Genomic DNA, 71,289 nt, shown 5'->3' on the forward strand with positions numbered 1-71,289 from the left:
AAGTAAGACGTTCGTCGTTCATATCGTTGTCTAGTTTGCAGTAGAATGCGAATGAAACTAACGCCCATGAAAAGCAAACGCGTTGGAAGATTAACTGGTCAGTTAACGAGCAGGACGCACGGGAAAGCGAAATATGCCAGAATGTTTTTACGACGACTTTTCGATTGAACACGTTAAATAACAAAATTAGATGCTCGCTATCGACACTAGTTAGGATAGCACACTATTGTTTTAACCATCACCTTTATTTTGAATTTAAATGGGGGCTTAAAAACAGATGTAATTTAGGTTTACTACACATGATATGTTAAAAGTATTTCAAATGTTTTTTTAGTATTAGTTCCAGTTTGTATAATGAATTTCAAAAGCCGAAAAGTTTCGACATGATCTTGATTAAGACGTTTCGATAAGAGCTTTTATTCACTTCAGTTAACGAAACGTCACTTTTAAAAGGTGGGACGCAATTCGCTATAATTCCTTTTCTAGTAGGTTTCTAGTAGGAGCATCAATTTTGGCTTACAAATTATCAAGCTACATTACAGATCGGTAGCATAGTTTGTTCAAATCTCGCAAAAATATTGCGTCAAAATGTATACCAGAATGTTTCAACAGAAGACTTTAAACCGCGTACTAGTCGTTTGATCCCTTAATTATATTCTGTATTAGAGTAGACAGCTGCTGTTATTAGTGTGACTCGCTTCCACTCTAGTTACATTAGTTAGGAGCAATTCCCTTTTCATGGCGCAAATACTATTATTGTCTGCAGTTTGATGGCAGTTGGCTGAAAACAATGCAGATTTATTATTTATGATATTTGTCACATTACACAATACGATACAAATTAATAAGATTCGACTGTATCTGCAACAAGGGTATTTCAAATACAACACTACGGTTACCGATAGGACGACAACTGGCACTACAGATTCACAAAAAGGCGATAGATTTCACAATCCGACATTGTTGTGTGAACACGTGATCTTGACTAGGAATCATAAATAACAGTTTGAGCAAGCAATTTGTAAATCGTACGATGTTAAGAAAAGACTGTTTAGTCAAATAGGGTGTTTAGAAGTCCGCATACATGCAGTGGGGAGTATAGCGGGACTACAAGCCAATTAAGGTGTCTGTTTAAAAGCGGATACGGGTACCGGCTATAAACTTCGACAAGAAAGTTTATTTCATACAGTATTTGACAAAGTCAAAGTCATACAAGAAGACACTACTAAGCTGGATTGGCTCATCCTGAACTTAGTCTTCTGTTTGTTGGTCATCGTCTGCTTGGTGCCTGTCGTTTGACCACAACTAAAAGATAAAAGTGATGTTAATTGTCGAGACATTCACGTTGGCACGCGCAAATTAGAGAAACCGAACTTGTATAAAACACAGTTCGTGATTTAATTTTATAACGCCATTTCGTTGGAAGTTCGGAATGTAAAACCAGATCCGCCTGATGTCCTAGCACTTGTTAAAGTTGTTCGAACTCCAAAACATTTGTTTTATAACCCATGGTTAGCGATTCAAATTGGGTCGCCGTAGTTTAAACGATTAGATTTAAAGATATGGGCCGGAGCAAGATTTCTTTAGAATTTAAGAAAACTGCGGAAGCAATAGGAAGACCTGGAGGGTGGATAATATCAGTTCTAATTTGACATGTTTTGTTCGCTTACAAAGTTCAGTGAAATGAATTGGTTCGCCAAAGCTTCGCTGCTATGCTTACGCTTAGTAATTGGGTCGGCGCTAAAAAGATTGGAAACACTGATTTTAGAGTGCCAGCCATGTAGACTTAGAAATTGTGTTAATTTCTAGCGTATATATTGCGTTACAACTTTGCGTGTATTTAAAAAAATCCATTGTTGTATTTTTTAAATACTGTCACAAAATTAAAATTATATACGCAGTATATAGCATGTCAAATGACGATTGTATCGACTGCCTTAAAAAGTGACCAAGGTTTAAACAGTTTCTAGCTAAACAATTTCTGCTGTCCATAGTCGTTTCAGAAGTTTTTCTAACATTTGTACCTAATAAAAAGTTGCAAAGGGGTTGTTTACTTTAAATTGCTTCACCAAATTATTTATATTGCTTGGTATATTTGAAACATGAAACTTACTGTTAGATTATCACGAAGAAGTTGCATGATTAGCGTACTATCTTTGTAAGAATCCTCGGGAAGTTCATCCAAAACATTAATAGCACCTTCAAAAGCCTAAATAGATAACAGTTTATGTAGAAACATTGCAATCAACTTAAATTATATTCCACATTTTTACTTCTCTGGCCAATTGACAAGCTTTTTCTCGGTCAGTTTTGATTTCATAAAAAAACACTGAGTAGTTTAATGCTAGACCCAATCTGATAGGATTCGTTGGAGTCATATGCTTTTCACAAAGTTCAACAGCTATTCGGTAAGCTTCATCTGACTTTTTAATTGCTTCTGCAACATACAGGTTAAAACAAAGTTAGGCATTAACATTAGAGCACTTAGCAACCATCCCATCTGTTTATGTACATTATATTCAGGTGGTAGGAATGTTATGTTATAATAAAAAATACGTTGTGCATCAGTAAAATTATGTTTCATAAAGAAGGACAATATTTTTTACACAAACTAACTTTCTTTTGCATCGCCTTCAGCAACCTCCGCAATGTAACGTTCATAGTCTCCTTTCATTTTTAAATAAAATACTGCTGGTTCAGCTATCTTGTCATCCCCAATAGGGTCTTCTAATATAAGGTACTTGTCAAGCAGGCTTAGAACGGTGTTGCAAAGTGTAGTGAGTTCATCTTCTATCTATATAATGGTTGTATAAAGTATATGCAATTTTCATATTGCAAACATAGTAGCGTTTTTCAGATTTGCAAAAAAGCATACATTTTTCTCTTTTGCGAACTTTTTATTTAAAGAAATTTTTTTAAATGCTAAAATGTTTGTTTAGGTAACTTTAAAAGTATACAGACATTCCGTTTAGGAACAAATTATTACGTGTTACATACTTCAGGGTTCAGGAATGTTAATTTAAAACCAGCATTTCAGCCCTATCAAAGTTCAAACAAAAGTGAGTTTTTCTCAAAATAATATGTTCACCATAATATGCGCATAGTGCTTAAATTATTAAATGTAAAAGTGATTTACTTTCTGTACAATGATTTGATCAAATTATAACTAATTGGTAATATCATATGATTTCTTCTTATTTAGACCCTTAACCAGCAACCTCAAGCCACTTGACTAAACTGATTTCGTTTATGTTGCAATTTTTAAATACCGTTTGTTTGTATAATTGGGCCATTTTGAGTTTCTTATCATCTTCCTTTTCGCCCTTTTGTTCAATAGATGAAACCACCCTCCAAGATGATCGCCTAGCACCAACAACATTTTTATATGCAACAGAAAGAAGATTTCTCTCCTGTAAACCATTGTATAAGAAAAATATTAGGGTATTAGTATTGACAAATTAATTTGAAAACTAACTTATAGATGCATATTGCATGTAAACATTAACATGTTTTATTATTAATAAATATACATTTTTTGTTAAATGACATGGTTATGACACATATAACAAGAGGGGATAAGAAACAAACAACAACATCATGCTAAAGAAACTTCTGACAAAGGAATAATATATAGATTACATTTTTATCATTTCAGCAACGACCAAAACTAAACAATGGAGCTGGCACCTGTCCATTGGAAAGCGGCGCCTAGAGCAGTGGTTCTCAACCATTCTGCTCACAGCACTCTTGTCTCAAAAAAATATCACTTATCAACCAGTGCAAATCAGAACCCTATTCAGTTTTGGCATATTGCTCACATTTTCCAAATTATTGTTTTAAAATTTAGCAAAAATGTCTAAATGAGGGGTCGGCACTCGGCAACCTTTTCCTAGTCACGGGTCAAATAAACTCAGCAAGTTTTCAGCGGGTTGTAATAACTTTGCCATTAAGTTTAGGCATGAAAACATGTGGCTTTTCGCTTTTAAGCATTTTTATAAAACAAACAGGGTGATTATTTTTTGACCTACTAGAAATATGTCGATTTAAAACACCTTGTTGTTATAAAGTACTGAAATTAGTGTCTTGGCATCTTCAACATCACATTTTTTATGTTTTAGTGACTAAAAGTCGTAATCAAATCAGGTATTTTTTTTAGGGTTTATGCAAAAACGTTTAAAAAAAACGCCTCGGCAAACAAGCAAAAAAATGCTAAGAAAACAAGACGCTGTGTTTTTTCAGAAAAAATGTCATGTAAACAGTTGAAATACACTAAAATTAATTCCAGAAAATTAACAAAGACCTAGCATATCAAAATAGAAAATTGCCAAAATGGGATAATATTAATAACAGTATTTGGATTTTATTTTCAATTAACTCAAGTTTTAAACATTTCCAGGTATATAAAAAAATTGTTATCGGTTGACAAAATTGTAAAAAAACGTGTATTGGTATCAGTTCAAAAAAGTAATATCGGTCGATCTCTACCTGTCATCGAAGGAATTTCTGTCCTACCAAATTTTTTTTTCTTTGCAATTTATAAAATACCCTGCCATACTATTTTAGTGCGATAAACATTTTTTAAACGACAAAGCAGTGTGTTTATTTAGATGCATGGATAGACAAAGAAAATGCAGTTATGCAATAAACACTAACTGACGGTTGTTTATCAGAAATCCCCTTGCCCAAAAGTAAACATGTTGACTACATAACAATAATTTTAACTGTTGTTTACTCCTTGAAACAGACTTATAAATTTATGGTGATTACAAAAGTCCTAAACAAACTAGTAAAGATTTATTTTTTTCAGTGACAGTCAAACTCAAAGTGCTGCAGAAATACTATACTCCAAAAGGGCGACTTTTAGCTTGTTAATTTTGCTAAAAAACAACAACAAGAATAGTTCCCTATAACTGCATGTAGAAAGGAAATCCTTTTCCAAATGAAAAATAACAACTGGATAAAAACAGACAGTTATAGAAAGCGATATTGCAAACAATAAGACATATTGATGGAGAGTATGGTCTTCGCATGTTGCGGGTAAGCTTTTTTTCCGCTTTAATCAGTTTTTATAAACCATTATTATGTAGTGAGTTTTTATGTAATTTTCAAAATCTATTCTGAGAACTATTATATTAAAAAAATCATATGTTCGGCAAAATAATTATTACACAAAGAGTCCACATGAACCTTTTGATAATATTGAATGCATAGCACTTTTTACTATGTGCAATGCGTTTGGTCAACTTCTTGTTTATAGTTGAGCAAAACTATATAAACGATTAAACAAACAATTTACCTTTGGACGTTAATTTAGAAAAATTATCACAGAACTCATACAAAAGCAGATACCATTTTGAACGTTTCGAATATCTCCATATTCTCTGTATTTATTTAAATCAATGTATTCCTAATCAGGCAAAATTTTGTCCAAAAAAATTTGCAGGTAAAAAAATTATTAGGGTTTAGATTTTTTAGGTCAAAAAACTAATTGCCATTGATCAGCCTGATTGCATTCTGTGGCAGGTGAAGAGCCGAGATTTTTTTGAAAACAATTTATTAGTGAGCACACTTTAATAGAAACTTGCTAAATTTGAGATGAAAGGTTTAGTTGTGCTAGATTCCCAACCTCCGGTGTGCATAAAAACATAATTGCACACCTCAAAACTTGGCACTGCATATCCGCCAGCTTGCTTAAATGATTTCAAGCCTTTGACTTGTTTGGAATTAAATTGGATGGGAACTAACTTTAAATAGTGACCAATGAATATCAATAGTAACATTCAGCATCGGATATAGGCTTTAATAAAATAATAGTCTTAAAATATTACAGGGATCAAAAAATAGTTCAGTTTTCCAATGATATTCATGAATGCAAGACTAAAATTTCATGTCAATATGCTATCTCATCAGGTTTCACAGCGCTATAATTTTTATAGACGCAAACCACGCGTGTAAACATATTTATTTTTTATTTTTTTAATAGGGCACCTACTGTTATCGTATAAGAATACAACCAAGAAGACTTAGTCTATATCATGTAGCGATTGAACAGATATTGGTCGGATACAACACGGACCCTTTGAGGATGAATAGATACACCGTTAAGCACTTTCGCATTTTAGGTTACAACTTTAAGGAAACATCTTTCGACTGATGGTGCGCTTTAACAGCATTAACTTTAAGCTACAACAAACCTCGGTATTGAGTTTACAATCTGGAGTAGTAAATTCCTCAACGACTTGTTTCATGAATTTAGACATATCATCATATCTTTCGGCTTGTTCAGCAAGTTTTGCTTTGTTAATGAGGTGTGGTTTGGTTTCGCCGTCACACATTGTGTATATTTCGTATTAAGGATTGTTAAATTTACACGATACAACTTCTGTAAAAAAACAAAATAACGCTTGATACGGTAGTTGGTACAGAAACTAGTACCCTAAGTTGCTAACAGTCCAACGCTATAAGCAACAATTCGAAGTTCAGGCGATCATGATATTTTGCGCTTTAAAATTAGTATCCTTCCGCCAAGTAAAATAAACTACACATTTTTGTGAAATAATATACAATGCAAAAATATTGAAAAAATACAGATAATTATATAAATTATTTATGATTTGTATATTCAACTAGAAATGCTTTTGTGTAAAATATTTCAATCAAAATTCATCCGCTTAACGTTTAAAAGATTTAAAACTCGTTCGAAAATCTCAATTTTCAAGTTGCTACCTCTCAGTAGGCTACGGCTTAATTTTTACAAATAAAGTTCAAAAAAATAACGAAACTCGACAAAATGCCACTATATTTTGTATGCAATGAAAGCAATCGTAAAAACACTTTAATTGTTAGATTGTGAACATAGAGCGCCCCTAGCGACAAAGTAATAAACGTTGTTGCAACCTAGATGAGGGGTGCACTTTTCTTATTCAATGATTTAGGATAAAATGCGACTAATTCTAATTCTAAACTAGTTCGGATTTTGTCAAAACTGATACTTTATCCAACGGCATTTTTAGTCTTTTAAACCAGCATTGGGTTGTAAATCTCGGATCAATTGATCTAGGATCATAAAACAATCCTGATCCGAGTTTATGAATTCCACCCTCACAAGTTGTGTAACTTAGATTGATGCGCGCTCAAATTTTTCCCAAATTGCTTCAGTTTACAATGGGCGCTTATAGGAGCAAAATAGAAAATCGTCGTTTAGTGTTTTTTGACAATTGTGTAAATTGTAATGACCCAATGTACACATGTAGGCCTATATAATATAATGTACCGAATTTGTATAGAAACTTTGATTGACATATGTCAGATTTGTAGAGGGATAAAAACTATTGGAAATATTCGTGTAGCGGCCCTGAAACTAAAGCCTATCGCCGGACTCATATTTTCAATTACACGAAAATCCCCACCAAAATTGACTTATTTAAAGTTAAGCCTTTATTTGCGTTCTGCAATTTTTTGTTCTCAATCAAGTAAAAGGGCACTCACCCCTTTACGTGACAATTTTTCGAAACGGAGTTCTTGCAGGTGAAAGCTGCTACACAGGTATCGTTAATAAGCCTAATATTTTTGTATGTGGGCCACTTTTAACTTCGATTAACTTTAACTGTTTAATTAGGCATTTTTCGCTGGATTTACCAGCCAAAATGCATGTGCTGGGTAAACTTCGCATGTTTTTTCTTCATGGGGCAACTTACTTTTTGTATAACGATATTATGTTACGCCGTAATTCGTTATGACTAGGGCGATTTTTTTGACTTGTAGTTTTAACCACAGACCTAGCTTATTGCATTGGGTTTAGCTGAAACTTTATATAGGCTAGTTGTGTAGCTCTGATTTGAATGTATTGAACAGTATTTTCTGTCCTTGCTCGCTTGGGATTTAAAATTTGTTTAAACTAGAGTTTGTTTAAACTAGAGTTTTATTTCGCTTGATTCGGACTCGGGACTCGCATGACTACCCGAATCGAGTTCGACGTAGGCATGCGCAGTACGAAATTCGAAACCAATAGGAAAGCAAACTGTAAATTGTGAATGTGATATAGCATATGGTTGATTTTTTTTTTTCAAATATGTGTTGTAGGTGAATAAGATATATTTTAAATATTAGGCTAAGTTTGTTAAACTTTCGTTGGAGGGAGTGCCACTGAGTAGAGGACGCTATTTGTCTGTGAAGTTGCCAAAAAATCGCGTGGAACATACGAGCAACATAGAAGAGATTCGCGCGAAGCGCGAAAATAATTTCCGTTTTAGCATTTAGAACAGGCTAAAAATCGAATTTGGCGGGGTCTTGACAAGATCTGTTAAATTGCCCTGGTTTTCGCTTAGCCTATGTATTTTATTGAAAATAAGCCGCGGGCCGGGTTAAACTGCTTGGCGGGCCGTATGTTGCCCAGGTCTGGACTAGAGTATGCAAAAGATAAACTCAATACTATTAGATAAACTCAATCGTAAAACAAGTCTTTGTCATGCTGAAATAAGGTCCATATATTTCTGTCAAATTGTCCGCATATATTTCCTACAACAATTATTAAAATTAACATCGTTTTTTTCGAAGTTTTGTTATGTGCTTAAATTGTAACTTCGTGAGTTTCGGACGTGGTGTCATTTAACTGCTTCCGTTAGTTCATGTTATATGAATTCACGTCATAACGCAACTTCGTGGTATTATATATCTGATAAGAATTCCATGTCCCCTAACAAACAGGGGGGCTGAAAAAGTTTAAGATCCCTTTCACTAGTGTATGAGTTTCTTAAAGAATCGGTGGATCCCTTGTGGACTATCGAGTAACCACGAATGCCTTGTTAAAATTTTAGTGTATAATAAAAAATATGGAATATATTTTCAAAAAAGAGTTGCATTACAGTTGGCCTTCTCCTTGAATGCAATTAGATTCTATTATCGTTTCACATTTGTTGCACTAAAAATAGGACGTTTCTAAGTATAATTGTTTCATGATAGAGTAATCAGATACGTTGACCTGATGAAGCACGATTGTGCGAAAGCTTCTCAGAATCTAATAGAATTTGCCTTTATATAGTGCCACCTGATTCCTCTATTTAGAATTAGATAAATACGGCCATATACAAAAATTGTTTTATGATGTTTTGGTCCAACCGAACGAAAAAAAAATTGGAAAAGCGCATTTTAGTTTGCCTAGATTTTGCCTATACGATATAGCAGCTATGCGAATTCGCACGCATTATGATCAATTAAATACCCTTGTAGTGGCATACGTCTCCTAACTATCGCGGGCAACAACGGCTCTCGTCGAAGCGTGACCTGAAGGCAGTGATTGCGTCACTTTGAAAAGCTCCGTCGAAACTGGTAGCGCGCTTCTCTCGAGGCTTCCTACACATCAGCACAGTAGTAATCAAGCAGCGCGAACGCCGGGCGGCACAACACCAGTCTGCGTTAACGGCACTGTAGTGGATGTGCCGGTCGCTGGCGGCCTTTCCACTTGGCGCGTCAGCCGTAAGCTCCGACTGGTGGTGGCTACTGCTCTAGGGCATGACTGATGGGCAAGAGAGTGGGCTAGGTGCGAGTTTGGCGCGTTACATGCTGTCAGAGATTTCCAGTGCTGACTCGAGCGAAGCCAGTTTATTACAGTCGGGCTTTTAGTTTTTGTGACAGGCTGTTCGAGTGGCCAGTTGTGAAGTAAACAGGTCTCAATCAGTTGCTAACTTAGCGGAAAGCGTCCCACCACTGTAGACAATACCAAACAATAAAATAACGTGTTGCTTCAACTGATTTGCTTCAACTGATTTGCTTTGCAGCTTGGTAAATTAGGATTTTTATCTTTTTGGTGAAATCTTGCAGGTTATACAATGGCAGGTAATTTTTTTGATTCTTGTCCGGAGTTATTGTTTATCTAGTTTTTTTTACGCAATGTGTGTGCGTATTTGATGCAAATTCTAGCTCCATGGTTTATAAGTTATTTGTGGAATTAACTAACTAATCTTTATTGGTACGATCTTAGATGCAGAACAAAACAAAGCCGACTTGGTGTACAAAGCCAAAAATGCCGAACAAGCCGAGAGGTATGAAGACATGGTTCACGTCATGAAGGAGGTAGCACAGCTGAAACAAACCCTCACTACCGATGTAAGTTGACTTTGTAGAAACCTATTTTCTAACACAAAGAAAAAAGAATGCTTCGTTTTTAAGCTGTCGACAAATCTTGGTTGTATGGTAAATGGCCGCGTGGCGAAGTGTATTCCTAAAGTTTATCTCAAGTAAAAGCTATAAGCGAAACCATAAAGCTGTAACAGAAAGGCGTAGGCGCGAGCTTTAAGAAGTTAGTTTAGGCTTCGTGCATGTTTCGCCATGACAGGGCGTATACGCAGCCCTTTTGTGGTGACGTATGGGAAATTGGTCTCGCTGATGTGAAGCCAAGCGCGACGGGCGGTCACGTGACGACCATATATCCGCTGTTTCGCTCCTCGCCAGCCAAGTTTGTGAATTAAGCGGCAAATAGGGCTCTTTACTGAATGCCGCCGTATGGCATGGGGCTTGCTGCGAGTTAAACGGTAATTTTTAGCTACATTTCCCTCTGTGCAATTATAAAACATCCGACTTGTTTACCCGTGATTATTATTAAGTCTTTTGCTCCAACACCAACTATCTTTTTTATGCGGCCCCTTTTTAGCCCTCGTAAAACTTTCTAAGAATTAATTGGACCGACATTTTTTGTTAGCTTTTCAATATTACTGCTAGTGGTAAAACATGTGTCAAACAATCTTTGCATTTTCCTCCGGATTTATAAATGGTATTTGATCAGCCTTTTGTAATAACCCCTGCCTTCATTTTCGTTGTAAAAGAAACCGTCGCCATGGCTGAAGCTTTTTAATTGCCAGCATATGTGCCATGTGGCGCTACTAATCATTGTGGAAGAGAGCCTTTCCTGATGTGGCTCTATTGTGTATTAGATTGCTCTACCAAACGCTCTTAGAGCAAAATCAGGCCACATCGCATTGATTGTCAGGCCACATATCGACTTTTGCACAAGCGCGATGTAAGTTGCACGATCTTTTTATCGTCTGTACCAGGGCTGCATTTAGTTTACCAAGACTTGCGATGGTAATTTTGAACCTTATACTCATAATCCTTTAAAAGGTCATTTCTCAAATCATCTTTGTATATTTTCACACCCAAGTTTGTTGTTTTGACACCTGTTTCCCAAAGTTTAAAGGAAAATTTTAGTGGAAACACTAATACATGCTTCCTGTTGTGTTTAAAATTTTGAAAGCGCTTGTAACATATTGGACTTGTTAATTATTGTTTAAATAGATTTGTGTCGAAAGCTTAAGCATTGCTAAAGTAATTCGATAATAAAACTTATATCTAACTTATATTGACAGAAAACAAAGAATGTCCTCAGAAATTACTATTTGTTGTCGCTTTGCCTGACATATGTTAGTTAGTTGTAGAAATATTTTATGGAGTTTATCTGTGCTTTGCTAATTAACCACTCGGGCAAAATGCTGCGATACTTAAACTATAAAAAGTTTTCGTTGAATAACGAACGACCTACTTGTTTTACCGCTAAAGTACACAAGCAGTAATAGAAGAGCATTTTATAGAACAGTTTTTTCAAACTTTCATATGATTGAAAGTAGATCTCAACGTAATCCTTAAATACAGTTGTATTTATAGGAATAACGCCTGATTCACAATCAACAAGTAAAGCTGGCCACGTTTTACACAAGTACTATTCGTCTGCATGTTTAAAAACTGACTAAGACTGGACTAAAACACCTTTTTGTTCATTTAAAAACAAAATTAAGTAAAACCTTAAGTAGGTACCTCTCCAAATTATATTGGCAAAATAAAACAAACGTTACATAGCTTTCGATTGATTTTTGTAATGTACTTAGTAATGGGGAAGAGTGGAGTTGTTAGTACTTGTGGTGGCAGCATTGTCACTTGTAAATTAACTATTAGTTATCAAGAATTTATCGTTAGGCACATGTAAACTAATTTAAAAGGGTGATAACTTCCCTGGCCATGCCCGTGTTTGGTTGGTCGCGTTTAGTTCCTCTACGCGAGTTTTTAGTTTGTCACTATAGGTCAGGTGTAATGCCTGCGTTGTAGAGTCCGTAAATTTGCGCCTGAATTATTTATGAGGTCTGCAAGGTCCATGTTAGACACGTTGAGTAAAGCTACTGGCTACCTGCAATTGCTTCTACACGCATACAAGGCAGTACACACATATCCATGTCGTTAAAAAAACTATTTAAAACACTCAAGATAACACATGGGTCTGCGAGTTTTAAGTCTGCGCAAGTTGGGAGAAATTTCAGCAAAAAAAAACAACAAACAAAAATGTGTTTTATACTTGTTTAAATCAGTAAAGACAACAAACTAGACATAAAATGCTCACACTATATATAATTATTATTTCGATTAATAGACTTGTCCTAAAAATAATAAAACAGTTCTTATTTAAAAAGATTCAGCCACATGAAACGAAATTGCTAGACACTTATTTGCGCCAGAATTTCTGACTTGTACTTGTTTGTATAACCAACGTAGGCTATAAAAATATATATATTCTTTAGCTTTTTTGAAGGTTGATTAAAACTTTGGGCATTTTTCAAGTACAACCTAGACTGCAGTAAACGTAAAAAAATTGTTAACATGTGTTAAAACGAAAGATATTAATGACCGTAATATTACCAAACTACCAGTATTAAGTTGTATAGAATAATACGTGTTCTCCAAAACTAATATTGCGTACTGTTTAAAAATCGTAAAAGTAATACTAAAAATTTAATTCGATTTAACCATTTTTTCCAAACCGCGTGTGTTACTAAATTGTGGTTATTTCAGAAATTTCTTTGTATTTAACGGCAAGAGTGTCGTCATTGCAGCTGTTTACGTAAGCGCGTTTTAATTATTATGTGATGTTTTGTTTTGTCAGCGGATGCCTTTTATTTACACTTACACTCTTTATGACTTCAGATCTTTCAGCACTCAGCGCTACACACTGACAATTACTAATAAACCCCTTTCCTTTCACATTTTTGGTGCATCGATCACTTGTCGAGTTACTGCAACGTTGCGTAATTTCGGAAACAGTCGTTAACATTTAATGAAAAGAAAAATGTGAAAAGAAAAAAAAAGAAAATTATTTTTTTCCGCGGACACCTGAAGGCGAGAAACATTAAAAAATGTCGTCATAAATTGATGTCACAGTAGAAACAGAATTAAAAATCTGCTGATTTTGGTCCAAAAAATGTGAAAGTGAAATCGAGTCTAAATACATTCAAAACTGTTTTAATTTTAATTGAAGTATTTTGTTTTAAAAATGGATTTGTTCAAGAAAACAGTTTTTTTTGTCAAATTTCAGTGGGTACCCCCTGGAATTGTTAGGTTGCGTCTAAAAATCCTACAAACCAAATCTGAGCAGGTTTGATACAGTATTGATCGTGCTACGTCAATTTGAAAATTCAGATTTAGGCTAAATTTTTTGAAAAAATAAATTATCCTCCCCCTGAAAAAAAATGTTTCTACTTTTTTTGCATTGCTTTGCAATTGAACAGCTAGAAATAAACCTGTTTTGCAGTAAAAAGTGAGTATTTAAAGGTACAAATGTCACATTTCAACAACATTTATTAGGCTGTTTTGTATGAAAAATGGCGTAAAAATTTAAACTAAAGTAGATGCAGCACACATGACATCAAATCAATAAAATAGTGCATTTAGTCTTCACACAATTATATCAATTACTTATCTAAAGTTCAAAAACAGGCTAAAAAGCCATTTTAATATACATTAATATTTAAATCAGGCCTTCATAATTCTCCTAAAACTATAGTTCACAAACCCAAAGGGATTCATGGACCCCAGTCTGAGAACCACTGCAGTTGAGGATGAATTTTTTTGAAAGCTAGATTTGATTCTAAATGTTTGTCTGCTCAATTAACTACATGCTTTTACAAGATTTCTAAATCCAGTTACCTACGTTGTTTGGAATTTATTTGCCTTTAATCAAAAAGTTTCCTTTTTGTATTTCACAATCGTGGGACGAATGTACAAGTTAACTGCATATGGCTACACGACACAAGTATGCCCATGTATTAGCGGCACATTTTTTCAAAAATGTCTTAAAATGTCCACTGCTACTTTTTTGTTGTTGCGATAAACCCATTTGTCGTTCATAGCACCCATATCGCCGCGCTGGTCAATTGAGCAACTAGCAGCCTGGAGTCCATAGAACTACCTGCATATAGGCAATAGGCATAAATGGTACATTGGAGAAAAGGGCAAAATCGCACCCAAACTAAACTGAAAACGGAAACCTGGTCAATTTTGAAGTAGTAGACGTGCCCAAGTGGAAGTGTTAGTCACAAGAAAGACCCTTTTCCTTGCATCCTGCGCCGCCACCTCACGTCACTCGCGCAAGCCAACAATACGGCCGCGTCGATTTCTGTTCAACGCGGAACAACCATCGCTCGCGGTGTTATAGATCGTACAGCACGCACACGACGTACAGCGCATCAAACCGCTGTTGCCATCCATGCAAGAGGTTCTCGACACGTATGCGAATCAAGCCCGGGACCGGACGCACTGCGTTTCCTCCTCATGATATAGTCACGTGATCTTTTTTCTCTCTCTTTATTTTTTTATTTATTCTCTCTCTCTCTCTTTCTCTCTTGTAGGACAGAGCGTGCCTGTGTTTATTAATATAGCCTTATATTGCAATGGTCACATAGACTTACCTTGTTCAATGTCCGTGGCACGTGTCAGATCCAAAGTACAGCGCTACCATTTTAGGACATTTTCAGAGAATCTTTACGGAAGCAGCAGTCTACCAAGGGCGATTTAAAAAAATTTGCCGATTTTCATAGGGCATCAACTGCTAACGCGCACCCAACCACTAGCTCAAACGACTCCCTATATTGTAAATGCACTAAAACATTACATCAGTGGTGAAAAAAAATATATATATTTCAAAACCTAGAAAGCTTCTTTACCTCATTAGCTGTATTGGACTGTGTTTTATAAGAGTCTGTTAATTCCATACTCGTGATTTGTTTCTTCACATTAGAAGCCATTTATCTAGTCTAGACCCCATTACTTGTGTGCCACAAAACCTTGCTTGGTGTTCTACAAGTTTATTAGATTATTTTATTGTTGTACTTTTAAAAGTTACTGTCATAATCACTTGCATTTTGATATGTGCACAAAATTAATACCCACGTTATGCGTTTGAATAACCCAACTTTTTAGAACATTTTTGTAACAATCTTTACTAGGGGAGTTGTGCATCCAAACTGTTCACCATATCTTTAAACAATAGGTACTTTTCACACTTCTTACTGCATCATTTTACCCTGGTTGGTGTTCCAAATTAAAATTGAATTATAAATTACCTTTTTTAGTTTATAAACCTCCGTATGTTAAATCGCTTAAAGCCTAAGTTTTAAAATAATTTTAGAACAAACTCAACTACAAAATGATTAAAACTAGGCCTATTTTTTTCTACCTTGCTTCTATTATAATATGCTAGTGTTAAACAAATGTTGGCCACCTTTATCACCTGTTAATTCATGTCTGTGTCTGGTATAATAAAGCAATTAAAGCCAAATACAGTTTCAAGTTATTGGTTGGCCGATTCAATATATAATCAAAGTCAGCAGAACATATTATAAAGTACCAGTTATTGTCAATATTTTACAGAGTAAACAACCCGAACCTAAACACACACCAAGGCATGTGTTTGCAGTGTTGTAAATAAGTCATTTAAGTCCCAGTCAGGTCACTCGTAAAAAAAAAAACAAGTCCAAGTCAAGTCATTTTTAGAAGAACTTAAGTTCAAGCCTTTTTGAATAAATATCAAGTCAAGTCTCAGTTAAGTCATAATTCGAGCAAGTCAACTTCAAGTCGCGTACACTTCACTGACTTAAGTCATTACAATTGACCTATACTCTTTTTTTAACGTAGGAGCGCAACTTGCTCTCCGTGGCCTACAAGAACGTAGTGGGAACGCGCCGATCCTCGTGGAGGGTGATCTCCAGTATCGAGCAGAAGGAAGACGATGATAGGAAGAAGCAGCAAGCCCAAGAATACCTGGACAGGATCAGCGGCGAGATTACTCAGATCTGCAACGAAGTGGTGGTAAGTTTCAGCTGTAGGAGTGACGTCGTTTTTTTTGAGTGGACTGTACGATTAAGTGGCCTAATGTTCGTCTAGACCAGTGTTTTTTAACCTTTTTTACTCGGGGCGCACCTAGAGACGTATAAAGACATGGCGGCACACCTTGCGAACGAAGCGAGCGCGAAATTGTTTAGGTGTACCGGTATTTCTCTTAAATGGCTTGCAATTTTTTTATTATATGGGTTTTATAGATGCATATTTTTAAAGGGACTTCAGCCTTTAAGACTAAAAACGATATTTTGTCCATTTAAGACTTATTCCGATTAATTTTGGACTTGTTATGACATGTTTAGGTCTTATCTAGACTATTTTAAATATTATTCTGTCGTGGTCATTGATGTGAATTTGCCGTTATTATGTCGCTGGTCTTAATAGGCCTACTATGGTAGCCTATTATAGATTAATTATCTGATTTAGATATTGTTGCTTTGTAGGTCTTATTGCGTTTACTACTTGAAAGGCTTGTGGAATCAATGAGCTAAGCCTAATAGGAAAGTAAAAAAATATATGTTTTATACAATAGGACCTACGTTATTTTTTCATTTTGCTCGCGGCGCACCTGGCAGTCTTCCATGGCGCACCAGTGCGCCGCGGCGCACCGGTTGAGAAACGCTGGTCTAGACTAAAGTTTCTTAGGTGAAATCACCTAGCAAAGCTCGTTCTGTTTGTAGGTTTAAACACAGAGTCGTTTGTAGCTACCTTAACAAAATTAAACAAAACAATTTAGAGGTGCCGATAATATCGGATCGTACCAAGTTGTGGTATCGGTGCCTATGTGATACCAAATTAATAGAGGAATTTCCTCTGTGATGTGTAACCCCATGCAGCGATTCAACCATGAAAGGCGATTTTCTCGTATCATAATAGTTTAATTTTGTTCGCGCGTCATTTGTTATCGCATCGCTATACGTTTTGTCCAAATATCGGGTATCGGTATGGGAGTAAAATCGGACACTCCTAAATGTAAATCGGAATAAAATGTCAAGTATCGAACGTTCCTAAAAATGTATACATTGACTTGCACAAACTCTGTCTATAGTTAAAGATTGGATTTTCAGGTTCAAGCCTGCACTACCTGTTTAACAGAGCATCGCATTTAACGAATGCCGTTTGTTAACTTAAACAAAAGCTATCAAATTATGCCTGCGTGCCAGAGTCAAGCTTAATGTTTAGCATAAAGGCCGTACGAACAATATAATGACCATCTCGTTGAAACGCAATTTGATCGAGCCGGAGTCCATTAAAAATGTTGTAACATGAATAGCATTAGCTGCGGCTTATGGCATAGCGCCGTGGTGGCTAACCATGCGGTTTCCCCTGTTAGGACTAGGTTAAAAAAGACAAACGATGTAACTGGTTGCCTAAAAAGGCTTGGGATCGTGAAACACAATACAACTCGACGGTGGATGTCGTTTATATCATTGTTATTGAAATCCTTATATCAGCTTCTTGCGTACTGCCGGCCTAGACTTAATACAAGTGCCGTTGGATTGCCAACTGCACGTTTCCAAAGTATATTTAAAACAGCCTTGTCACTCTTGGGCATCGGGTAGCTCACAGCATTTAAATGCACAACTGCGAAATAACAAGATACAAAAACGAAACCGAAGAGCAAAGTACAACGTCTAATTTTAGAAAAAAGGGTGCTTTTTAGCTGTACATTTACCTCCCAAGAAGTTCGACCACTTTACTTAAAAATTTTTTTCCTATTTTATTACACGTCTTTATTTTGGTTGTTATAGGAACTGATTGACGGCCATTTGCTGCCACACGTCGGCGATGATAACGAAAGCAAGACCTTCTACATGAAGATGAAGGGAGACTACTTCCGATATGTGGCGGAGGTTGTTAAGGGGGATTGCAAAAAAAGTAAATACATTTTATAAAAAAAAAAACTAAAAGATATTTCTTGTGGTAACTGTCCTTGTTAACCAATAAATAATGTATATATATAAAGGCGACAGGGCGTGCAACTTGTAATTTTTCGTTTTACTTTTGGCGTTTAGCAATAGCAAAACGGTTACGTTTGACTTCAAAAAGCTGGTTTTGACTTTGAATACATTGCAATAAATCCATCAGTGTACGGCAGCACTACTTAGTTTTACTATTTACACCCGCAGTCTAAATCATCAGACACACACACCCCGGTTTTAATCGATCACATTAATAGTGGGGTTGTAACTCGAACGTGATGCATAAATTATTTAAAATATGCTAGGTGGATTTTTTAATTACACGCAGATGTACAAAAATATTGCTTGTCTTTGTAAAAAAATGTGATTATAGAAACACTTACCGGGAAAACAATCACGCATCTAAAGCAACATATTTTTTTGTCGTCAACTACAAGAGCAATCTGACAAAATATTCTAAGAACGGTTGTTAAGTTGGTCTGTACATTACATATGACTGTAAGTAAAGTTGAACTGACTTTATTTTGAGATTGAATTTTTAAGGGAGGGTCTTTTCCTGTTTTAAACACGACTATTGTGACAAACTTCACACTTTTTGAACTCTCATAATTTACTGTATCACTTCTTGTGCCCATTGGAATTGTTAGCTTCAATGCAGGGGGAAGTATACCTTAGTGTCGTATTATAGTAACACAAATCATAGGAGATATAGTCAGTTGCGATATCTTAGTGTCATATTAACGCGAGATAGGATGAGGATCGTGTTACATAGGTTGGGTTATGAGTCCGTAACGTTGAAGCGTATATAATTGTCGTTTTGCACACGGGAAATTAAAGCACATATTTTATTTCTAATATGGAAACAAAAGACAAATGACAAAACACGATGCTGCTAATTAAAACGTCTAAAATACTTCATCCTTCGATATGTTGTTTTTCTAAAGTGAGTTTCGGTTTAGTTATGTATGGATTCTTTTGACGACCAATTAAAAAGATAGTTTAAACCGTAACATTTAGGCGAAGCGCAAACCTTATGTGACCTTATGTGATATTTAAATTGAGTTACTTGTATCTTGAATTTCGATTATTAGTAATAATTCCACTTAATTGTTAAATATTCCGCCCATTTCGTGGCATCATTTGTGTGTAAGAAACGCTGTATAGGCTATGCAAAGGTGCATTGCTGGTAAAATGTGGCGGACTAAAATACATGGTTAAAAACTTGGGCCCGGACCCGTATATTGAAACGCTTTATTGATTGTGAACTAGATTTTTCGCCAATATGCACGCGGCAGCTGTCCAGTCATTGGAAAGCTTCAGCCTCTGCCCTCTGTCGCGGGCGCGTTATCGCCTACCACAAGCGCTCCAAGCCCCAAGCGCGATGCCACGGTAAATCGATGCTGACCTAATTAGCCTTCGATTTCCCGTTTGCAAAAAAGGCCCGCCCATCGATTCGCTCTTTGCTATCGGTGTTTCAGGTTTCGCTGCTTTTACCCTTATATTGCATTGCATTGCGACGCCCTATTCGATCGTTGTTTTCTCGCTGCTTAGGCTTGTCACAGAATTTGGCATGTTTTGATACATGGCTTTCGATTGCCTATAGGGAGAACCAGGCCTACTTGTCGTTCCGGCGTGCGACCCACCCCAAGGACAATTTTCGTGTCGTAATCGAACGAAATTTAGTAGGGCGAAATGCGTCAGAATGTCAAGCTTCCTTCGCTGTTGTCATTTACCAGAAAAAATCTCCAAATACCGATATCGCCAATCGTAACGAACGACTGTGGATAAACTTGTTGACTTATTTATAATTTCGCCTTGCTTTCTACTTTTGTGCGTGTTTCTTACCTCGGGTTGTAAGGCCTGGTTGTAGTTGTTGAGACTGCGCGAAAAAGTTGACACGACCATTTGCACCCAGAATTCGCCAAAGATGCCAACGATGCCTATGGCGCAGCGTATGAAATCTGCGAGAAAGAAATGCCTGAACCTCATCCCATCCGGCTCGGACTTGCTCTTAACTTCTCCGTCTTCCACTACGAGATCATGGAAGACCACGAATTAGCTTGCAAAATTGCAAAGGAGGTAACAGCCCACCTGCTTTTATTTTTTTGTGTCGTAACCATGTCAGGTGTGTCGCGAGAGACGGGGATGCGAACATTTTTTGCACAATGTGCCCAAACATGTGCACGTCAAAATGTGCGCACATTTTGAAATAGCTTCAAAAATGTGCGCACTTTTTTCACAATGTGCGCACATTTTAAACTGCCTTCAAAAAAGTGCGCTCTTTTCTTTAACAATGTGCGCACATTTTGAATTGCCTTAAAAAATGTGTGCACTTTTTTTAACAATGAATAGGCCATCGAAACGTTGGCACGTACAATATAAATGTTTGTCGGACGATCAATTTAAATATTGGTAAATTCATTTTTCAAAAGTAAACCTAAAATAAACCAGGGAAACTCGACTTATATTAGCAAAGAAACAAATGTGGTCCACACTTATAAGGTTAGGATATGGATTAGGATATCCGGTCGATCAGTTAAGTAGACCTTCTAATAAATGAATATTCGCTTCGCACCAATGTGTTGGTGCCGGCAAAGATTTCCGTTGCATATTTGCGTACGGGATGGCAGTGTTGTAAAAAAGTCATTTTAAAATGACTTAAGTCCCAGTCGAGTCATTTGTAAAACAACTTAAGTCCAAGTCAAGTTTTTTTGAATAAATATCAAGTCAAGTCCCAGTCCAAGTCATCGGTTGCCCAAGTCAAGTCCCAGTCAAGTCATAGTTAGAGCAAGTCAACTTCAAGTCCAGCCCTTGTCAAAAAAGTAAAACTTTAAATTATGAAAACCGGTAAACTCCTCCGATTATTATGAGCATCTCAAGTTAAAAATAAAATAAAAGCAACATATTGCAAGCAAATTCTTTTATAAATAACGTAATTTTATAAATAATTGCTTAATTAAAACAATTTATTTTAACCCAAGTCATTTGTCCAAATTACTCGAGTCAAGTCAAGTCATTTGCCCAAAAGATTTAAGTCAAGTCAAGTCATTTTGCCCAAAAGACTAAAGTCAAGTCAAGTCATTTAAAAACATTGACTTAAGTGCACTTAAGTCAAGTCATTGACTTAAGTCATTACAACACTGCGGGATTGTCAGAAAACAGTAGGTTTCTTAATTTACCAGTTTGATGACGTCACGTTATAAAGTTACTTTGTGATGTGTTCCCTGAAAAATGTCATGATTTTCACCAAGAAAATTATTTCATGTTCACCCCTGCGTTACTGATGTGTCACAAAACTGAGCTGCAAATTAGCCTTTAAAATATAGATTATAATTTGTTGTGTTATAACCTATAGGTGATAGCATTTATCAAGAATATCTTTAGCCATTTTATATTGCTCTTAGTCAAGATGTTATCAGGGATATTACGTTTATATTGTTTCCTAATCATCCAATCTATATTGTTCGTTACCCATATATTAATTCTCTTTTAAATTATACAAGCTTAAAAATAGTGAGTGGAACACTCGTTGTACACGTGTTCGTACTGTTACAGGCCTTCGACAAGGCGATAAAAGAAATGGAAAATTTGTCGCGCAACAACTTCAAAGACAGCTCTCTCATCATGCAACTACTGCGGGACAACCTGACCGTAAGCTCAACTAGTTTTTTGTTTTCACTTGATTGATATGACTGGAAAGTGTGTTTATGCGGTAATGCGCAGCGAATATGCTGATAAATCTCGGTGTAGTTTATTAACAGTCACTGGTACGGTATGTGAGCGCCGATAAATGTGCCTCGTAGACAAGACCCTACATGAATGGATGGAAATTGCACTGGCCCCATTCAAATAGAGGTTTTGCGACAGCGGTGACATTCATTGTCGCAACGCTGAGGCCACTTCCCTTTTTCACTGCTGCGTCTAGTGTCGTTTATCTTTGTCGAAACACATGCAAAGAAGCTCTTAACTCGTTTTGTATGTTTTCGAAATAAAGACCCTGTATTCATAATGCTGCATCGCGTACAGAGTCAAAGGGGAATGTATACGTTATAGCTTCTTCCGCCTTAAACGAAAGTTGTGCTCAGGATCCACTTTCGAGGGCAACTGTCCTTGGTGTAATGTGATGAACTCTTTTGGCGTGGCGATTTTTTTGCTGTGGCGATCCTTAAAAAATTATGTGCCTAAAGGCTGGTTCACACTAGACGCGTCTAGCATTAACGTAAAACGTTTTTTTTTTAAAACGCTTTCGGTTGCGGAAAGTTGAAATAATTCAACTTTGACGCCTTCGATTAGAAGAGAGGTTGACCCCTTCGATTAGAAGAATTAACACTCTGCATTCCTCTTCCTAGCTGTGGACCGCTGCGGACAACGACAATGACGACGACGAAGATCAGGATGGCATGCAACAGCAGCAGGAGGAGCCACAGCAAGCCCAAGAGGAGGAGGAAAAAAAGGCTGACGCTTGATTGCCGAGAGGAGCAGAAGCCGAGATCGTTCGACCGACACCTAAAAAGGACGCCAACTGTCAAACTGTCAAACCGGCATGATTTCTAAGCACGTCTCCATTTGGACGTGGCCAAACGATTTGCCTAAACAAGTATGCTCTCTTTCTCTCACTATTAAACCGCTTTCTCGTTTGTATTTTTACGCGTCCGACTCTTACGTTTTGTCCCCTCTCGAGCCTGTCCTTTTAGCGGCTTGCGTTTTGCGCCTGCTCCGCTTACGGCAGCGCATTTTCTCACTACATACGGGTTCGTTAAGTGTTCGTTATTATCCTTGTGTCTGTCGCCTCCGCTTTACAACTCCACTGGTTTTTGTTTTGTTTCTACTTGTCTAACTGTTTGCCGTCCTCCGGTTAGACCAAATAAACGATACGCCCTATAGTATTCCTATGCCCACCAGAAAGCTGCCTAATTGGACCTTTAAGTCGCCAATTAAACCGTTTGGCCTTCTGTAGTCACTTTAATAGCTAAATAACAGCTACACCTCATCGCACTGTATGGATGTTCAGTGTTCACGCAAATTTCTTGCCGTACGCATTTCGTGTTGCGCGCACAACCAGACCAGATTTCGCCCAATTCAAACCTTCGTCTGTCCATCTGATAACACGTCTCGTTTCCTTTTACCAATCTAAGAAGTGTGCAAAGTTCCGTTTCACGCCGCGTCATTTGTACCAATCCGCGAATGCAGTTCCGATCTCCCGCGTTTGCAGTCTCATCCCATTGACACAATTGAATAATCGTCTTGCTTCGTAAAGCTTTTACGCCATTACTTTGACCAAAGAGATTCCTCGCCCGATTAGTTTTACGTTGTTGCGATTTTTTTAAACTTGTAAACCTCGTTTTGCTTGTCATCACCAATTTATGAAGTACGCTTTGCAACAAGCTCTTTCCTTTAATAAGTGAATGAATGTACCTATTACTAGTGTCCCTCATCAGTTTCATCGCCCCTACAGGTTTAAAACAGCGTTATGAAACTTGTCTGTCAGTTCTATCGTCTCTTCTACCCATCGTTCTAGCGAAGCTTTTCGGCGAGAACACTAATCGTTAAATACATGTTTATCTGGATAGTCAAACGTGTGTTTCTCAGGCTACAATTGAGGGTTCAAGTTGAAGTAGAGATTTAAAGAATATAGTTTTCTTAAATAGCCTGAGACTCTTACTGGATCAACGTTCGATAAATGTAGTTTTGCATTTGACCTATTGTTATAATAGTTATTCATTAATAGTTATTTCAATTTTTTCATCCTTTATGATAATAGTTATTTCAATTTTTTTCATCCAATTTAAGCTTTGAATTGGCTGGACTCTAGTCACCGATAACAACTGGGGTTTGCTTTGTAATTTCTAAATCTTTACGCTAACTTCAATAAGTTGATTTGAGCAAGGAGCTTGCTGAAAGCAGAAATTATCAAATCGTAAAGAAGCTGCTGATGGACCAATGGTATAGTGTCAAATAAATCAAAACCAAAGTAATAGTGAGTTTTATATAAGTTTGCACATGCTACTTGCAAAACATTTGTTGTTCTTTAGCCGAGTTTCAATGGATTAAATAATTACTCCCTTTGATTATATCTAATAAATTATTCACTCAATTGTTTCGTACCAAATTGATAAGCAAGAACGAAACCGAACCGTAAATCATCTAGCTTTAGATGTTCAATGCACATACTACTGTCGCACACGTGCAGAATAGCGAACCTCACGGCGGTAAATACGTGCCAAAGTTTGCCACAAGGCACAGTCTGGAGCTTTGTGGGATTTGCTGACTTCGAGAGAGGCTGTAGACTTTGGTTCCGCGATCGATGAGGTCTGCAATCACCGGGATAGATATTTCCCCACGGGATTGGCTGATTTGCCATAGACTAGCGGTCCTTGGAAAGTGTGAAGAAAAAGCCTGTTAGTTTGGGTCGCAATGTTGCACACTTCACAGAGAAAGGTAGAAAGCCTAGGGTTTCCCCAACGTGAAGTTTGATGTAGCATTTATTGATTTACATTGTGAAATCAATGCTGTTGTGATGATCATCGAAATATTAATCCATAGCTACAACAGTGATACAACCATATTAGACTATATCACAAGAACTTCCAGCACAACCTCTGTTCTGTAGCATTTTTTCCAAGTGTTTCATTTCAAAATGCAAGCAATGAGAAGCACGCGGTTAGGCACATCCCCAAGGCTTTTCACTCGCTGGAGAGATTGTGTGAATTATTGATGCGCCAGGGTATAGTTTTAGGAGCGCCGTGAGCGACTGTAACGCGCGGCTCGCAATCCTGATCACATTCTCCTTTTTTGCATTCAAAATATTGGCCGAAATATTGACAAGAGAAGGCCGACGGAACGAAACAAGCATGTCAGCGAGATTACAAGGCCGCGTTATGAGTATTTTGAATAGTCCTCGTCACATGAAAGTACTAGCATATATAAACGAGGCAAGGGTCAACACATAAAAAGGTTGGGCGCACGCAGATCCTGATTAAACCAATGCCTTGTCAACAAGTTATATAGAGTTAAAAACGGTTTTCAACCTTTACTGTCAACGAACCCTTGTTTCTTGTAGAGCTATGGAAGCCAAAATTACGGGCATATTCATGTGTGCACAATTTACGTCTTATACTATTCACATGGCTGTGAGCAATAAGACCTACATTAGACCAACATCGTCGTCAAAATAAAGCATAGTTTAAAATAAAACCAAATTATTTGATAAGCAGAAACAAGGTATAAAACGGAATAAGACCCAAACACGGACGGGAGTCAAACGTCCGGAATAAATCGATATTACCCTAAACCGCACCCCTAAGTTCATACCTCCAATTCTTCTAACTCAAAATAAATGGCAACCAGTGCGGGGCCAAACCAGGTGTGGACACCAGACCGGCAGCCTTCAATTGTCCCATACCCTCTTCCCACAGTATAGAACCATAGGTGTTATATAGGCCACCATGGTCCTATTACGATAGATTTACGATACGTTGAGGTCTTATTCCAACGAGTTAGCGTCGTATTCCTTGGTAGTTATTGTATTTGCTTTTGTCATGTCGTTGGTGTCAATGTCATGGAATAATAGACCAGTACTCTGCACCTTTTTCCACTCGAAAAAATCGGCAACACATCCACTAAGTATATTTTATTCGACTATGGAAACATAAGCAAATACCCAAGGCAGCCAATAGTAAAAGGAGCGTTTCATAACAAAAAGCGCCGAATGCACAAAAACGATTAAATATGTTTATTTATATTTTACAATTTGCCTTTATCCTTTAACTTTTTTTTATTTTACGGCCCTCTCAATATATTTTACACTTATCAAAGTCCTATATATTGTACTTCATTGCGATAGCGGACCGACGGACATTTGTGTTTTCATAAAACGTATTTAAAAAAGTAACCTGACAATTGTATTTTGTAGCTTTGTAGCTTATTTTTATTTTTTTTTCATCACAACAGCCAAGATTAATTGCGAAACCGGGCGATAATAATAAGAATAAAAATGTTAATTATTTTGCAATGGCATTTCATAGGTTTCAAGCGTATGGGTGGTCTTCCTTTTCAGTCTTAGAAAGATTAAAAAACATTGTTGTTTATTTTGACGCGCTAATCGCCTGGTAGTTCAGTTTGTCAAAAAATATTTCGTAATATGAATTTTGGCGAACGTAAGGCAAAAAATGTAAAGTAATAAAGACAGTTAACAATTGTTTACCTGGTTTATTGCCTATGGTCAAAATGCCTGTCTAGGTTTACATTTTTCGTGTTTAATTACTAAAATGTACGTTAAAAAATGAAAAAAAAACTTTAAGAACACCGCGGCGCCACAACCGGCATGGTTTCACCGCACACCCGTTGCGGAGCACTGTTACATACTATTGCTTTATATGTCTTATAGTTTGTCCTTAATTTAAGTTCATTTTTTTCTAAACTATCTGGTGATGAAGTAATTGTCGTTGTGAAAAAATACAATTGTAGTCGTACGAAAATATATCAATAGCGACACCCACTGGTCAGATTACTTTAAATGTAAGGACATAAAAATCACACGAACCCATTCTATAGGGGACTAAAACAAGACGTTAGATAAAATTGCCGTGAAGTTCTAACTATAATTGAATACTTAAAAGTTGGCATTACAGGTGTTTTATATCGGGTATAGATACAGAAATGTGAAAACATCCATATCACTGTTAATTAGGTAAATCATTAAATTATCAGCTGGCAAAGTTTTTAAGTTATTATCTATTGCGCACCATATAAAGTTATAAACCAAATGATCATTTTAACTAAGGAAATATAACGGGTGGTAGGATTTAACCGGTTCGCAGCAATTCGTGCTAACCTTTTTCTAAATGTAAAAAAAAATAGCAAATCTGGTTCCTGGCCAACTTTCTCACAGTATTCCACTAAAACAGTACGTATATTAACTACAATTATGGTAACCTAATCTCTACGCAGGGTTTAGAGTTGTGGTTAATTTAACCAAATAGCCTTATCTGCATGCAATGAATATACTGTTGCTGCCAAAATTTTAACAGCGTTTCGACCACTTGTTCGTGCAACCTTCTTTAGGGCATATAATTGCAACTATAGGCATGCAGATGGTTATTACCTGAATTATATTTATATTTTTATCACATAAAAAAATATAAGTTGCCTTGTGAAACGGTTGTTATCTATTTTAAGTTTGCTTCGATAACTGTCCAAATATGATTTACGATAAGGCGAACTAAAGATGCGCGATGCCTTTCTCCGTTCTAACTCATAAGCAATACACAATGTTTGCATTCGATCACTTTGTGCATGTAAGAGATTTTCCGCTTGGCTAATGCACTCGCCATACATAAGGCGCTACATTATGTCTTTGTTGTTTATGTGCTCAAAGTCTATATCATGTTTGCTGACTGGGTTATAGCGGCCTAATTCGCTTCACAGCATGAGCCAGACTTATCGCAGTCCGCTGTTGTGTTTAAGTGTACCAAGAATGTTTTTCTACTCTTTACTCTCTGCGCTACTTGAAATGGTTATCAGCTGTGTCCAAGAGCAATCGTAGCACATCAGTTTAGTAGCACCGGTAATTTAATTCTAGCAGATAAAATCAGTTTGGGTGGTTCGCATTAGCACGAGCATGTTTTTATGTTACTGGACCAGATTATTGAACCTTCACCAGTCGTTCTGCTTAGTTGAACTTATTGTAAGAGAGACGGTATTACATGGAAAGCCGTTAGTATAAAAGGTATTATTATTACAGAAAGTAATTCGAGTCGTCCAATTTTTTCTTAAGGTTGTCCAATTTTTACTAAAAAACATAATCGTTGCTTAAAAGGAAACGAACATATTAAACGAGCCACCTAAAACTCTACTTTTATCCCCTTTTTAGTGGTGTTAAGTTTACTACATCAAATGATAAAGGCTAAAAACACATGATCTGTACGAAAATATGCAATGTTAGCCTTTTGGCGTACGAGAACTTAATATCGATTAATTTGTGCGTCTAACAGTAATTTTCATACAAATTACACGTATAATTTATCAAAGCAGCTTTAGAGAGGCCAGATGCCACAGCCAGTTGGGTGGATAGATAATCACTAAAGATGCCTTTTATGTACTTTTACCTTGCTTTTTTAATGATTAAATTGATTAATCACCAACATTGTGGACCTACTCCAAACGACAAATCTTAAAACTGCCGTATCATTCTAAAGCGCACAAAAATGTGTTAAAAAACACACTGGTTCTGCAATATGTCAGTTCGCAGAGAGCAGAGTGCCAATTAGGAATGTCATTGGAAATTTTATGCCGATACCAATACCCGTTTTTTTAGCAAAAAGTATCGCGATCTGATCTATCAACAAAATATGTCCTTACTATGCTAAAAGAAGCAAAACTAATGAAATTAAAACAGTCAAAGATTTTTATTTTCTAGCTTTAAGCCAAAAGTAGCTTTTGTGTAGAAGTTAAGTTACATTGAGTTGCTAACCTACTATTTTTAAATTTATTGACCTTTCAAGATATAGCTGCGCTGCATCGATAATCACGAAAAGATCGGCACGGATACCAACCAGGTATCGGAAAACTTCACTGATAATACCACTTCGCCTTGGGTATCGGCTTCGGCAGGGGCGCCCGCAGAAAATTTTCCAGGGGCGGGGCAATCAGGGGCGTAACCAGAAAATCAAAAAGGGGGGTCCTTTTAAGAATCTGCTTCAGTTAAACAAATGTCGATGTTACACCAACATCGAATATTAGCGCAGAGACCGAACAGCGAGGAACATACTGCGTATAACTCGTTTTTTAGCAAAAAGAAAATAAAGAAGGTTTGACTTAGCTTAGCGTTGTCAATTGTCGAATACACACTTGCTAAGTATAGTCAATCTAAACAAATAATGAAAGAGAAAAACTCCCAGCGTTTACGGTCGTCCAAACAAAAGACGAAAAACGGCGTTTTGCGCTCAATTTTGGTTTCGCATTAGATTAAGACGCGTGACCCAATTACTTAAAAAGCACGCCGCTTCGAACAGTTTGTTAAACCATGACAAAAACGAACAACAAACGATAATATCACTTACAAAAAGGGGGTAAGAACTCCAGCCCACCTGGATATGCCACTGGGGGCAATGGATAATGTATAATATTTTTAACCTTCATAAGTAATACATATCACACTTATAAATAATACTAATAATCGCATTTTGAAATTCTAGGGGGAGGGGGGGGGGGGAGCATTTTGAAAATTCTAGGGGGGTGGTACCCCCCCGTGCGGGCGCCCATGGGCTTCGGTCAGATATTATCTGACATCCCGAGTTCCAATGAGTAGCATAAACTAATGTTGCTAGAAAAGTGCTATATGAATGCAATGTGTATAGGCTACCTTTTTTTGTGTAAAATAGCTTCGAAGCCCTGTACTAAACTTAGTAATTAAGGTTAAAACGAACAAAATAAACAAATCCAATTTTTCGCAAACTTTAGTACAATTTTTTTTTAAAGTAACAAAAATAAAATATTCTTTTTATCGAACATATAATGCTACAACTTTACTAAAGCTATAAAATAATTTTATTACGTGTGTCTTAATTTGTTACGTTATTATGTTTAAAACTATTTGTTAGGCCGATTCTGCTTGAGCAAGTCTTAATAATTAGGAGTAATAAGATGGGTTAACAGCAACATATTTTTTAAGGTATGGGCAGATCCAGAACTACTAGGCCACCATTTTTTTTAATTTTCCCTCTTTTTTACATAATGCTTAGCTCATTTCAAGAAAATCTGTTTATCCCTAAATCACTGTGTAAAAGTTGACCACAGCCTATAGCGTTGTGTGGATTCAGGCTCTTTAAAAAATGCAACTTCTTCGAAATTTTATCGTTGATATATTTTTTGCTACGTGCAAATTTTTTACCTGCCTTTCAGCTGTTGAGTTGTAGTCCGAACGACTTATGTCATCAATGTGTAAAGTTCCCTTTAAAAATAAAACCAACAACAGCTTCCTAACGCGATATTTTTTTCAGTTGCTTAATTGCTTTCCAGTTCGCCGAGAATAAAACACTTGCGTTGTAAATTGTGGCGTCATATACAAAAAAGTTATTACTCAAAACAAAAAATCAGGAATCAGATCCTGCCCAAAGGTAATGTTTCTAATACTTTATCTGGCCGAAAGATATTTTGGAAACTTTATACAATAAGCCTCTTGATAAAATGTTTAGTGTACGATAGAGGACAACAAATAAAAAAATCTCTATTTTCTGCACACTTGATAAGTCCTAGCGTTTCTGTTTGGTTAATTGTAATAATATCTAACCAACTATGGGACGTTCTTTTAGGGTACTGCAACATAAATATATTTTTCTGTAGGACGCCGTAAGCCAAAAAGGACCGCATTAAATAAAGGGCACTCCAAATCTTATATATAATATAAGCGTCTCAGGCGAATAAAAATGAAATGTCATACCGTTAAATACCAACATATCGTAAATATCAAATTTTCAAAAGAATAGATTATTTAACGAGACCGCGAAAATGGAAAATCCCACATTTCCCTTGTGGGCAACCACGACGTATAGAACATTCCGGTAAAATTTAAATTATTAATGTTTTTTATTGATTTCTTATACTTTTGAATGAAACACACTAAAACCTAAAAACTGTAAAAGAACTGCAAAAGGTGTCTGCGGGTGTAAGATTTCTGAAAATGTCATGGCAAACTGTTTTTCACATTCGCTAAAATCAAAGGTTATATTTGAGTTTGCCGCCGAGTACCTAAACAAACGTGAGGTCTTTCGTGCTAAACAATTCGTTCTATCTAGAGGGAATTGTTATGGTCAGACGGGCGCCCATATTTTTCTTTGGTCGCGCCACTTCTACCAGGAAGTAGCTGTTCAGGCTAGATATAGTTCACTCGGATTGGCCAAATTCCAAACCCCAGTAGAAAAAAGGGGCACGACGGTAAGTTTGTAAACGGGGTCGACTGCTTTAGAGTTTATGATTTCAAGTCAGCAAAGGGAGGTAGAGCGATGTAAAAACTAGTTCGGATTACTTAAGATACTGTTTAAAACGGTTACGACCCATTTTTAAGACGCGCGCCTTTTGCTGACAGTGTTGCCGGCTGCGGAAAATATCGCAGCAACCGCACGCACCGAATACAAAGTATTATCCGAAGCTCCGTTTACGCGCAAGTTGTAGGTCAGCTCATCTTTTCTGCTGGCGCTACAAAGCTGTGAGAACTAGTCGCGCTTGCGGCTTGTTATCTATATAGGCTGGTGCCCAGGGAGACTCGGTGGGAAAATAAGCAGTGCTCGCTTGTTAGGCCAAAGATGTTCGACTCTATGCAGCCAGCAGTAGGGTAGATTTGATATTTAATTGACGTCTGGGTGTAGCGTCATGCTGGTTAGGTGTAAAACGTTTACAGCACTGATTTTCGGACTTAAGTCTATGAAACTACAAAACTGTGCGTATTGATAGTTCTGTTCGTTTGTTTTTTATTTGAGATGTAGGCCAGCTTTAAGGCTTTGCGGTTAGCGCAACATAGTTTCGTTGGAACGTTGTCTGCATTTTATAAACAACTGTAACATTCTGATCTTTAGGAATACTAACGCGTCGCGTGCCCTTCACCTTGTTAGGCACAAGTGTTTTGCTTCGCTATTTTTTTGCACATGATAACCTTTATAAACATATTTCATTTTTCGCCAAAGTTTTGGAACGACATCACGCACATCATAGCGTAAACATACAGGTTTAAATCGCTGTACATCCCAGAAACTCAACTGTGGTATTTGCGGCGGCCCCCAGACAACGTTAAATATTTGTCTTTAGAAAGCTTTTAAAGTTTCACTTTTGCATAAGTTGTGCTAAGTAAAATGTTATTCATGCAAAATAACTATTTTTGTTATGGTGGTTGTTTTGATACAGTATTGTTCATTACACTTTTTGCAGAACTTAATCCGTACGCCATAATTCGTGAATGAAGCTTTACTGTTTTTAAGTTTAAGTATGTTGAATATTCGACGTTTCGACATTCTTATTCTTCGGATCGGGTAAGTACCGCAGAGTTTTAATCGATATAAACGTTAATGAAAGTATCGCAATATTATCCATGTTGGTGTGAACTAGTGATGCTCACATAATTTAATTGGACCCGTGGAACGAAGCTTGATTATTTATCTAAATAAACATGCAAAATGCCCTAAGTAACCGTAACAGTATTTAAAATAAAATTGAAGCTAAACGTTAAAATGTGTTGGTATTCAGGCGGGTTTAAAACGATCAAAGTGAACTCACTTTTTCGAACGTTTTTCTTGCTAGTTTGGCCATAAAATAAATCACTTAATTTAATGAACGATCAAGCTGATACAAATTGACTGATCGATAGATTCAGGAATATTTTTGTAATGACGTGGTATCGCTGATAAAAAAAACTCGTCAAATTTGATGATGATGTGATAGATTGGCTCCTTCCTATTAAAGGTGTCGCAAGCATGAGCATCATTCATTGTTCTTCGGTACTTTCCGCGATGCACGGCTTGGCAGAATCGTTTTGCTTCGTCAACCGTTGCTCAATCGGTTCCGTATAAGGATATAGACGAAAATATAATTTTTGCTAACCATAGAGTTTGCTATTATCGACCGTATCCTACCCAAGTTATTACGTAAGGGAGTAAAATATCGCCGCGTTGAATCCATATTTGGACCCCTAACCTATCGCGTATTAGACGCATGACTGACTATACACATGACTAGATTAATACACAGATCCTCTGAGCATGTTTAAACGGGTCAACACATATTTCAGAGCACGCACCCAGTTTAAAGCTATTCATGCTTGATATTTAATAAAACCAATTACTACAACAAGCTTCCGCACTTCATAAAAAACTTCTCGGGCTACTTTCAAGAGAAGGAACTTCCCCTTTAAAATAGATACCTTTATATATACAAACTGCCTAAGATTCTGTGTTTGCAACTTTTTATTGCTTACTTCTTCGATTTAAACTTTGTGCTTGCAATGCAAAAAAATCCACCCGAGGCCCCTACTCTCTCTGTAAACTTGCATCGTGCTTTGTTTTTCAGTGTGGCCTTGAGCTACTTGATTCAAAGTGGGACCGGAGCGTCAAACCCAGTCTGCGGCGTCACGTCGCTCTCGGGAAGCGGCTCCGGCCGGGTCAGGTCCCCCAACTACCCTAGGAACTACCCCAAGAACACGAGCTGCGTTTGGTCGGTGAAAATCAGCGTTGGTCGCGGCATGCGGCTCGAGATTGAGCACCTCGAAAATAAGGAGGTTTCGATGGGGGCCGCCGGGCGCTGGTAAGTTTTTTTCGTAAGACTCAAAAGAGGCAATAAATTTAAGGTCGAAAATCTTGCAATTCATAAAGTTAGGTGGACTGGCCTTTTAGACCAACCTTTCGCTTCTTAATAGGTGCTATTTTATTTCTCGCCCGCCTTTCTATTTTGTTGATACAGCGTAATAGTAATAAAAGAGGCAGTGAAAAGTTGGACTCGATTCTGCCGACTTTTGTGAGTAATTTGCGTTCCGGCATCGAACGGTTTATAGCGTTTCCTTGACGAAGGCCCTGGTAAATGAAACCGGAACTTTTTATTTCAAGCATTAGTGTGCTATTAGAGTTTCATAAAATGTATCACCAATTAAGCTTTCCTTGAATGGTTTAAAATAAAAAACGCTAGAAAATTGTGTCACATGCTAGAAGTCTAAAAATTGCACAAACGGCATGTGACCTGTGAAAAACAGCTTTGGTGAATAATTAATATTTTTTCAATAAAATATCAATAAATCAATAAAAAAAATAAATTGGGCGTCTAAAGCGTTAACTGTGTAACTGGCGAGTAAGAACGTCGTACTCGTAAAACCCAAACCGGTCAGGGTAAATGCTGTTCGTACATCAAAAAAATATTTTTATGATTACCTTTTTACATTTGAACGTGGTTAAACGTATTTAACTGTATACACTTGTCGCCTATACTATGCTATTTATTTGAGCATGTTAGGCAATCTATAGGATCTAAGTTACGCCGTAAGGTCGGGCCGATAATAATAATTAACCAAAGAAACATAGAAATATCGCATGAATTACAAGCGAATTGATTTCACTTCAGCTACGACACCCTCGATATTTACCAAGTGAGTCCGGACGGCAAACCACGAAGAATCTCCCAGCTTTGCGCGAGCAGTGTAGCGGAGCTTCCTTCGAACATCGTCGACGTTAACGCGAGCGCGAATGGCGAAACGCACGTCCTAATAAAGTTCAAGTCCGACTACGCCGTTCAGCTGCCGGGATTTTCGATCTACTACAAAGCGCGTAAGTTGTGGCAGTTTTTTTGCTTGGAAAAGTAATACTGAATACATTTTGTTTGTAATTGATTTGAGATGGGCCTGATTTGCGAAACCTGTAGTTTTAGGCGTAAGAAAGCCTGAATAGAATCTATATAGTGTGATTATTTGGCCAACCTTTCCAAATAATTGGTAATATTATATAATGCATATAGTTGGCATTGTTAAAATCAAATGTAAAATCTTACTTTAATCTCGAAAAGTATACAGTTTCGCAGATTACGTCGATATTGCAGTATCGTTATTCTAGTTAAAACTTAATTTATTGCTTTTTAAATGAACAAAGACAGCTGCAAACTAAAAGTAATAAAGAGGCTTCTTGCCGGTTTTCAATACTAATAATTGAAGAAATAGCTTCTACAAGGTTACAACCTACGCCACGGGCTAAACCCGTATAGCCTAAATGAAAATTCCACACAGCTTGCATATTTAACCAAACCTATATTTTTCTCCCAGTATGCAGCGCCTCCCTGGAAGGGTCCCGGGGAGTCGTTATGTCACCTGGCTACCCAGCGGACTATCCCATAGACACAAAATGCGTAACGACCATCAGAACTCCGCCCGGCTCAAAAATCCTTCTGACTTTTGTTGACTTTAACATCCAGCAAACATCGCAATGTTTCAGCGACTATTTGTCCATTTCGTCCGAAAGCGGTAAGTGTTGTTTGGGCTACCTTTTCTGATCCTTTTTTCTTTATTTGGGTACACCATGCACGGATCTGTAATGTAGCTTAACAATAAATTTCAAAGCCAAAAAGGTCGAGTAGATCGACAGCATCTTGATTAAGACGTTTCGATTCGAACTTGTATCATTTTCAGTTAGTGTGACTGAAAAGCAAATCAAAGCATCACTTATAAAAGGCTCCAACTGTAAAAACTCAGATGATAACAATTGCGTCCTACCTTTTATAAGTGATGCTTTGATTTGCTTTTTAGCCACACTAACTGAAGATGATACAAGTTCGTATCGAAACGTCGTAATCAAGATGCTGTCGATCTACTCGACCTTTTTGGCTTTGAAATTTATTATTTTTTCTTTATATTATCGAATTTATATATTGATTATATTGTCGAATTTGTTTTTAGGGGATAGTAAATTTGTGCGTTGTGTGTCAGACCGCTTATCCGATTAGAACAACTGTCGTTTTGCAACGAACGAAAAGTCTTTAGAACTAATTTTACACTTCATGTGTGCAAGAGCATTACAAGTCTGATAAAACAAGCGCTGGAAGATATTCAATGCTTCAACGTTCGCTCGTTTGCTACAGGAAGCATCTGATAACAATTCTTGTCCAAGAGGTAAAGCTCTGTGGTCTCTTTGCAGGTGGCACGGGAGTCGGAACGACTAACAATGGGAAAAAATATTGCGGCCTCCACAAGCCACAGCCGCTCATGTCGAGAAGTAACCATCTCACGCTGGAATTCAGCTCGGACAGCCATTTCGTGCGCAAGGGATTCAAGGCTGTGTGGACGATCGCAGGTGGGGAAAGCACATACGCTTTAAAGCATGCCGTAATTGCTTTTAGAGGTGATTGCAGTGTTTGTCAATTTGCGTTGCATGATTTTGCCTCATTCATCACTCCGCGATGAATCTGGACTGTTCGTGTGTGCATATAGGCTCTGCCGACACTACCACAACTTCCACCAGTACAACAAGCAAAATACCAACGAGGTCACCCAGCCAACCCATTACGTCACCGACCACTGCTGTTACGTCACCCGTACCAACGACCTCAACTATGGCGGTGACACAACTCGCGTCCACTTCCGGACCTGTCGTGACGTCAACGACGCCTATGACGTCAGTGAGTAGCGCGGCCAGTTCGAAGTTCGCAAAGACCAATCCCGCGGGTAAGTATATGCGATCAAAACTGCGCATGCCAGAGCATGAAATACAAGCAATGTGAGAATTAAACGCGTTTGAAATATTGACGTGTTTACAATAGACTATACTTTTCAGTTTTCGGCAATTTTTTTTAAATATTGTACAAAATTACCGACTGTAATTAAACTCCAGTCAAGTCTTGATAAATAATCGGGTTTGCGTAATGCCAATTTTCGAAATCACGTGCCTTTTTGTGTTGGAAGTTGTTTTCCGTTATATCGCTTTACGGGGCCGTGCTTTTTTGTCGCAATTCTGGGCAAGAACATGTATATTGACAAAATATTTTTTGCTCCACTCCCTAACCCCGACCTGCGCGCCATGTAACCCGCCCCGTCATTGCGACTGTGCGCAGAGGCAAGGACGGCGTCCGTTACAATCCCGGGCCCCGCGCCCACACCAATGAATATGGACGCTTTCCCGTACGCCGGCAACTGCTCCGTGACGGAGAGTGGCTACACCTGCCAGCGCTGGGACTCGAATTCTCCTCACAAGCCCAATTTTCGCCCCGCCCCGGCTGATCACAACTTCTGTCGCACTCCTGACCGCGACCCCAAGCCCTGGTGCTACACGACGACCGCCGAGCGTTGGGAGTACTGCGATGTATCCAACTGTAAGGATTGCTTCCACGCTGCATGGCAACTCTTCGGCCTCGCCGGCCAAATCTTGAGTTTTTTCATTTTGGCAACCCTACTTGACCGGTTTATTTTGGATGCTGCGTCATTTTGTTCACGTGCTGTTCTTGCAAAAAAGATGCCTTAATTCCTGCTATGACCCTGTTCAAAACATGCACAGCCTGCAACGTGCACTAAGTAACTCAATCATTCTTGATTTAAACACTTTCGTTTATAACCAGCGCAAACGTGGCGTTATTACGCGTCATTTGGGTAGCGCGTGACATTTTGGTCACTTTTAATTGTAACAGCGATTGTTGCCATGGATTGAAAGTATAAAAATTTGCGTACCGGAAGAACGATGAAAAATGTTCTTAACGAGACGTTTAAAACAAGTAACCTTAGAAGACCTGGGGTTGTCGTTCAATGACATGCACTATTATGCAACTGAAATCTTAGTATAAATTCTTTGTAGCAGATTTAAGGATAGATTGATGAAAAAGCGATATGACCTGGTAATAAAATAACATTTACCGCGTACCGGGTTGATTATGTTACTGAAGCGATGTTCCTGCGATGATTTCCTTTCACGTGAAGATAATAAATAAGAACAAGCATAAAACGCTTGCAATTGCTGTATCATGAGTTTTGTCGTAAACTGTTGGCGCATATACCCAACAACAATGGTAATTTCATTTCCACGCGTTCTCACTATAGAAGGTTACAGACCGATTTAACGGCTTTATTAACAATCCATTGCATGATACGCAAACACAACAACGAACATTTCGTTAAACCACTTTCTAACGCGCACAAGTTTAACCTACACGCAACAGGTTTCACTCGCCTTCGTCATACAGCATTATCAGAAAGAATCGCTTATCAGGCACTCCCAATTTGGAAAGTTTATAAGCATTAGAGGCAAACGCTTAACAAAGTTCCAAAGTTCGCCTGATTGTGACTGTCAGCACGTTGCAGTCTTATGACTTAGGTATCTCTTCCGTTTTCTTCCTTATTTTGCTCCGAGTCGCTGTGAGTCATCTGCGGAACGGCGGTTTGCCTTACGGTTTTGTTTTTGTCTGTGTCTTTTGCCTCGTTGACCTGTTTGATTTTGCAAATCAACAGGGTGAAGCATGTCACGTATGCTCTGGCTAAGAACAAAAAGTCGCGTAAGGTTACTTTTTGAACAATAAGATGCCTCTCTTCGAATTTTTTTTTATATTTTTTTTAAAGACAGTTTTTACTTAAAGTCCCCTTTAGTCACCCAGAAAATGCCACTTTATGTTTAATCCCTCTTCCATAGGGACATTTTTTTTCTTCAAAGGATCTCCATTAGATTCTTCAACTAAATATATCAAAATGAGCGATGTTACACGAACTTTATGCGGGAAAGCATACATTTCAGCAAAAATATACAACCAAAAACACAGTTTTAGAAACGATTAAGTAAAACGTGGCAATAAGTGCTATTTGCATGATTATACAAATATTCACATTATTGTTGCTTGTTTACACACAATGCATTTGAAAAAGGGCTCCTATTTTTTTGTAATGCCGATAGCCTACTAGACATTTAATCTACTAAAATAATCTAAATGTTAAATCTAATTTGCCTGTTCACGTAGCACCCAACATCCTAAGTTGCAATTTACCGCAGGTCCAACTACGACCAAGCTGCCACCAACAACCATTTTGCTTACGTCGAGCAAAATTGACAGCACAGCCTTCACAACCACTGGTTAGTAAAGAATACTTATTAAGCAATTCCTCATAAAAGCTTATAGCTTGTAATTTAATAAACAGAACTTTGACATCATTTTTTAAACGCACCCGTTCCAAACCATTACAAATCTAATAGAGCAAAACATTTAAAGTATAAAAGTGTCGATGGAAATATGTTTGTTAAAGTATATTGATTTAGCCTGGGAATGTAAATGTCAAAAATATACCATATACCGTAAGAATTTTCACGTACGACTCATCTCTTCTTTAGGTGATTTCGGGAACAAAACCGAAGACTCCGTGTTAGAGTCCAAGGAACAAAAACGCGAACAAGGCTGGTAAGTTGAAGGCAGTATAGTGAGGGTTTTAAGCAATCTAAGTTTAATGTTATTTCCACTACAATTTTTGCCTAATAACTGTTATTTGCATTTTTATTAGGGAAACTGTTATGTCAAGCAACCTGTATTAACCTGAACTAGAAGTTTTTTTGGGGGGCTGAGTAAGAGTAATGACTGTTTCGTTTATATCCACGTAAGTCGTAAAGGCATGACCTGTGTTATGTATTGTCGCGCAAGTGTGTTTAAAATTAAGAAACTCTTCTGGTACACCGAAAGCCATTGCAAACTCACCAAATCTGTTGATCTATGATGCAAGCAGTGCAGACTAAAAAAACAACGAGCCTGTAGTGAGGTTGGAACTCACGACCTCCGGTCAAGCCGGGACCGTCGCTCTACCAACTAAGCTAGCGCAGGCTCAGAGAGGAGCGAGTCGAGAAACAACCATACGCCAATGCTTGCTCAATCTGTTAGTACAAGCAACCTCATTGTACAGTACAAGCAATCACAAGAGCTTCGTTTTAGTATACCATGCCTGGTAGCAACAGCATACTGATTTCAAAATTGTATAAAAAAGCATCGGTATGAGCCTTTCACATTCATAGTTATACACCATTGGATCCTTAAACAACGCGACACACCATATTACAGTTGACAAATACTTAAAGAATACGATCCTCAACCAGGGTTCCATTTCTCCTAATCGGCATCGGTCTCATCGTGTTGATTGTTGTCCTTGTGCTTGCCGCTGTCATTCTTGTTCGAAGAAGAAGGAAAGGACACGGTCATATGGCGGTTTCCCATGAAGAAGTGGTGTTCAGACCGATGCTTGACGAACCAGAATGGTTGGAACGGGTGAGAGGCTTCACGATAATTGTAACAATACCGGTCATTGAAAAAAATAGCTGCTTTTAAAAAACTGAGCGAAGTCGATCTGACCGCCACGTAAATAAAGCTTTGGTTTCCTATTTCCATCGTGGTAATTAGTTTTATCCAAAACGTGAATGAAACACACGATGACTCTTTGCTTTAAAGAAGTAAAATGTATTTAATAAAATCCAGTATTAACTTGAGGCCTGACATAGATTATAGCGTTCTTATCGGTATCTGGTTTATTGAAACAAGCCTAAATCTGGCACTTTATGTACACTTGTAAGATGTTATTGATTTACGCAAAACGCTTTTGAATATAGTTAAAGTTGTCAAAACTTTTATTTTCGGGCATGCGATAAGACGCACGCCGCCTTTGGGCTGAAACCTATTTACAAAATAAGTTTAGACATATTGAAAACATAATACAGATTTTTTTTAGTTTACGTAAAACTGTAAATTGACACGTATTTTTGTAAATTCTTTAAAGCCCCGAGAAAACACGTATGTCGAAATTCCGTTCTTCAGCGCAGAAGAGTTGGCGACAGGGACCAGGAACTATCACCCACACAGGTAGGCGTAACATCATTTTCTCCTCACTAACCTATAGTTCGATATGTGCGAATTGACCAAACTATTTTTAGCTTACAGAAAATTTTGCGTGTTAATATTTACTATACAAAATTTGTGATTTTACCGATTCGATCAAAAAAGTATTAAAATCCAAACGAGCCATGAGTTGCCTATATTTAAATTTGTTTTGAAATAATATGGTGTTATGCAGTTCTGTTGTAACCAAAACTCATAAAATGATACAGAATAGCAAGTCAATACATATTTTTTGAAGGCGCACATCTGACGGAAGTCTCGACTCAATTGCTGCCGCTAAACGGGAATTGTTTGAAGACAAGCCACAGCAACAACTAGGTAAGGCGAAGTTTCAGATATGAATGGCACAATGGTTGAGAAAAACATTATGATTTTTATGTGCAAACTACAAAGTATATTGTGTGGTGTTATATATTGCCATCGAACTTCAGTTATTGCTGTTTAAATGTAAACATGCACTAAGGTGACATTTTTGCTTAAAACATGAAAAATGGTCCTTACCATTGTGTGTACTATGGTAATTATAGACGCTCAACGGCTTAAGTGAAACGCCTGGGAGCTATGTTTTCTAATAAAATGCGGTAACTTGATTCACGTAGAAGTACAATTGTCGTTTTTCTAACAAATTTTACCGTTTACTTTCTTATTGCACAGAGGAACAGCCTTATATGATGGCCGCAGATACGTCACTTCCTGGTCCCAGCTTGCCACCTAGCGGTCAAGAAAAGGATTGCGATATGGATAATCCCTACCAGCAGATCGACTACGTTCGAACGGAGGACGTTACGGGTAAACCGGCCCTTAAGTTGGTATACAATACTTAATGATCCCCTCACTTCCATGGTGGGCTAGAAAACTGAAGTATAAAACATGCCTTCGTACTTTGTAATCTCGCCCTTGAAAATTGTTGAAACTTTTTTAACACCTAATAGTGGCATTTAAGTTTTAAACGTAACATAGCGTAGCAGAAAATAACCTTGTTATTGGCATCCTAATCACAAACAAATATGGTATTATGTTTACGCTCCACAGTTTATATCAAGAATCACATGAGCTAGAATTCTTCAATTTGCCTCATGAGTAGACCTAATGTGTAATTATACACCATTTACAGATCTGAAGAGAGCCTCAACCTCAAAACTCGTGTTAGACTCACCGAAACAGTCGGCTTCCGTGGACCAGAAAAAAGAAAAGAAGAAGGGTCGGATGGGATTTTTCGGCAAGAAAAGCAAAGAGTCGTCGCCAAGTATAAATAATCCTCTAGCGGCCATTAGCAGCCTTCCCCCGCCAGTTGCACCGAGAAAATTGCAGCCAGAGAAACAGTCCGGTAAGTTGGTTAACAACTTAAAATATACTTTTATCAACCTTTAAGCTTCCGCATGACACCAAGTGAGTGTAAAAAAGAATATTTGTACTGATGAATATATGCAGCTAACCTGCGCGATAATTTATACATTGCCATGCATCTTGGGCAATAATTTTGTCCAAATGAGCTTTTAATTCAATTTGGAGTATGCGCAACGGTACAGTAACCGGACATTTATGCGAACTTGTTTAAAAAACATAATTTTTAATCGCGGTAAAAATACCTTTCAACTGCTTAGAAAAACTGCTATAAAAACCCTGCTACCTCATTTGTTTTTTACAGTTTATTATAACGCATTTCCATATTAAAAGCTGCAGAGTGTACCGAACCAGTTCGTCAGCCAGCGATCCCGCCTAAACAACGAGAGTCAATCGTGTCGTCAAAAGTCGACCCGACAGAGTTAGAAAATGACGACGACGTGTTTGGAGGAACACCCCAAGCCAATCACTACCAATGTCCGTCCTCTATTAACGAAAAGTTTGCCTCGTGTAACGGGGAAGATGTCGACACTGCTAATGCAGCTGATACGGTGTTGGAATCCGATTACGCTTCTCCGACAAACGGCGACGTGGCCTTTTTACCCAACACACTCGAATCACCTTTTAAGAGGGGGGGCAACTCAGGTATCGCAAAAAACATTCCAAAATTAGATCATTTTTGACGATTAAGTTTTCTAACATCAAACAATCTTAAACTCTACCGATTTGTAAGTCCATTGTGTTTTTACTTTAAAATCGCCCTTTTGAAAAGAGATTATAGACCGACGCTTTAACAGCAGATACAAGCATGTCGCTTTGAGTTTATAACAAATCTATTGCCCTAATTTTACAGCTGAAGGAAGAGGTCGCATATTGCCAGATTCCTCATTCAAAGTTTCTATCGACCCTCTCGTCATTGATCGTGCGAATGGTAAGAATTGAATCAAAGTAATTGCTTTGTAACGGTACTTTAGGAGAAAAACGAAGCTACATCAGATGGCTTGTAGTTATTTAATAACTATTTTAATTGCACTCTTTTATTAATTGAATTCATTAAAGGCAAATTTAATCACACAAATAACTAGCACTTTTTAACACTGTTTTAAAACTTCGTGACGATTGCTCTTTACCACAACCAAACCTTGTATATAGTTGGGTATGCTTTACTAATTTTGTAAATTGGGCTAAAACGTAAGTCCGTTAAAAATGTGTTGTATTCGTAAAAAAGACGCCATGAATTCTCGCCAAGCGCAATAAAATGCATTCAGAATTTCAGATGTATATTAAATAATTGAATTTTCCTTTGTTGTATTTCCAGCTTTCTTTAGGTCAAAAAGATTTTCTCTGAACGCAAACAAACTAGGTGTAAAACTTGGATTCGTTTTTTAATTAGTTGGCCTAGTTAGAATTGTAAAAAATACAGAAAATGACCCCGGAAAAAACTGTTTTCTCGTTCAGGGTGTTATAACAGAATCATTATTAGAAACTGATGTTCAACAGATAAAACAGATACGATAAGTGTGTCTGCAGCAGTACACAGGAATACCTAAACAAACACGTAAAATTTCCCAACCGTAATTTTAGGTTCAATCGACAACGACGACGGATGGTACGCGGTGCCTACCTCGCCCACATTCGACCTGGTCGACCAGAAGAACTCCCTGTACGACAATCCAACTTCGAGGCCGTCCGAGCGCTCTTCGTCCGGAGAAAGCTACTGTTCAATGAACAAAGTTCCATCACCTGAGAAAGGCATCAAGAAAAAGAAACCGACTCCCCCCGTAAAGGGAGTGTCCTCGATGAAGCAAAAAGACCGCGAATCGGGACTTTACATGCATATGCAGTCGCAGCCCGACGCGCAAGGAATACATTACCAAAACCTCACCTACGGAAAGAAGTCCGTGTAAAACGTTTGGCTGCATTTTGTCGCCTAACGATCGTCCATTGATTTTTTTTTGAGGAGCTTCTAAGCTTTGGTCAAACGTTATCTTCCGCTGTCCTAAAGCTACGCTGAGACTAGCCTACTGCCAAGTCCGCAATTTTGTCGATACCTGTGTCAGACGTGGATTTAACCCAATGCGTCGAATTCGGTCCTAAACAGGAGCTGTTGTCAGTGATAACAGTTATGTTAAAAATGCCCCAATACCCAAAACAAATCGATCTTTTTTTTTCTCGATTTAGACCACTCTTAAACTCTTTTCGCCTGCGGCATACTCAAAAATGTAAGCAAACCCGCGGCAAGAATTTTACAAAACATAGGCTATCAATTATAACTTTGCAGTCACCCTACAACTACACGGCAAGGTGGTAAAGTAGCTACAATAATGCCATCAGTTATCTCGTGAATAGTGTAGGCCTGCATTCAAGTCTCACATGTTATAGGCTGTATGTAAATTTTAAATACAAATCAGTTTTTGAAACTACAATTTAAGGTACGGTATCGTGCCATAAACTGTACGTCAAAAAACACTTTAATTACCATTTTGTTATCAAAAATTTTAATTCGAAAATGATATGACCTGAACCTGTCCTTGCAACGCCACGTTACTTTTTTAAATAATAAGGGCAAAACGCCAATTTTTAGGTTTCTGGAAAGAGTGTTGCCTTCAACATATGCAAGTAGCGCAACACTTCTGATAATTTTTTATAGTATTACAGTATAAATGAAAGCCAACGCATGGTACGCTTATACCCGTTGGTATTTTAATACTGCCTTGAGGAAATTGTACAAGCCGGTCGGCTTATTTTACATAACCCTAGACCACACAATGAACAGTATTCTGTGAACAACGACCAATTGAGTTTCTATACCTTTGAGCCACTGCATATTATTGCTTGAATTATTTTATGTTCAGCGCCTTATACGTCGTTTCACATTCCGTATTTGTAAAAATATCACGTTGAGGTTTTGAATCGTGTACCAGTGTAAGAGCGGAAATTAGGAGGCTGACAAACGAAAGAGATCTTACAGTAGACTAATGATAATACAAGATTGGAGCAGAGTCCCGATGCCAAGTGGCAGTGTCAGTATCGTCCGATACAAGGGTGGTATCGGTCCTGATCCGATGCTAAACTAATATAGGGATTTCAGCAATAATTTGCCATCGAAAGCAGAGATTTTTATCTTAAAGGGTAAGTTTATCACAAAATAGTAGGTTGAAAACTAAAGGTAACTAAAGTTAATCACTCTAAAGGTAATTTTGGCTTAATAATTCGGAAAAATTACCTTTGAACGTTTCAACCATATATTTAGCTTGTTTAAGTATAGCAATGACGTCAATTGGTATCGCAGCGCGATACCTTTTGCACAAGATATCGGGTATCGGGACACCATGTCAAGTATCAGACATCCCTAGTAGAGACTAAGGTAGGTTCAAGTGAACATTTGTTTTGAAAGTTTTATAATTATTGAACTAACGAAATGGTTAGCAACTGTCGTGTCGATCTCTGTGTTGTCTCCGGGACAGTACAGACTAGAACCCTGTTCCTTGAAATATTTTGACAATCCTACGCAATGTCCATGTCCGAAGGAAGTATAGACTTAGATTTAAACAAAACAGCAAGGGCGCATTACGAAACGCTACAACATAAAATACGTGCGGTACTATCAATGAAAGCCACCGGAAACAAATTGTCGCCACAACTCAGTAACGTTCATCCAAACACAGGGGACAGGAAGACGTTTCACTGAACTTTAGCAGAAAAACAACGCTTCAGAAACTCCGCTTTGCTTGCTGCGTTTGACATAACGAAATTCGTAGTACAAGTAAGTAAAAACGTCCTGCTAAAATGCGTATTTCATGTTTGAATCGAAGCACATGCGAAAGTGTGAGATACAGTAGATAGGTGTACAGTCCGCCATTGTTAGCTAAAAAGTTTTAGCTGATAAAGTAGACACCCCGTTGAAACTAAACGGAATATGATTGGGAAAAACAAATACAGTCTATAAAAATAACGACAAAAACGGATTCGATTAAATAAAGATTCAAGTAGTAACGCTATAAATGTGCGAGACCGGCAAACCAAAGACAACATGGCAGCCATAAAAGGTCCAAATATACTGAATACTGTCGACAAAACGGCGAAATAGGAACAAACCTATAACAAAAGGTAGTTGGGAGGGCGACGCATAATGCAATACAAAGGCCAATTAAAACATAAAAAACGGAGGTTTGTGAAAACCCGGAGGTTTGGATCAAGAAAACGTTTGTGATAATCTATAAGTACGCGCACAGTGCTGCGCGACAATCGATTAAATTTAATTGAAAAAAATCAGCGAAATGGACAGTGTCCACCAACAATTATACAGCAAATTACTGTAAATATCCATGGGAGTAAAAAATTGTTATAATGGCAAGTTAAGACCGATTACTTTTGAGAAAAAAATATTTACCTTTTTACGTTTTGTTTTCAATAGCATAGAACAGAATCTGGGCCGTGTGGTTGAACCACGTTATATGTTGAAGCACCTTCAGCATACACTTGAAATAATCTGTTAGCATATAACGCCTTAAATGCGGACGTTTACCAAGGCAAACAAAAACACAAAAATAGATATGATCAGTAGTGAGTGCTAATTCCGCTAGCTTCACTGAAAAGAGTTCACTTCTTCCCAACCAATTACAGAGACAACAAGAAATTAAAAAAATCGCACTCCACAATAACTAATGCGGAGTCAAAAAGCGGGTAATGCGTGCAAGATTGGCTTGCGAGGTAAGGTACTATACGTTGAAGGCAGAATCGCGTCTTACGGCTTTCTGTATTTTGAAAGGAAACACAATGCAGGCTAGGGGAGGGCGGGGGGGGGGACAGGGGCGCCAAAATGAGGCTTACAAATGCCAAAATAAGGCTGCTGCTTCTTTAAATACAATGTTCTATTAAAATTTGAATTGTTTTTCCGTATAAAGCAAGGTATGTTATGTTAATGTTATGGCAAATGTGATTAAACATGGAGAAAGGGGCGCCAATTTTATAGTTTTTTCACGGGCGCGAAATAGACTGGCTACGCCTCTGATTCCAGGGCTTCATAATTGTCGGTGGCAGCGAAGCCTATGCGTAAATTTGTAAGCGATTTCCACGCAAACCTATAATTATCTTACTGTAACCATTTTTTTAAATTAACGTATTTTTACTACTTTGCGCCCGTATGTCAAGTTATCAACGATGTTCGCCGAGTTAGCGCGAAAGACGTTGTTCTGCGACAGCCAACTGACCAGCTGGGTTTCGTCAAGTACCTTTTTTAAAACAAACCCTTCGAGCCAAACAGTCTACGCTATGTCGGAAAAATATATATTATAAGGTTAAGGCAGCGGTTCTCAACCGGGGTGCCATTTTTATGCCGAAGGGTGCCGAGAGATATTTGAAAATCTTCAAGAATCTGATTTTTGCTCAACTCTTACAACTTTTTGTGTAAGACTGAAAAAGAGTGAAATATTTCCAATTAAAACATCCTACGTTGAACAGAGTTGATGTGTGCTGTTCCAGTTTCGTTTATTGTGACATTCTAGTGATTTACCTACACAAAAATTTTATAGGGGTGCCGCAATCTATTTATCATTTCTGAGAGGTATTTATCATTTCTGAGAGGTGCGGCAAGCTATAAAAGGTTGAGAACCACTGGGTTAAGGGATCAAAGTAAACACAACTGCTAGCGCGACACTGTGACATGGCGCGGAAATAATCATGGGTAAGGTTCGACAAAGTGTTTGGCTGCTACCTTGTTTTCATTTTCCCGCATTTCTAGGCCAAGTGACGGGCCTACGTGGCTCGACAAAGCGTGCATGAAAAAAGCTTTAACGACGCAAACAAAAATTGCGTTTCGAGCAGAACGTGCGTCTGCAAGCGCGTTTTAGGGAAAACCATGTCTTGATGCAAGACACAACCCTGCCTTGATGCAAGACAAACTAGAAGTGTCGCAACGAGCAGCAACAATAGGGTGAAGAAAGGGTTGGCGAATCAGGAAGCGGTCGTTTAGTTCGCGCCCAGTCGAAACGACGAGGAAAATTGACTCAAATTCAAATGCAATCTTTGCAAGTTTAGGGGTGTGTGCGCGACACGCGCTTTATCCAAGTGAAACGGTTTCAACCAAAGTGAAAGAGTAATGTATGGCGCATGAGTAACTCGCGGTGTTAGCTATCCCATTAAATAGCACAGAAAAATGGCACAAGAAATATGAGGTAGTGGTGGTAAGGTTCTCTACAATGAGAACAAAACACAAGCGATAAACAAGACGAACAGGACTTGGATTACGACAGCGCGAACCACCAAAATTCGGGATTGTGAAGAGTAGGTTTTCACCATATTCTATTAACACACGGAATCAGTAAATGAGATTTTTCGTGTAGCGCAGTGTTTCTCAACATTTGGGTCCCTGTTTGATTTGGTTGAGGCGCCTACTGCAGTTGTTCACATGGTTAGATTTATTGGGAATAATTTAAGCAATATTCAAAAACTTCGAAATTGCGGAAGCTGCGAAAGACAAGGCTCATATTATCTTGATTGAATTTCATAGTGATTTTATTTTATTAGAGTTATACAAAGAGTTCAAAGAAGATTATTGTGTCAGCAAAGCTTCTCTTTTTTACTTTCTCATAGTACTTGGGTCGCCTCGATAATATGTTGAGAAACACTGGGGTAGCGAATGCACTTATGTAGCATTCTGAGTACTTTGGAAACAAGTTAGGATGTAAATATGGAGAGTTGTATACTAGAGCCTGCGCTGGATCAATGGCGTACCAAAACGCCATGGTAATAATCGCATGCGGCGACTCTTTATAATCTGACGCATATAACGCATCTCAAAGGCGATTTTTAGGGATTACGAGTCGTGCTTGTCCTGCAGCCAGGAGGGAACGGGAAGGTTGGAGGACTGCAGCAGGCGCAGAAGTTTGACGTTCGCCTCCCGGTAATACTTGGCCAGGAACTGGCGGCTCTGCAATGTAAAGGCGGGTTAAGGCAGTTATTCTTAAACTATCTGGCGCGGAACACCAGTATGCTTCAAATCCATTCTAGTTGTGCCGCGGAACGTAATTTTAAAACAAAACTTACTTATATTTTAGATAATGCCTAAGTATGAGAGACTTCAATGCACACTATCCATTTAATAAATGAAAATATTACGGGTTTCACTAATATATTACCGTTTTGCTAAGTTTTTTAACGTATGGTTTTGTAAGCAGTGTGACTCACGTTAGTTTTAATTTTTTTTCAGTGTGCCAAAGGCTAAAAAAGTTTGAAAACCACTGGTAGATGCCTAAATTACTCGTTTAAAAAACATATACACATTCGCGTTTATACAAAATTCAATTGCTTTAATTAAATATCAAGGATAAACCCACAATTCATTCAAATATTTCTGGAATTACATTTGATCATCTTTTTTTAAATTCCGCTTTAAAATGACAAGCAAAAATTTATAAAAATATATACCAAACAGTTTTTTTTTTACAAACACCTGCGTTTATAAGAACATCACGCAACAGGTAATAAAGTAAAAGTGGCTGTTCTACCTTGCCGTCCATTTCGCTGTACTGGCGACCTTTACTTTTACCAAGGCACTTGACTTTGTTTTTCGACAAAACCCGGCAAAAGAATCCCTTCTTTTCGTCGAATCTGAACAACAAAAGGCCGCTTGTTAATTGAAGCGTGACATTGGTGACAAAGTAGACTGCGGTAGCTTACTGGTAACCTACAATTAGCATCAAATTTTATCCATCCCGAACACTTTGTTAAAAAAAAAATAAACGAAGTCAAACATTCGAACGTTAACAAAATAGTCCCATAGAGTTTCATAGTTATATTGACAAAAGACAAATTATTATCTTAAATTTAACAAAATATTTATTTAAGAAGGCATTAGTTTATGAAGTGTCATTAATAATATGATGTAAACCTATTATAGCCGCAATTTTGCAATAATTTAAGGCTCAAACAGCGCGAAGAATTCACGCATATACCAACCGAAGTAGTTTGTCGTATCGGATCTTCTTTGGAAACTGGAGAACTTTCTGTACGTAGTCCATGGCTTGCACCGGTCGGTCTCTCAGCATTTCGCCGTCCAGGAGAACAAGCTGCCATAAAAAATCGTAATGGTATATTTTCAGTTTCAAATTATCAGTTTGAACAGACGAGAAACATTGTAATTTGGTATTATCAATCGGTAAAACATAGAATAACTCGCTGTAATAAGCAAACGGTAAAGTATCGGATCGGATCGTCACCGATATCTGCCCTGATCCCATACGTTTATAGGACATGCCAAATAACAAAATAAATCCAATCACTATATACGGATCTGTTCATAAGTTTAATGGTGAAAATAACGGCCCAGATAGACGTAAAAAGCGACATGCTTTTATTGTTCAAACGTTTCGGCAAATGCTCATGCCATCATTAGTGATATGAAGGCCACATCAGTTATACCCGTTTATATACACCTTAGTCGCATAAAGAAATGATAAAAAGGTGCGAAACAAGCGTCGCAAAACGACTGATGTGGCCTTTATATCACTGATGATGGCATGAGCATTTGCCGAAACGTTTGAAAAAAAAGTATCATACAGTTTGAATTGGGATGTTTATTAAAAGTGTCTAATTCATATACACAAAATATAATCCCACACTTATATATCCTGATTTTATTGTAACAAGGTTTAACTTTTATGAGTGTTCCGATATTTGTTGCTTCAAATGACTTACTGAAACAGCTCACCCGTGCTAAGTGTTTTCAGTAGGGCTGGTGAAAATGTCGTAGCTTTAGGTTCCAAAATTTAAAAATGGCTTTGGCGCCACCAAATAAATAAATAAAAATGACCCCGGCTCCACAAACAAAATAAAACTGTTTCGGCTCTCCAGCGAAAATTCCAGGTTCCAGAGATCCAGGCTCCAGCTACGGCTCCACAGCGCTAGTTTTTATGCCCGTTCGTCAACTCGACCGCGACAAAATATAGCCTCTAAAGTGAAATTTTCGCGCTCAAAAATATCCTGTTTAAACTTGGGTTGAGCCAAGCTGCAAAAAGTGTGATCTCTTTTTAGTTCCCCTAACGCCAAAAAAAACACTAAGAAAAAAAACAGTTCAACTTGCCTGGTTGCTGTCGTAGAAATCCAGCCAGCGCTCCAAGTTATCGGCGTAAAATCCCGGGTCTAGGCACCGCCGCTGGAGGGAGATAAGAGCGGGTGGTGACGTCTTTCGACCGGCGCGTATGACGTCATAGAAGGAATGCTTGAGCGCGGTCGGGTCGGCGTGGGAACGCATGTGCTGCACGAAACACGGGTTTTGCTTTTAATCGATGCAAGGATGCAAACCAAGAACAATTGGCAAAATTGTATATTTTATTTTTGATAAAACATCATGTAAGATCAACTATAATCCCAGTGCTGTACACAAGTCATTTTGAACTTAAGTACCAAGTCAAGTCTTGCAAAAGTAACAAGTCAAGTCCCAGTTCCAAGTCATCGGTTGCCCGAGTCAAGTCCCAGTAAAGTCACTATGAGAGTAAGTCAACTTCAAGTCATGTCATCGACATAAATATAAAACGTTAATAAATTGGTTAACCCGTCAAAGTATGGGCATTAATTCAACTCAAAAATAACACAAACGCAATATATATCAATCAAATTGTTTAACGTGCAAAACTTGAGATAAATTTTAATGAAAAACCCTTAATTTAATCTCAAGATATTTGACAAAAAAGATTCCAAGTCCAGTCAATGGTTTAAAACACTTAAGTCAAGTCAATTGCTTGTATAATCCTCTAATGTTAGAACTAAAAAAAACGTTGCAGTTGTTTTGTAGTTGGTAGAAAATGTGTGATTTTCAACACAAATCATATATACTTATTTTTTTTAGTGTTTCCAGCCAATGACATTGGTTTGATTTGCAGTTTAGCACATACTTTTTTCGATTTTGCGAACCCTGGTCCCTCTGTATATTGGATAAATGATATTGCTGGATGTAACGATAGTCATTGGCCAGTGAATCAGAAAAAAAACAGACCAAAGAACAACGAAACAGCGTACAAGGTGAAAAATTATAATCCTCTAACGTCAGAACTTAAATAACTAGAGCCAACTTCGTGGGTTGCAGTTGTGCCATAGTTGTTGACTGAAATCAGTCGACCGAAAATGGTATGTGATCTCACTTAGCCTAATAAGGCAACCAGAGGTGTGTTCTGTCGTACGGAACCGTTATCGAAACCAATGTACCTTACGTCGTCAATGAAACCAATATACAGATGTGTATAGAAGTTTACGACCTAAAAGCTACCACCTTACCTGGTACCAGGAGTAGGCCCGCTTTCCCGGGTCGATCACGATAACCACGATCTTGCTTCGCGGTAGAAGTGACCAAATGCGCTTGGGCACCACCTGCTGGTCGAAGTAGGTGGCACTCTTCTCGAACAAGATCGTCCCGTTGTCTGGCTCGGGAAAGTAATCCATGTACCTGGTAAAACATTTGGACCCTAAAAAAATTCTGGCAAGTCGCCACACAATAGCGTTTTTTAATAACAAAAATTGTCGAATGGACAACCAACTTTTTTTGTTTTGGTAGAAAGCACGTTTCGACAAAATAAAGCCTTAAAATTTTTTTAAAAATGTTTATCCGGTGTGTTAGGCAGGGCTCCGTCACCGCCGAGATATGGCGTGTGAACTTTACTGTGTCGCCGTCTGAAATGAGACAACACAAATAGAAAAAATGCTGGATGAAGCCATGCAATACTGACAAAAAAATCGTTCGGTATTTTTGAGGTCAAATAAGTTGTTTGGTAAATTTCACTGTTACACGGGGTCGTTAGTCTCAAAGTCAATCGCTATTACACGAAGCAGCCCTTTTGCAGCAAATCGGACTCACCAGTCGATTCCTTTTAAGTAGTTATTGCTGCTGAAGAACTGCACTTCCTCGAAAGTGGTTTTACTTGGCAGGTTGCTTTGAACGTCGGGGTGCATAGTGAGGTACCAATAGAGCGCAGTCGTGCCTGGCAAAAGACAAAAGAATACCAGGCTGCTAAGTGACCGAAACATGTATATATACAGTACACAAAGTGTATTCTGTTACCAAGCCCTTCTGGAGTCTGGCCATCGGTAATGGAACCCATATGTAGTGCAGACTAGTACTGACTGAATAGCCTCAGGATTATAGTGCAAGCAAGGCAAGGCTAGAATAACAACTAGCCTGCGATGAGGTTCGAAGTCACGACCTCCGGTCATACTGGGGCCGTCGCTCTACACAGGCTCAGAAGGAGCGAGACGAGAAACAACGATAGCACCATTGCCTGGCCCTGCTGCATCCTGTATATACACAGGTGCTGTTGTCGTTGGTCAGTACGACGGTAGGGCTTGATCAAAGATTACACATTGTGTATATGTAATGTATGTTTCAATTGCCGCGGTAAACTATGACTTAAGTGATTTTTAAGTGTAGCGCAAAACTTCTACAATTGACTTTGTTCGTTGTAGAACATGTCGAGTTTTGAAAAAAACATAAAGATGGCTTTATCGTATATTGTTCGAATAAAATAAAGATGTCGTTCTCTAACCTGTCTTCTGAGGACCCACGACCACAAAGTTGGGCAATCGGTCGCACGATTTCTTTTCCGACCAGATTTCCAAATGACGTTTGTCATTACAAGGGTTCTAAAAAACAACGTCACGATTAGTTAATATACCACTGTGTTGCAAGGGTTGTTGTCTATATAGTTGTGTCCAGGTGTTCGCCTTTACTAATAAAAATGTTTTTGCGTTTCTAAAAATTTTTAAAAATCATTTAAACACTAAAAGACGCCATTTAATCATATATCGAGCGTTTGTAAGCACTGAATGTGTATTCGAAAGCAAGTTTACCAAAATCGCCAAAATTAAAAAAATGTAAGAATATAAGCATCCAGTCAAACTGCCCAAATTTTCTAATGAAACGATTCAGGAATTACACATGTTGTGATGAGGCTACAACCGCAAAATAGGTTTAAGCGAAATATCATCCAATAGCGGGAATTTTCACACTTTTGCAAAACGTTTCCGACACAATTTTTTTTTTAAATTACGCCTTCTGACAATTGTCGGTCAAAGAAGGTAAAAGGGTGATATATTATATCTTCTTTTGATGAAACAAATGCATATATGGGCAAGCGGTTTTAATGTTTGTTGTTTAACTTTACAGTTTTGAATTCATGCCAGCCAACACACGATTTAAAGATTTGAAACAGCTCACTCGACTTTTAATGTAAAATGTTAAAGAGCATAAACTCAAATGTTAAAATATTTTAGATCAGTCGAAGATGTTTCTACATTGTAACAAAATTTCTATAAAAGATGTTTGATGTGTAAGTTATATTTTATTTGAAACGTAATTTTTCATAAGTTATTTCCATAAAAAGTCCCTCACCGTCCACACGACCTCCTTCTCGTCAGGAAAAACCTCAAAGTACTTGCGGGCGACCACGTGCGGCGGTTCGTAGACGAGCCTGAGGTTGGTCCAACACTGCACGAACTGAATGGCGCGGTCGAAGGTGTAGATGGCGAGTCGGTCGTTGCCGTAGTTCGACAGGTGCGTCATGAAGATGTTGAACTGCGTGACGACAAGTGCCTTGCGGCGTTAATACTTGGAATTTCCGATAACAGGATTGATTGGAAAATAATTTCACGTAACCAAGACTCTTTAAAGTAAAATTGATAGGTTTGCAAAGACCTAAAGTTGGATCACCCAACGTTTTTTAACATAACTAGAAAAGATTTGAAATGCAATGGTCAAAACAGTAAGAAACAAATTTTGTTTTAATACATTACATTTAAAGTACATAACTTTAGCTCAACATAAAATAATTCTAAAGACTGTTTAAATACTTTTTTGCCAACCCCAACCCGGAATAATCTCGCATGGAAACCCAACCCGGAGCTGGGTCGCCGCAGCGGTATTCGCCCAGTAGAAGGGTAGTGTAAGTGCCGGACCGACAATAAATATACGCCATTCGGTCATGGTTAGACTTATCATATTTACTTTTATTAAACGAGTTATTTAACAGCTGATAATTTAACTACCTATAGCTAAAAAAAAAGTCGACAAAACAAACTTGCACATAAAATAAAGTCAGCGTATTTTTCAAGTTACCTGATTGAAGAGAAAGGATTGGAAGAGCGATCCGCCGTTAATGCTGGCGTCGAGTACCTCCGGACCACCAGGGTACTTGGGCAGTTTAATTGTGTGTGTGAATAGGCCGCATGTTTGACGGGGAAGCACCTTAAAAGAAAAAAAAACATATTGAAGCGTCGCTCTAAAGAGTTGAGACGAAAGGTCAACAAGCCAGTTTATATTCGAGGTATTCAAATGTCAGCAGGGATTTACGATTGAATGAACAATTCGTATTTACAGAGGGTTGTAGCCACTGTTTGTTTTCTAAATATTCAATCGGCCACACTGCCTACTGCCAGGTTAATGGACATTGTAACCGGCAAAATGACATCCGCTTACAATCGGATGACATATTGTTTAAAATAATGAAATATTAAAAGATCTTAAAACCGAAGATGCCACAATGAATAGTATATGAATTATGCCCAAATTTACCGGACTGCTTTTACGTGGTAAAATCCCACACAATTTCGTCCATATGTTTAACCACAAAACACAGAAAAAAAAACAAAAATGCCGTTTACCACAAATAGATCGAATAAAAGTACTGAAGACAACAATGTGACGGAAGTATACACTCCATCCAAACTTTACCAGACTGGTTTTACGACGTAAATTAGTCACACAAGTTCGTACATATTTGTACTAACAGCAAACTCGATTTGCATTAATGAATTCAATAGTAAATACCAAATAGAACACTACAGAAAACATAGGTTCGACAGAAACATACACTCTTTCCAAACTTAACCGGACTGGTTTTACTAGCTCACCATAAATAAGTGGAACAAGTACGTTGGTTAAACTCGAAAAATGACACAACGGACAGTATACAAACTCCTAATTTCACCGGACTGGTTTAACGTGGTAACATAGCCAATCTAACTTGATGAATACACGAATAGAAAAAACAACACAAGAAAAAGTGCCACTCACCATGATTCGATCGTGCACGAAGCCGCGTCGCTTGTAGTCCGGCCTGAGGTGCGGGTATTCCTCCGTGCTGGTGCAGGTGATGTTCCACACGCGGTGCCAGCACTCGTAGAGTGGCCCGTGCACCGGGTAGACGCCGGCGTGATGCGGCGCCACAGCGTAGCCCTGCGACATGTTCAGGTGGTGGCGCTGGGTGGAAATATAATGCTTTTTGTTGTGCTTTTTTGTTGAGGGGTGACGAGGGAGTTTGGCACCAATTGTGTCAGCGTTATTTCGTTTCCCATTCGTGTTTCTATGGGCGTATTTATTAAAGCGTGAATTTGGAAAAAAATATTAAATAGTAATACCCAAGCAATGTTTATTCTAAGGTTCCGTTATTTTATAAAGGTTTCAAAAAAAAATTATATGGGGCGTTAAGTATTTAGGTGGGAGCCCGTGATAAAGGTTTACCGAATTAGAATCGCCTGTTTTTTACCTCCTATCTTGAGCTCTGATTTATGTTTAAAATTCGACAACGACGAGTAACAAATTGCTTTATACTTGTCAGGAAAGGAAAATCCAAGTAACTCATTTGGTAAACGATCACGGCCTTCGACAACTTTATACGTGTTATGCCTTAATTGGTTTCACACCAAGACTTGTTTACAGGTGTTTTGAATGTATTTTTTCCGCGTCTGTCGCAGTAATATTCGAACCATGGGAAAAAGTTGCAATAGCCTCAAAAAATAAACAAGTTCCATAATTCAATGACATCATTGCACGAAACTGTTAAACTGATTCGTATGCAGTACATGACACTCACCACTGAGAACTGGCGGTTGATGTCCATGTACTCGCACAGGTGGGTGACGTTGGTGAACCAGTGTCCCTGCATGTGCGACCACATGTGCGGGAACCAGGAAAAGCGGTCATGAAGCTTCAGAAACAGTCGGTCGGCCGCCGTCTCCTCTTCGTTACCTGCGCCAAGTGGTGGTACGTTTGACAAAAAATGGCGCTCGAAAACGCGAGTGTGCGCGGTTATACTAGGCGGTCGCGGTGCGGGATGTGGTTTCGATGCCCAAAAATACGAATAACAAAAACTATTAACGCACATAGACCAGTAGACCAGTGTTTCGCAACCTTTTTGTGCTTGCGGCACCCTACAAAAATTATACATAGTTCGCTGCACCCTTGCTCGAATTTTGGCTGAGTTAACTGTAATGTTACAATAAACGAGATTAAAATAGCACATCAACTGTGCAACAAAGTTGATAAAACCGATTAATATTTAGCACTTAAATCGTACACAAAAAGAACAAAAATTGAAATCGTAAAGAATGTGAAATATCTCTCGACACCCTTGAGTGTTAAAAATGGCATCCTAGAGTGCCGCGGCACCCCGGTTGAAAACCACTGACATATACGTTTGGCCAAAAAGCGGTTGCCGAAAAGCGCTCTGTGACTTTATTTGTCGGGTACCGACCTCGAATGAACGGTTCAACAAGCGAGTTACCTTAGGTTTGGATGACTAAAAATATACTGCTAGTCAAATATTATCTCAGTAAACCCATCTCTTCGACGAAAATAACCACCGAAAAACTAAACTGGTGCAATTAAGATAATTTAATTCAAAACAAAAATATTTTTTTAACAAATTCATTTTTATCGCATACCAAAACGAAACAAGACAAAATTAACCTAACCAAAAGTCAATTGCTCCTAAAAAGCCAGACACCCTATTTATACAAGTTACACGACGCGGTTTATGAGTGATATGCTATTTACAAAAAAAAAACACTTCAATATTTATGCGAGCACGAATATCTATCTCAAAAAACGAGTGGGGAGTACAATCAAATAACCTTCACACAGCCGCCGGCCGCTCATGAATTATGCAACACCGCAAGCGAAGTCAAGTTTCAATCTAATCACGCCATGAGCGAAAAGTAAGTATCGAAGAAACTCCGAAATCGATAAGGAGGACTTCGGTTCGTTGTTTTGGTCCCGAAAGACTGTAATGAGGTTTTCGATTTGAAGTTTACTTTACGCAACTGACGATTGTGATTGAAATAGTTCCAAATAAGTGACGTACAGCGCCCTACAGAGATTAACTGACATTTTGCGTCATTTGGTGAGTTGTATCGTAACTCCAGTTAACCTTGATTATAAAAACGATTTATAAGATTATCAAACGTCAAAATAAAACACCAAGTATCAGAAATGCCTTAGCCGTATCGCCACCCTAAATTAGTAAGCGCATCGCTTCATGCATATGTTCTCTACACAACATAAACAACTTATTGTATATGTAAGTATATTTGAGGCTGGCCTTTGTTGACCCTATTGCTCTTGTGGCAACACTATTTTATACACTAATTTCCAAAAAATGTGGTAAAATTAATAGGGCTAAAATCGTTGATTAATCTTAGAAAGGCGACACAGAGGTTTATACAAACTCGAAAAGTGACAAAATAGTTAAGTATAAAAAGTCAGACGTCAGCAAGCACTTACCGGAAAATATAAACTTGCCAGAGAAGCCAAGCTGAAAAGTGAAGTCAGGAATCGTACTTCGCAGCTCGTCCTGAAAACGAACCAGCTCCTGCTCAAAAAGGAATTGGTATTAGAGTCCATGACTAACTGGGACAGAAGAAAGATTTAAGTAAATGGACAATTTGAATAAGCGTTTTTCATTCCTAGTTTTCGAATTAAGTATGTTAAGATTAACAGTGAGCTTGCTAAACCGCATTTTTATGTAAGTACTTTATGACCTATTTAATTGTGTGATCATTCTATTTGAATAAGGAATCCACTTGTTTAAGCCTTTTCGTGTTTTAATAAATTCCTGTACGTGTACACTGATAAACACTTCAGTATCGGATAGGATCCATTAGTTTTCATGGTAGCAGAGGATTGTTACAGGAAACCAGTTGAAAACACGAAAGATGGCAACAAGTGCAAAGAGATCTCCACCAAAACGACTTGCCTTATTCTGCATGGAAGAACAAGGTACAAATATGGCAGCTTGTCACAGGCGTCGTCAAGAAACAACAAGCAATTATTGTTCTTCTGGAGGGCCTAGAGGGCAACTCGAAGGCGGAAAAGGCTGTTTCGCAATAAACGCGCGAGGAACTACACGTAGAGAATGGAATGTCCACGTTGATTGGAAAACTCGATGCAGCGTTCAAGACGGAGTCTGTAGATGATGCTTACTCTACATACACCAAGTTTACAAGATAAGTACTGATATGACGATGATAGACTACATTTTAGAGTTTGAACATTTATCGCATAAGATGACATTTCACGAGATGGAATTGCCAGATGGACAATTGGCTTTGACTTTTGCAAGTGACCTTCGGTTTGAATCGATGAAATCTGCATTAAAACGCATATTTACAGAAAGCCCGATTGTTGACAAACTGTCGCAATATATTGACATTAAGAGAAGATTCTTACGTAACCAGTAATTCAAGATATCGTAAAGGCTTCGATAAAAGAAAGTTCAATCCTATCGATAAGTTTGGAAAAATATCTAGATGCGTCATATGCGATTCTAAAATGCATTGGGCGGCGACTTGTCCTCACAAAAGGTATAATACGTCTGTACCTTCTAATGATGTTTGAGATGATGAAGTCAACATTGTGCTATTTTCAAGTGTGACCAACAGTTGCATAGCTGAAACCTACAAGTCAGCAGTTATAGACACTGCTTGTTCGAAAACTGTCTGTGGTGAACGGTGGCTGCGAAATTATTTATTCAATTTACATTCCAAGTTTAAACGTGACGTTAGAATCACTCCTTCGCGTACGGCTTTTAAGTTTGGTGACGGAAAGAGAGTCATTTCCAAATCCCAAGCCCTAATTCCTGCTTGTGTTGGTGGAAAATTGTGCAGCATTGACGTTTCTGTCGTCAAGAACGACTTGCCTCTGTTACTTAGCAGGTCGTCACTCCAGAAAGCAGGTGCTGTACTTGATCTTGCTCGTGGTCGAGCAACAATGTTTAACAAAGACGTTGAACTGTTTGTGTCGTCTAGTGGTCACTACTGTGTTGGTGTTTTTCCGAGGAGGCACAAACCTGGCGACAACCACTTCCATGGTCGGAAGAAATGGAAAAGCCCTGGCAATTTGGCCAGATCGTTGTGCCCAGTAACAGTGGCTCCTAAGGTCAGCGAGCCTAGTAAAGAGCACACTAAACGAGTTGTGCGTGTAATCAGTAAAACCACAGATGCAGCGCAGTACGAAGACTGTGGTGAATGTCCACATCTCGCCAATGATGAGCGGAATCGATATTACTTCAACGCGTGTAAAGAATGCAAGAAGGTAAAAGGAAATATATCCAATGGTTGGATGCTTCGCACAGATGATAAGTACGGTGGTCGTCGAGCGACAGATGAGTTCGTCAACATATCATCGGGTTCTTACTTTTCGTCCGTCAACTTGAGGTTGATCGGTTGCTGTGATGGTATACGAGGGAGCCAAGGTGCATTGCTGTACTGACGGCCCTATTGTGCGTGTCACATCAACCCAGTAAATGAATTGGTGTTGAGACGGACGGTTATGTTTATATTCTTGCGTTTGCTATACATTGCCGAGTGTTCGTTAATCTTTCTATTCGTTGCAATTCACTTTTTTAAGAAAAAAAATAACAGTGAGTTTGTTAAGATTAACAGTGAGCTTGCTAAACCGCATTTTTATGTAAGTACTTTATGACCTATTTAATTGTGTGATTATTCTATTTGAATAAGGAATCCACTTGTTTAAGCCTTTACGTGTTTTAATAAATTCCTGTACGTGTACACTGATAAAGACTTCAGTATCGGATCAGATCCATTAGTTTTCAAAGTATATTACGGCTTTTTCGTTTTCTTGCAACCTATTGAAAGGCAATTTTTTCAGTTAAAAAAATAATAAGTAGAACAAAGGGAATAAGGCGAAATAAAAACATGTATTACATTGAAACCGCCAGTTTAAATCAACCTACTATGGTCGTCAAGGAACCAATTAAACCTTTCTTACACGACTCAGTCAGGGGGGAAACCCGAGCCGAATGGAAACAGTTGAGTGAACAAATCAAAAAAAAGTACAAAACGAGCTGAAAGCGCATACCATGACGTCATCGGAACTCATGCGGACTCCAGGGACGCCAACGAAGATGTCGTCGATGTCGATCTGGACGTGACGTTCAAGGGGCAGGGAGAGTCGGCCGTTGGACATGTGTGCCAGTGCGTCCAGGAACAGCACCCTGGGAAGCAAAAGCAGCCAACTGACTGACCCGCGGTTTTTAAAGCGATGATGTTTGGGTAGGTTAAGTTTAGAGCCTTTTTAGCTTTCGGACCGGTAAAATTTTAAAACAAATTTTGCGGACCGGTGGACCTTTAAAAAAGAAAATCAACCCAAAATGTAAATACACAAAAGTATGCCGCTTAAAAGCAAAGAATGGAAACTTCAATTTAATAACCAACTTGGTGCGTTTTTTGATGTCATACCTGTTATACGTGGTTCTATTGAGGTTTTTTTACATACAACTTGTCTTAAAGTTTAAGACTTAAACGAGTTGTAGCTTAATTTCCAGCTGGGCACAACACTTGTAGCACAGTTCTAAAACGATTTTGAGATAAAGGGTCTCTTTTCTATAAGTGTTTATCTAATAAAACGATTAAAGCAAAGTACAACCATCTCATTAAACTAATATAGATGGTTATGCTTAGATTAATTACAATTTGTGAACACAAACTTATTAATGTTAAACTTATAAATCTAAGTTTTCATTACACGCGGATAAGATCATACCAACTGGTTTTAGGTCTGCCTTGAAAATTACATTGTAAACCGTACGCTACATGCGAAAAACCATGTCTAAGGTTGGAGTTGGAGTGATATTCCAGTGGGGTGGCGTCTGGCGCCAACAAAAACGAATCATTTTGGGCCTTCAAGGCCAGTTGACGCTTAGATTATGGTGGCCGCGATTTTAACAAGATTCAATTATAGGGTTATAATGAAAAAGGCCAAAGCAATGGCAAAACTTTACAACAGGGTCAGGCGTCAGATCAAATACACCGACGGTACACAGTAGTCCGACAAGCAACCCATTTCTATGACTTGTTTCGCTTTGTTGTATGTGTTTACTTAACAGGCTCGCTCGCTAAAGGGACAAACAAATACGTAAAAAGCGTTGGTTTCTAATTACTTGTGAAGCCAGAACTTGAGGGTACCGCCGATGATAACGCGCTGCACCCCGTCCAGTTTCCCCTGGTCCTGTACCACAGTGACCAGCTTTTCGGTGGTTCCACTCTGCAGGAAAAAAGCGACAAGTGTTGTGTGGTGTCCGAGTTTGCTAAACGCAGATCGTATTTATATAGGCATGTTTGTCGCCAAACAGCATATAGCTTTATTTAGGCCAGGGGTGTCAAACATGAGGCACGTGTACCAAATGTGGCACGCGACCTAATAAAAAATGGCACGCAAAGCAGCCTTTCTTAACTTGGGGTAAATTTACTCAAGGAGGTAAATTTTCTTGTTTGGGGGGTAAATGAGCTATCAATCAAACTAACCACATCGGTTGACCTGACTGTTTCTTTGTGTATTATATCGTTGCCAAAAAGCAAGGGCAGCCGTCGCATTGAATATAACTGATGTAATTTGTTACTTGCGTTCTTTAATAATAAAACACCATTTTATATATTGGCGGTGAATCTGATATTCATCTTTGTTAAATAGGTAAAACATACAAAAAAGGTTAAGAACCCTTTCATTTTAATGCATAAAGAATGTCAAATGATATCTATCGTTAAAACTCAAGTAGGTTGTGCTTCGACTAACATAACTATTAGTCGAAGCACAGTCCCCTATTGTTTCTTCACATAAACATTACAATCATTACATGGTTAGTCAAAAAGCACTCGATCGACCCAAAACGACCGCGATGATCGATGTTCTTGATCGCATTTACTCAAGTAGGTACTTCGATTGAAAAAAAAGAACAATATCACGCTATACAGGTATTGGATCAGTGTTTCTTAACCGTGATCCTTGCCCCCCTGGGAGGCAGAATGCAGTCTTAGGGGGCCCCCCAGTATGTAATATTTTAATTTAGACACCCTTGTGACGTTCCGTAATGTATTTTTCTGAAACATGAACAGGGGGCACAAAGTTTTGTTAGGATTAGGCTATACAGAGGGCCACGAACCATAAAGGGTTAAGAACCACTGAATTAGATAAAACTATGCTCCCAAAATCCTTGTTTACGTATATCAATAACCAAGTAGTTAACTTGTTTGTTGCAAAAGCAATTTCACTAGCATTCCAGCATAATGCCAAAAAATATATTTTCATTTTTTTTTTTACTTTAAAGATTTCCTGAAACCTAAATAGGGCCCAGTGCTATAGATATAGTCAATAACAAAAGCTTGGTGTAAGCCGGATTCACGGCAGCCCAAGTGACCAGCGATATGCGCGTAACACACGGCAAAGGCAAATAATCGTGAGGCTGAAAAACAAGACCGCAGCAGACGTTTTCGCAGTATCACCTGTAACGAGGTAGAATAGGAAATATAACGAACTTTAGCGCGATATACGCGCCGTCGGACGAGCGAGCCAACAGTGGAACGTGTACGCTTTCAACGCCGCTTTGCTTCGTATTTGCTAACGATTAGGGTAATCGCGTTTATTAACAGTAATTTCCTGGATGCTGTGGTTTGTCTAATAATAACTATAATGCATCCTCGACTACGAAATTGAAATGTTCGAGGCATGCCAGCACAACTCACACAATGCTACAAAGGGTCGCATCAAACAAATGCTTTACGCGGGCGAAATAGTAAGTTGATAAAACTATTGTATAAAATATATCGCCAAATAAAAAAAATAACCAACTTATTAGATGATCTTCGAAAGAAACGCACTAGTGGTATCTTATTTTGTAATGATGCAATATATTGACTATGCAACTTATTTATAATTAAAATTGATGTTCACTAAGTTATAATTGAAGTAGCAACCCAAAAATGTGACATAGTCGGCCTACATGCTACATAAATATTTACCGCGTACTGAGTGTGTGCTGGCCTGGTAAGGCAACCTACCTCGGTGAGTAGGGCTGTCTGCAACCGGCTGCCGTCTGCAATTAAAGGGGAGTCACGGCGAAGGCGAAATTTCCTGGAGAAACAAAAGACAATTAAATGCCAGCGCCATCTTGTTTAGCAGCCTGCAGCTGGGGTCATGGCGGTTAGCATATAGCAAAAGCCATGTGCAAACCAGACGCAAAAACATAAGGCTGCCTGGGGATGATGGACACAGCTGTATGGAGTTACCCCCCACGACTATTTTTTATGTTGTTGAGTGGGCACAATTGTATGGAGTTACCCGCGCTCTATTGTCTGTCGCAGTGGATCTCAATTTTTTGGAAAAGTTTTGTTGGACCCGCGACACAACTGGCGATAAGAATTTAGGCTGCTAACTGTTGATTTACTTGTTAGTTTGTATAAGAAAACTATAATCATTTCCTGTATTTTGTTCGTAAAATGAGTTTGAATGCTCATGTTGAAAAAAATATGTGCAAGCCTGTTATTGCGCAATTGAGTTCGGATACAAAACAGATTTCAAAAAAAAAAATTAAAACCACACCAGAGCGACGGTTTTTAGAACCTCTGGTTCATTGGATCCAGTCCTAAAAACGAGTGAAAAAACAAATTAAGGCAGAAATTTAGGGACAACGAAAATGCTGTAGAGTTTAGGCCAGGATTATTTTTGATGGTGTTATGTTGAGTATTTTTTTCGCCAGTAACAAAATGCAGTTGTTTAGTTAGTGGTGAACAACGCTTCTATGGATTCAACATTTTTTTCAATCTACTTTGGTCTGCACAAAGTATTTTGGCGGAATTGTTTTTACAGACATGAATTTGTTAAAGCAGTGCTAATAGCGAGGAAATTAAAAATGGAACCTAAATATTGCAATAAAATTATATCCAACAAAAACTTATCTCGTTTGCATTTTATAGCTTAAAGCCGATTAGGCTTCACATCAATAGTTGGTTCAAAATTATTTCCAAAATGTTGCAAATGACTTTGATTAAAGTTTAACATATACTGTCTCCTACTAAAACAACCAGTCAAATGGCGAACTTTGCTGCCAAATAAAAGGAAACGCGATCATCATTTACTGATGCAAACCCAACAAAGAAGTTTGGCGTCACAACAAATTTGGTGACGCCATTGTTCCATCCACACCAACACCCACATTTGAAGCTGGATAATCGTGGCTTTTCCTATATTGCCTATACCTTCGTATTTCTTAATAGTGGCAGAGTTTCATTTGGGCTGCCAACCATAAGGTCAAGTGATAGAATCGACATGTGAGCTTACTTAGCCTTTTTCAAATGCTTGTCCTTCCGTGCCGGTTCAGGTGGGATTTCGTTCGCCGGCAGCACCTTGGCGTAGCTGACTGGGAGGTAGGTGGGATGATCCAACTCAAACACTGTCCAGGCGTTGGGGGACGTTACGATACCTTTCACCTGAAAGAAGTTTAATCTAACCATTAAGCATGAATAAAACATCAAACACTAAACTGTTTTTAACAGTTAAGGAAGTCAGAACTGATATGTTTAACATCCTTTCTAATGTTCTACAAGACAACAACACTTTTTAAAATTTGTACATTTTGTTAAAAATACTATCCAACATTTGTGCAAAGGCAATGCATCTTGTGAATTGTTAAATTTTACTAAAACATAAAAAAAAAATTAGGCTACAAAGGTATGACTGCCCAATGGATTAGCAAAAACATAAACACGCAGTTAAGTTTGAAAAGATATTAACCAGAACCACCAAAATGAGCACAAACATCTTACTATTTCGCCTGGTCTTGCTATCCGGAGTATTGGTGATGAAGGGTTAAGTTCATAATCCTTCATCTTCACATTTGTTGCATATTTCAATGGAAAATCACCGACCTACAGCGGTTAACATAAAAAAATGTATGTTGCATTAGACTATCATTGTAACATTGTCATTTGTTGAATAAGCAAACCAGCAGTGGTAAAACTAAAGAAGTATTTGGAAAATATTAAATATAGGTTGTTGAAGCAAAAATCTAAAAGTTTACATACCTGATTGACAAGTGATCCTTGATTGCCGAACGCTTTGTTCGATTGGTGCAGAAATAAAACAATTCCGACATTAAAATCGCGGCAATATTTATCCAACATATCTCTGTTCCACTGGTTTAACCTTGTATATGAAAACAGGTCTTCAAATATGATCACAGCATATCGACCCTGTTTAAATATGCATTTAGAGAAAAAAATTGTAAAATCAATATAAGAGACTTGACAAATATATATTTTATTATTATTATTATGTGTAAAAGTGTACAGTAAATTATATATTTTTAAAAAGTGTAATAATAGGAAAATGAAGTTTATTCCTGAGGCCACACTTTTTTCTCTAAACACTCCAACAATAGTTTTGGCTTCTATTCTAGCTCAAAATTATATTATATATATATCATCGCTTGAAAAATGGTGGAAGTTTCTGCTAAATAATAGTTACGTTACATATTGACTTTGATAATTATACTTTCTATATGTAAACAAAAAAAAACCTTGTTTCCATCAATTAAAACAGGAAGGTTTCGGATGTCACCAGATGGTGCATGAAATTTAAAACGAGATGCATCCAATGCCATTACTATGTCTCGACCAAGCTGAAAATAAATCAATAATATTAATGTACTTGATTCTAGTTTGTTACAAAATACATTATTAAAACCTTAAACAAAATAAAAAAGAGTCCGCCATTGCATAACGAACAATGTTTGAAATATAGGAAAATACTATAAGCTGAATAGTATATTTGTTTAAAATATTCCAATCAATTTTAAACATTTTAACTTAAAATATTATTATTTCATGTATATAAACCACTAAACCACATACGAAATATTTAACAGGAGGCAATCCTTAAAAGCTGATCATAAATAAAACTTTATGTATTAATTTATATATACATATATGTTAAACTGAGCTAAAAAATTGACCCACTTGAGTTCTTGATTGCCTTAGAAATAACAGAGCCTTTTGTCTGGTCTGAGGATTCTCAGGATATTTACTTGATTTGTTAAATTTGTCAGTCTGAAGTAAAAAAAAAACATAACAAAATATTAAAAGCTGGACGGGTGGTTTCAGTTAACAAATTAAATTTTAAACATAGTAAGAATAACAAACTCAGCAAACAAGTAGGTATCATTTTAAATGTTTCGAATATCTCTTTTTTTCATTTTCAAAAAGAAAAAACTTTCTTCTGTGTTGGATTTGAAAACAATACCATTTCATAATAAACGACAAAGATTTAGGTATGAGTTTCTTATAATAATAATAATTTGCGTACAAGCTACAATTAAAAACAAAAGATTTTACATCATACAAGTTGAACAACAATTACTTTCATAATGTGTTGGATTAACTCTGAAAACATTTTTAAATCTTTTTTATTTGTACCTGAAAAGCAAGCGTTAATTTCTATATTTTTGCAAGTGCTTAAAAGGCTTTGTCATAGTGACAAAATACAAAGGATTTATGTGCATTTATTACCGAATGAACATGTTTAACCAGGATAAGGAGGCCATCCTTATTCATGCTTTACTTAGTTGTTAGTCTGATTTGTGTTAAAGCAACAAAAGCAAATGCAACAGGATTCAAATTATATTGAATTTTAATGGATTGTCCCCTATGAAAGTCCAACAAGAGGACTACGGATGTTAGCAAAAAGCATTGTTCTAGCGTCAGTTGGTATAATTACTTTTATGGTTGTTTTTTTATTTAGGTGCTCAGATATATATTTTTTAGATGGCATAGAGATGGTAGCCTTGTGTTATTTAAATGTATATGTATATACAGGTTTCAACATAAAACAGAAAATAATAAAATTTGATAAAACTTCACAAGCCGATAAAACTTACCAATCTGCTTAGTGGGCATTGTTTGGCTCGAGGAAAATCTGGTGGCTCAAGCCTCCTTGTTGTTGTCACACTTTTGGTCTTCCATTCCAACAGCATATAAAATATGCTGAATATTGCCAGAAAAAACATTGAGATAAGAATGTTCCTTGGACTGGCAATTTTTCTCATTTTAGCCCACATATTGCATGGATAGTTTTTAAACCCATAAAAATAAAAAAACGAATGTTCACTTTTTTATTTTTGCACTACAAAAAACTAAAGAATTCATCATTATTATAAGCTGAAAATATGCCGGAACTGTTGATGTTTCCAGTTTAGAAAATATATTTCTACCAACTAAGAATAATTGATTGTTCTGTACACTGATCATAATGGGAAGGCCAGTAAAACATAGGTTTAAGGAACATAACAAAGAAAAGAACAAGTTACCATGAATACAAATGTGTTTCAAATCTATATAACATTTATTCTGTCTTTGTAAAAATATTACAATGTCAAGCATTAGTGTCATAGTGTCACACACATATGTTTGTGTGTCTCTTTCATTGTCATAGTGTCCCTTTGGCCATAGAGATCTTTCACATAAAAACACTACATTTGAATGTTTAAATTTGGATGTCGAAGATTCATGTCATAATTTTTTGGAAGAAAGCATACACTAAAGTATGCAGCCCATCAGAAAGTCGTTTTTCGCTTGATGGCAAAGTGTTAAATATTTTGATTTCCTTAATCTTGCTTGGTCGGTCTGGCTAATCAAATAGTCGACATACCAACTTTAAACGCAGTCGTTTCGGCGCTGGTCTAGAATCCTACCACAAAGAACATTATTTGGGTTAACGTTTGGGTAGGTTAACAAACATTTATTAATAATAAATATAACACAATCGTTGACCAACCCACACCCTAACCCAAATATTGTGAGTTAATTTAATAATTGTTTAAACGCAGCTGTGAGGATTCTAGACCAGCGAAATCGTTTCTCGTTATATTATATTCAGTTCGCGGTTGGCGAAAGACTCAAATATTGTATTGCAATACTTTCACGACGTGTTTTGCTGCGCTGTGAGCTGTATGCACTTCAAATGCCGTGACAATTTGTTTAAAATCGATTGGAGTCAGATAGTAGCCTACGGTGGTCAGAGTCTTCCCTGTTCAAATATACACGCCCCGGTTAAAATAAGAAGTTGTATGGATGTGAATTCGGGCTATTATTGTTAAGTTGGCCTTTCAAGGATTTTAATTTAAAATCATTAACGCAAATAGGCCCAACAAAAAAACAAACTGTCAATCAGCCAAGTTACCTATACAGTGGGGAATCCCCATTTACGAAATCTATCTGGGTTTTTTACGTGGTGTACAAAATGAAAGAAATTATCATTCTGTATGGACTTTTATCACTTTTGTACATCGCGTTGCGTAAATTTGCTAGCTACGTGTTTGGCTACAGCCGGTGATTATTAAAATGGAATGTGACATGTTAAATGTAAGCAAAAAGTAGACAGCGTAACATTCTCATCAGGGGGCTGAATAACGCAAAAATATTTTTAAAACCATTGTCTAAATGACAAACAAATTATTCTCAAGTTAAAATCAACTATGACTCGCGAGTCCCGTTTGCGACTCCGGCAAACTTTCGTCAATTCGTCGAATCCCAAGCCGATATTCTGGCCATTTACGTAATCCTACGTTAAGCGCCGTTTCGGCCGCAATTTTATTTACTTGAACAGTTCCGGACCTTTCCGGCTTACTTTTACCACTGCTCTGAATAGAAAAAGCTTCAATTTTAGAGATAACATTTGTTTTTTGAAGTTTGCAATTCGATTTTTGGGCCACGATCGGTTGATCAGAGGCGAACTCAGCAATACGCGAGTCACAAGGCCATAGAGTGTTTGCATGTAGAGCGTATATAGCGCTTTGATTTAAGCGTACCAAAAATATCATCCGATCCGTTAGAAATTATAGTGCATTTCTAAGCAAAAAGGTCTACGACAATTAGTGCATCCAAAGGATCAAAAAGTCCGACTTTTAGACTTTGAGTTCTCGGACAATGCACTAATTTGAATTAACAATGTGCTTAAAATAATTAAGTTTAATAATACTTGACCCACTTAAACCCAAACGCAAACCAGCACCGGAACCCAAATAATGTGCGTTGAATTTATATTTACATAAACGCTTTAGGCCCCAATATCTTATTTTGTGACGTAACAATCCTATATACCATGGACGAGAAACTAGGTCTATAGCAGTGATTCTCAACCGCGGCTCTCAACTGTACATTTTGCGGCTCTCTAACCGAGTGAAAAATTAGTTAGAAGTAGCAGAATTGCAACAAAGTAAGTAAGAGAAATGAAGAATTAATGAATTGTATCAGCAAGGATCTCGAGTACGAAGTACTAATGTTACCGGGCTACTTCCATCCGGCTCTTTAAAATAATTTTGTGGTTTGTTACGTCACAATAAATTTAGTCCTGATCGACAAGCTATGGCAAACAGTGTTAATTAGTTAACCCAGGCTAGCGTAATGTATATTTGATGTTTTCTTGTTGCTTTCTTAATATTTTTTAATTATATACCTACTGTTGTTTTTTATGCGGCTCCTTGCAAACATTAGGTTTGAAATGCGGCTCTTGCTCTAAAAAAGGTTGAGAATCACTGGTCTATAGTCTAGAGTTTTTGCTGGTCTAGAGTCTAGAGTTTTCTGTTATTGGATGCCCTAATCGTAGACCTTTTTGCTTAGAAATGCACTAATTTCTAACTGATCGGATGAAAATATTATTATCTGAATAAAGTTTAATATATTCTAAAGAAAGAAAATACCAAAACCTTTTTATACTATTCTAATTCTAAACAACACAGTTTTCTCTGCAAGCTTTTCACCCTTATGATTTACGACGCTTGCTTTTTTAATTGTTACCACGAGGGTTGTGTGGCGTATTCTGGTGTAGCCTGCTTGCTTTGGTGGAACCCTAAAGTGTTGAAACAAAACGTTAAAAGGCAGTAGCACGTATTTGTAGGTATTAGGTAATACTATTACTGAATCATGCTGCGACCATAAAAATACCGGAAGATAATATTATATCGTAAACGTAATGCACAGGGTGTTAAATCAATGATACTATAAATAATTTCACAGTTAAGTTAAATCGTGAATGATAGGATGGCTAAACGCTACAATGGTTCCTATTTCTAATTTTAATGAATATTACCCACGCCCAAGCACAAATGTTTTGACGCGGTATTCAGGAGGTATTATCTGTTTATTCTCCTTAACTATCCAGCCTATATTCTCAGATTACCTGTGATAAGTTTTTATGTGAGTATGCAGATAAGGTTTTACACCTGGTTAATGTTTATCTTTGGAATTAGTCTGTTGGATCAAATATCACGGTAAGTTCAAAATTTTAAATAATTAATTTTGTTTCTTTAAATTATATTGTATTTTATTGCAGCTCAGAGGAAGATGTCTCAGAAGTATCATTTGGAACCAAAACTTCATATAATAATAAATTAAAACTAGA

The 71,289-nt window shown here is 37.7% G+C and overlaps 4 protein-coding genes across 7 annotated transcripts; 2 read left to right on the forward strand and 2 right to left on the reverse strand.

Annotated features, from left to right (window-relative positions):
* Positions 1–781: 781 nt before the first annotated feature.
* Positions 782–6,414, reverse strand: LOC146161276 (14-3-3 protein zeta-like). The gene is made up of 6 exons (XM_083385641.1): positions 6,195–6,414; positions 3,270–3,410; positions 2,617–2,794; positions 2,274–2,437; positions 2,114–2,209; positions 782–1,305 (listed from the first exon to the last, which is right to left on the reverse strand). The coding sequence occupies exons 1-6, from the start codon at positions 6,333–6,335 to the stop codon at positions 1,252–1,254; spliced, it is 774 nt and encodes a 257-aa protein (XP_083241767.1). The 5' UTR covers positions 6,336–6,414; the 3' UTR covers positions 782–1,251.
* Positions 6,415–9,751: 3,337 nt separating this feature from the next.
* On the forward strand, positions 9,752–23,643 carry LOC146161277 (14-3-3 protein beta/alpha-A-like). Its single transcript, XM_083385677.1, has 7 exons — positions 9,752–9,834; positions 9,980–10,104; positions 15,949–16,122; positions 17,904–18,030; positions 19,990–20,153; positions 21,630–21,725; positions 22,424–23,643. The coding sequence occupies exons 1-7, from the start codon at positions 9,828–9,830 to the stop codon at positions 22,538–22,540; spliced, it is 810 nt and encodes a 269-aa protein (XP_083241803.1). The 5' UTR covers positions 9,752–9,827; the 3' UTR covers positions 22,541–23,643.
* Positions 23,644–31,992: 8,349 nt separating this feature from the next.
* LOC146161278 (uncharacterized) lies at positions 31,993–44,687 on the forward strand. Of its 4 annotated transcripts, none has more exons than XM_083384474.1 (17): positions 31,993–32,095; positions 33,129–33,362; positions 34,170–34,372; positions 34,861–35,058; positions 35,729–35,884; positions 36,022–36,255; positions 38,558–38,638; positions 38,894–38,960; positions 39,644–39,812; positions 40,318–40,400; positions 40,675–40,754; positions 41,091–41,225; positions 41,551–41,763; positions 42,114–42,425; positions 42,634–42,711; positions 43,099–43,143; positions 43,365–44,687. In XM_083384474.1, the coding sequence occupies exons 1-17, from the start codon at positions 32,052–32,054 to the stop codon at positions 43,685–43,687; spliced, it is 2,655 nt and encodes an 884-aa protein (XP_083240600.1). In that variant the 5' UTR covers positions 31,993–32,051; the 3' UTR covers positions 43,688–44,687. The 4 variants fall into 4 exon arrangements, with proteins under 4 accessions (XP_083240600.1, XP_083240598.1, XP_083240599.1 ...); XM_083384472.1 differs by lacking the exon at positions 36,022–36,255 and adding an exon at positions 36,642–36,899; XM_083384473.1 differs by lacking the exon at positions 36,022–36,255 and adding an exon at positions 36,642–36,899 and having other exon boundaries at positions 42,120–42,425.
* A 3,308-nt stretch (positions 44,688–47,995) lies between these two features.
* Positions 47,996–67,948, reverse strand: LOC146161279 (bifunctional heparan sulfate N-deacetylase/N-sulfotransferase 1-like). The gene is made up of 21 exons (XM_083385123.1): positions 67,769–67,948; positions 66,852–66,941; positions 66,413–66,514; positions 65,919–66,086; positions 65,661–65,762; positions 65,176–65,324; positions 63,897–63,969; positions 62,003–62,106; positions 60,922–61,057; positions 58,327–58,414; positions 56,639–56,793; positions 55,840–56,025; positions 54,883–55,011; positions 54,160–54,342; positions 53,315–53,411; positions 52,630–52,753; positions 52,053–52,221; positions 50,863–51,036; positions 49,740–49,849; positions 49,289–49,391; positions 47,996–48,711 (listed from the first exon to the last, which is right to left on the reverse strand). The coding sequence occupies exons 1-21, from the start codon at positions 67,946–67,948 to the stop codon at positions 48,598–48,600; spliced, it is 2,736 nt and encodes a 911-aa protein (XP_083241249.1). The 3' UTR covers positions 47,996–48,597.
* Between the last annotated feature and the right edge of the window lie 3,341 nt (positions 67,949–71,289).

The sequence above is a fragment of the Ascidiella aspersa genome, chromosome 3 (genome assembly GCF_963924565.1).
Source record: "Ascidiella aspersa chromosome 3, kaAscAspe10.2, whole genome shotgun sequence".
Lineage (NCBI taxonomy): Eukaryota > Metazoa > Chordata > Ascidiacea > Phlebobranchia > Ascidiidae > Ascidiella > Ascidiella aspersa.

What these genes read in the sequence shown, in the direction of transcription:
- LOC146161279 (XM_083385123.1), bottom strand. Translation starts at nt 67,948, where the DNA reads ATGTGGGCTAAAATGAGAAAAATTGCCAGTCCAAGGAACATTCTTATC. An exon ending in AGACAGCCCTACTCACCGAG is followed by an intron (nt 62,107 to 63,896) that starts GTAGGTTGCCTT and finishes TTTTTCCTGCAG; the next exon opens with AGTGGAACCACCGAAAAGCT. An exon ending in TGGCAAGTTTATATTTTCCG is followed by an intron (nt 56,794 to 58,326) that starts GTAAGTGCTTGC and finishes CACTTGGCGCAG; the next exon opens with GTAACGAAGAGGAGACGGCG.
- LOC146161277 (XM_083385677.1), top strand. An exon ending in AACAAACCCTCACTACCGAT is followed by an intron (nt 10,105 to 15,948) that starts GTAAGTTGACTT and finishes TTTTTAACGTAG; the next exon opens with GAGCGCAACTTGCTCTCCGT. An exon ending in TACTGCGGGACAACCTGACC is followed by an intron (nt 21,726 to 22,423) that starts GTAAGCTCAACT and finishes TCCTCTTCCTAG; the next exon opens with CTGTGGACCGCTGCGGACAA.
- LOC146161276 (XM_083385641.1), bottom strand. Translation starts at nt 6,335, where the DNA reads ATGTGTGACGGCGAAACCAAACCACACCTCATTAACAAAGCAAAACTT. An exon ending in ATTGTAAACTCAATACCGAG is followed by an intron (nt 3,411 to 6,194) that starts GTTTGTTGTAGC and finishes AATGGTTTACAG; the next exon opens with GAGAGAAATCTTCTTTCTGT. An exon ending in TGAAGGCGATGCAAAAGAAA is followed by an intron (nt 2,438 to 2,616) that starts GTTAGTTTGTGT and finishes TGTATGTTGCAG; the next exon opens with AAGCAATTAAAAAGTCAGAT.
- LOC146161278 (XM_083384472.1), top strand. Translation starts at nt 32,052, where the DNA reads ATGTTGAATATTCGACGTTTCGACATTCTTATTCTTCGGATCGG. An exon ending in GTACTGCGATGTATCCAACT is followed by an intron (nt 36,900 to 38,557) that starts GTAAGGATTGCT and finishes AATTTACCGCAG; the next exon opens with GTCCAACTACGACCAAGCTG. An exon ending in AACCAGAATGGTTGGAACGG is followed by an intron (nt 39,813 to 40,317) that starts GTGAGAGGCTTC and finishes AATTCTTTAAAG; the next exon opens with CCCCGAGAAAACACGTATGT.